At 32.4% G+C, this 72,089-nt stretch overlaps 2 protein-coding genes across 2 annotated transcripts; one reads left to right on the top strand and one right to left on the bottom strand.

Annotated features, from left to right (window-relative positions):
• The first annotated feature begins 47,773 nt into the window (after nucleotides 1–47,773).
• Nucleotides 47,774–50,374, top strand: LOC107955164 (60S acidic ribosomal protein P0). The gene is made up of 5 exons (XM_016890892.2): nucleotides 47,774–48,337; nucleotides 48,449–48,517; nucleotides 49,397–49,495; nucleotides 49,584–49,976; nucleotides 50,063–50,374. Exons 1-5 carry the CDS (start codon nucleotides 48,080–48,082, stop codon nucleotides 50,204–50,206), a joined length of 963 nt encoding a protein of 320 aa, XP_016746381.2. The 5' UTR covers nucleotides 47,774–48,079; the 3' UTR covers nucleotides 50,207–50,374.
• Nucleotides 50,375–50,461: 87 nt separating this feature from the next.
• Nucleotides 50,462–53,636, bottom strand: LOC107955163 (glycosylinositol phosphorylceramide mannosyl transferase 1). Its single transcript, XM_016890891.2, has 5 exons — nucleotides 53,041–53,636; nucleotides 52,078–52,474; nucleotides 51,510–51,670; nucleotides 51,335–51,405; nucleotides 50,462–50,882 (listed from the first exon to the last, which is right to left on the bottom strand). The coding sequence occupies exons 1-5, from the start codon at nucleotides 53,238–53,240 to the stop codon at nucleotides 50,722–50,724; spliced, it is 990 nt and encodes a 329-aa protein (XP_016746380.1). The 5' UTR covers nucleotides 53,241–53,636; the 3' UTR covers nucleotides 50,462–50,721.
• Nucleotides 53,637–72,089: the final 18,453 nt, after the last annotated feature.

Raw genomic sequence — 72,089 nt, 5'->3', positions numbered from 1 at the left:
TAGAATGTACTGATTCCATCCCTGATTATAACTCAATTAACTTTTCAATGAATAACCCATTCTGATTAGAACAACTGAGTCGATTTTATCTATCAAATAATAACATTTCAGAATAATCCATTCTTCTTCTTGTCAAAACAATCTAGATATACCATATATCATAACCCTTTCGGAATATCAACCGAAAATTACCACAAACTGCATTAACTCAAACGAATTATTACATCCCATTATTGACTTGTTGACATAATTCAGGATTACCTAAAAAGTGAAAACCAAAATACAAGTTTGAGTTCAATCTTCCTCCATCTACACTTTTACCGATGTCAACCCTTTCACGAAAACTGGAAAGAAATTATATGTTATAAGGCTATTTCAATTATAATCATTGAAGCTTTGAACTATATCGAAGCCATAACCATCAGATAGATTAAAAACTATAGTGCTATAATAGGACTGACGTTCCAACCGTATAGATAAAACAATATATCAACATCAATAGTGCACTCCAAAATAGATGAAGAAAACTGAAAGTAGTCCTAATAACAACCAGTACTGTAATACAACTTCTATAATCTAAGATCCATATCACTGAGCTCCCATGATCGATCCAGAATTTATAATAGTAATAAATATAATTACCTCCGGCCAATGAATATCTTTTACAGACGAACCATGGTTAATAAATAAGATTAGACCATAGGAATAATAAGAAAACCGAGATAATGAAATCCAAGATGTGAAGCTATACTGAATTTCTGAGAAGAAAAACCACATTGAATGGTAAAGAGATCGATGATATCCCAGAGAAAATCCAAAAGAAGAATATCGCTGGTACGCACTAGAAATAGTTGTGATAAAGACAATGTAAATTGCTTATATATAATTCAGAGCATCAACCAGTAAAAATAGAAAATAACTTCATATCAGTCTTATCATCAAGTCTTCTATTGAACATAATGGATTAGAAAACCAAAGAAAGATAGAGGAATCCCGATCATAAATCAACCAGACTAATAATAATTTCGTCTAACATTATGATTAGCCAACCTTGCTATATGATAAAAGTCACATCTGAATATGAATTATTAAATATACCTATGAGAATAAATGAACATATAGAATACCCAGAAGATATCACTATAAGATACTCGACTATAACAGCTGTATTCAGATATCTTTGCAATTTCAATACTATCCCACTGACTACTACAATCATCAATGATCTCACATTATCCCAATTATTAAAGAAATCAATTCAAAAGAAATTTTGATTAACCCATTCTTTAAATGCCATACCTAAATAAATTGATTACTCGTAAATAACTCCTTCCTTAATAACGACATTGTGTATCCCGAATAATCTTTAGAAAAAAAACTCTGATATCTTTTTTAGAACTCTTTCTTTACTTGCTATCCCAGCCTCAGCTCTGACCGCTTTCTTATTCATTCAATTATTGAACTCTTCAATTTCACACTTGTAAACTTAATGAATATAAATCTTGTAAATTCCATTGTACAGGTGAAGGGGTGAAGGTCGTAAAGCCTCAAAATTTGACTCTCATATATACACACGTATAACATAAAATTTATCATTAACATAATCATTATAATCATTTGACATTTTCAACTCTAAAACAGAAACAAACAAATATATCAGCATCCAAATCCCAACTCAATTCGACTTAATTATGGCATGTACCTCTAGACTCAAATTTCGAGCTCGATTTAGTCTGAGAATCGGCTAAACCTGTAAAGCTCTGATACCAATAAATGTAATACCCCCAACCCTTATCCCTCGCTTGAACAGGGTTACGAAGCATTACCAGAGATTACAGATCAAACAGATAGAAATCTCAAACATTTTATATCATCAAAACAAGTCATCAAAGCATCATTTTAATCCAAATTATAAACTCTCCAAAATAGATTTTATAACTTCATTTACAATCAAACCACAAAATAACTAATATTTAGACACTCTAGGTACAGGCTGACACAAAGAAATAAACATCTCTATATTTGACTTCGGGATTATTGTTGGATGCTGAATCAGTGATCAAACTTAAGTACTTAACCTGCGCACGAAAATAAAACCATACGCTGAGTAAAAACTCAGTGGTATTTCTATAATCTGAATATTTAAAAAAATAAAACAATAAAATATGTATAATAAAATGTTAAGCACAATTGAACATTTAAAATCACACAATACACAATTTTCATCACTTGCTATATATAATACCTTTCCATAATTTATTCACGTATCATTTAAACAATGGCACTATCCATTCCACAATCAATTTGTGAGTATATAACTCGTGTATTCCATGTATTTACAACATATTTCACATTATATTTTTAGTCTACTATCTCATATTCTTATTCTTAGCCCAAACTAGATTTTATAGAACACATCGGATATACGGAACAAATACAGAGGTGCATTGTTATGCACTAATGAACAGAGAGCACTGAAGTGCAATACTGAGAGCACAGATGTGCTAAACAGAGAGCACTGACGTGCTAGTAATCAGAGAGCACTGATGTGCTAATAATCATAGAGCGCGCTAAATTTCCTTAATGGCATGCCACTAATATCCCAGTAGTTCTAAATTATGTCTACTTGGGCATTAAAACTGAATTTTATACATATAAAAAATAATACAATTATCATATTTGCACAATTTCACATTTACACATATATATATTCATAATATATATTCCAATTCAATTCAACCAATATAATTTCATCACATATCAAGACAATCCATTTCAATTGTAAAACACAATAATTCTCACCTCAATCACTTACTATAACATTTAATCAAAATACAACAATTAATAATTAGATTCGAATTATAGAAATACAAACCAGGAATTTCGAGCTATTCGATATCGACTATATTTTTCCCCTTTTTAGTCGAGAATTCTGGTATGACGCTAGCTACGGAATTAAAACAATTAGAAATCATCAATACAACACCATTCAGTCTCACATTAAATATTTCAATTTTTACTCAATATTTTCCTAAATTCCATTTTAGTCCTTAAACCGAGACTAACTTTTATTCTCAAAACTAATTTCATATTTTCATTCCTTTTTCACTTTAAACTAATTTAACTCTCTAATTTCACCATAAATCCTTAATTTTGAAATTCTCTATAGTTAGTCCCTATTAATTCAAAATCTATAATTTATTTTACAATTTAATCCATTTCTCTATTCTAACTTGAAATTTTATCAATTTAATCCCTAATTCATCAATTAATTCAACATGAACAACATCTAAAAATTTACTAGCTTTCAAAATTTCAACTTAAATCAAGTAGTATTTTGTTCTAGGATTCCAAAAACATCAAAATTATAAGAATAGGGACTAAATTGACTTACCAATCAAACCTTGAACCTTGAAATCCCAAATTTTCTTTCTTTCCTTCCCTTTTTCTTTCCTTTCTCCCCTGTTTTCGTTTTGCTATTTTGTTTCTATTCTCTTTTTTCTATATTTTATTTCTTTTATTTAATTAATAATAATATAATAAATAAATATCTTTTACTTAATTAATAAGTCTGTACATATATTAATTACAAATGTATACATATATTTATTACACAGGTATTTATAATTACCACACACTTGTCACTTTTTATGGTTTAATTATTATTAGTTTAGTCCTTTCACCTTTTTCTATTTTATGATTAACTTTCACACTTAATTCAATTTAGTCTTAACACTCAATTAACTTTAATTTAACTAAATTCACTTAACTAAAATCCAATTGGTGATATAACTAATTCTATAAATATTTTTAATAATTATTTTACTAGTCCGTTTTACCAAGACGGAGACCCGATAATTCGCTAATTCAAAAATATTTCTAAAATCACGCTTAACTTTTAATTATTAATTAATAAATTTTTCTAACTTTTTCATCGGATTTAGTGATCTCAAATCACTGTTTTGACACTACTGAAAATTGGGCTGTTACAGAATCTGCATGTTTAATTTTGTCAAAACATGGTCCCGTATGTCCAAGTTTGTAAGGCATGGAGTCACACGTAAAAGTCCATCAATCAAGAATTCAAGAAAATTTTCTTTCAAAAGTGAGTCTGCTAGGATAAATCCTTACGTATAAATCTTCAATGAAAGCACATGTCAAAACCCTCTACATATGACTTATCCACGAGATATAATTACATGAAATCTTTAAGTGTGAGCCCATTTTCTTGATGATAACACACGTCCATTAGGGGTGAAAGGTAGAATTTAAAATCAGGTTTGAATTTGGTTATATAATTAAACTTTAGGACGTAGCGGGGGTTTAATGCTATAAGAATGTCGATTGACATTTGGTAAATTTTCTCATGATTATTAAATTCCTTTAACTCACTCTTATGGATAGGTGGATTGCATATTTTAGTTTGCAAGCAAGTAGAAATTGCATTATAACATAATAAGTTGGTTTCAGTCTATGAGTAGTAACCCTGATTGGTTGATCATTCAGCTAAATGATTAAGGTGTCACACTCGCGATACTCACTTTTGGAAGTTTTACAGTTTAGCCCTAATTGAATTTTGTAAGCTCGATAAGACTCGATAATACTTGTATATCGTATTGAATACATGACTTGTTGTAACTGACTTTTGTTGCTCCTGCGATGAATGTGATATCTCGTAACCTGGATCCGACAACCGGGTCAAGTAACAAGGTGTTATAGACATGGTTGTACAATGTTAGTATTTCTATGAGGGTTTGCATGTTCGCAATAAAGTTCAATTTGATTTTATATCCAAAGGGAGTATTTAGACTAAGACCACTTATGAGATGACTCTATTGCTTGAGAATGTTTGTAGTTGTTGGAAAAAATCCAATTCGAAAACGTTTTTCTTGCACAGTGAAATTTTTTTTGAAAACTAAGCTGATTTGTGATATTTATAGCAACAAAATTTTCTTGAAGTATACATGTGCTTTAAGCGAGACAGATCCTTGTCGTTCTCAACTTTCAACCGAATGGCCTTCTCCTCTATTCTCGTGCGACGAAATGCTTCGAGTGCGAGCTTGAAAAATTACGAATCAAACAAAGTACCATAAATAATTGTCTTACTTTTAGTAGGAAAGTAAATCTCTCTCTTATAGAAATCGGTAGAATTGTTATTCTCAAAAAATAGAATTTATACTTAAAAATAAATTCTCACTATTTTCGAGTAGAATAACAATATCTAAAAAGTTGTGTGTAACTTATTCTATTTTTAGCTCTACCGGTGTCATCTATTTATAGAGAGAGGAAGCGAAAATCTAGTTGAATCAGTAGAATGCATTTAATGTCTATTTAATAAAAAAACCAATCCCCTAGTTGAACTAGGAAAGAGGGGTAGCTAATTGGGTGTGTCTCCCCTCATATGTATTATGATGAGGATTCGGGCGTCTCCTGTATTAGGTCCAATTATAAGTGCTTCCTGGACTTTTAACCAACACTTGAAAATTCAATCCAACCAATACATGTTTTCCTATTTCCAAAATAAACATTATAAATTAATTTAAATAAATTACTTTTCCAATAAAATAATTTCCTCAACTCGATTTTGATTCCTTTAAAATCATGATAACTTTACCGTAAAAGAATCTATGATAAAATATATTTATGTTTTCTACATTCAACAGATTCACAATGAGAAACTAATTTAATTCCATTTTAAAACTTCAATTAATTAATTAATTAATTAATAGTTTGAAAAACCATAAATTAATTATCAAGTCATCTCTATACTTAGTGAGAAAACCACATTCATTTCTCAATATTGCTCATTTCTCTAACTTTATTATTTTTATTCATTTACGACCATTTGATTCAACATGAAATTCATTTCTGGTTTCAACGAGCTAGCGAAGGGACCGATTGTACATATGTGATTAGGGATCAAATGATTTATAATTAAGTTTTAGCTTTTTTCTTATTAATTATAAACTCATTTAGTCACGAAGTCATTCCATTATAGTATTGTGACCGAGCTCTCCCTAATAACATACCATTACGAATGCTACTCGATCAATGCTCGTCCAATGACCTTTTCATAAGTGTGTTACACTTATAGGATATCCTTAATCTCTTTGGGATAAATTCATTCTCTTAATATGATCCTATTTTATCTCATGGCAACCATTACATCTTCTTTCATGAAAAGTCAACTACTATTAAATAGTAATTATGTCATTCATCACAAAGACAAACGATTTGTTGTCACGTTTGCTTTTAATCTATCATGTAATACCAATGAGAGAATGTCATTTAACCATGTCTTGGGCCATGAATTTCACTATTATGAATGATGCTACATAATACAGAACTCGTATACTCAACGCAGTAGCTTTCGGTTCCTAATCTACTCAAACTCAAGCTTTTACTTACATCAAAGTATACGAGTCACGTATACATAGTCCATCGTTCACTTAGGATTAAGGTATGCCACACTATGAATGTCACAAGTGAATAAATCCATAAACAGATCTAGGATCTATTCTACTTAATTCATATCTGATTTACTCTCAGTCCAGTCAGTCATATCTATGTTTCTATCTTTTGAGAGTCATTCGCTTTGATGCCCAAGACAAAGCATCTCCACAATTGGACTTGATATACGGTATATTAGTCTTTCAATCAGTTTGCTCATTTTCAATTAGACTAAAGACATGTTTAGGCTTGTCTACTAATATAAGTTGTCATTCTGTATTACGATATGACCGCGTAATATCGCTTAGTATTAGTTAAATATTAGACAACTAGTGAGCTAATATTTGCTTCTATTTTTCTTTACATGCAAAAACCACGTGAGGACAATATAAAAAGTTTATTAATGTAATTCATGGATAATTTTATCTAACCAATATATTCGAAAAAATAAAAATAGACATAGATGAAAATACTACACTTAGGGTATCAGAACTAACAGTAGCAATGCTGTTGCTTGGGAAAATCGTCATGTTAGTGAGGAAGGACCGGTAAATGAAGATGTGGAAAGGAAGGTTTTTGGTATCATTGATCAAGTGGTAGATATTATAGTGGCACCGTTTTAAGAAATGATGAAGATCAACCCAAAAGAAAAACAAAAAAAAATATGATATAGAACATTCATCGAATTTGGGAAGCACAGAATCTTTTGAGAAAGAATTTGGTATGGCACATAGTAATGGTGATTCTTTAGAATATGATTTGTAGTACTCTTAAGATTCTGATTTTAATGGAAATAATGAGTTAGAAGTAAAGCTTGAAAGGGTGAGGGTGCATCAATTGGGTTGGTGGAGACACTAAAAGGAACTTTTAAGACAATAGAATATGCTTTAAGAGAAGATGATTCCATTAGTATTTAAGCCTCCAAGCATGGAATTGAAGTTTTTTCCAAAAAATTGTTAAATATGAGTACTTTGGAAAGAACAATACATTACCCGTAATCATTGCTGCTCATTTATCTTCTAAAAAGGAGTTGGCTTTGCTTAATGTGCTGAAGAAGAATAAGAAAGTTATTGGATGGAAAATTGAAAACATTAAAGGCATTGGTCCTACATTATGCCAATACAAAATCCTACTTGAAGAAGGCAAGAAACTAGCTGTGGATGTGATCGCCGCCAAACGTGCGAATGTCTGGACTAGAATTACTGTAGCAAAAAGATAATTAATAAAGCAGTGGTGTCAATAAGTATATGAGGTCAAATTGTACTATAATAAAGTGTTACAACGAAACACTCCAGAAAATATTATGAAGATCGTACCTAGGGTATTACGAATTGGGGAAATTTCTTATTAAATTAATTAAAGAAAATAATTACTAATCTAATTGAATCATGAATTAGTAGTGTTGATGCGAAATTAAAATATTAATTAAACTAATTAAATTAATTAAACTAAAACAACATAATGGAACTTAATTAACCTAAGATATCCTAATGGAATTTTCTATTCCTAGTGTCAACGATGCGAGTTCTCGGCCTACAATCGGTTAAATCCCTAATTATCAATTAAGTTACTAATTACCCTTGATTGAGTTATTTACCACCCTTAGCTAAGAATACCCTTTCGGTCTCATCTTTACTAAGGATTACCACCTAAGTCACCATTTCAGTCTCTTCCTAGGCATACGGATACCCTTTTGGTCTCACCGCTTGATACAAGTTATACTCGACAGTATACCCTTTTGGTATCACCTATCTTGATATTCTACTAGAGGTGTCACTTCCTAATATACCAAGCACTATTGAATAAACATACAATTTTAGATAAATAATTCCTTAATCGATTAATCAGTTCTATAACTGAAACATGCCAGATATAAATAAAGCACAATAATTTTATTTTAGTATTCATACAAACATTAGTTGATTAGGCAAACAAATATAAATAACGGAATAAAAGAGTAAAGGAAAAGAGAATGCTCATTGATAAATAATTGAAGCGCGGTTTCGGAACAATCTCCGCTCACAAACGTCTTCACGTCAAAATAGGAAAATCTTGACTAAATGAATATAAAAATAAAACTTTACTAAAAAAATAAATAAAATTTTCCAAGTCTAACTAGTCTAACGATCTAACTAACCACCCTTAGGTGACTCTAATTTGACTTATATAGGCTAGAGGTTACTTTCTGCCCAGCTACCCTAAATACCTTTTAATTCTAATTAATATAATATACTATTGAATGCTTAGGGTCTAATTAAGGAAATAATCCAAAAACTAAAATCCAAGGATCATTCGTATTTTTCCTTAAAATTGTCGCATAGTCATGACGTCAAGAAGGCCCACATTGCAACGTTGTCCCCATTTCAACCTTGGCAGCTTTGATGTTTGGTGTTGCAACACTGCATGCTAGTGTCATGAAAATAGTGTCGTCCTTTGTATTATTGGGCTTGAATTGGCACCCTACACACTCAAATACCAATTAATTGTTCCCGAGGCCCGAGTTGGCCTCATGGGTCATTAAAACACTAAAGAGTGCGTAAAACGCTTATTTTGTAATAAAATAAATCTAAGACAATAAAACTGGAAATACAATAAATAAAGATAAAATGGCTAGAAAACACGATCGTTAAGTGTCGAAAAAGACTCTAATTTTCCACAATGAATTATGACAAATCAAAGTCCCCTACACATAATTTGTTGCTTGTCCTCAAGAAATAAAACAAAAACACAAAAAATACGAAAACAAAAATAAAAACAACTAAATGGTGCTTGAGCATGCTTAATACACGAGACTGATTCAAAACATTATAAACAAGCCAATGTGATTAAACAAATAGTTCTAGCATGATATATAATTGACTTCTGATTTTCAATATCAAACGCGTTAGTTCATTAAGTTACAAAGAAAACAAATTCAAGAATGCTAAGCATATTATTCCATCTAAACAAGTACACAAATATACATTTAGTTTTGAAGAATACAAGTGGTCAGAAATGTCAATATGTAGTTTAATTTTTATCCATGAGTTGCATCACTTAGGTCATATAGGACTTTTCGTCTTACAATGTCCAGCGGCACAGGTTGGTTCGGAGTTGAAGAACTGACTCTACAAAATAGGTTAAGCACAAAAATAGTTCGACAGATCATATTGACCACGATGCTACCCCAATTATATCCCTTAGCTCACCACCTTATATCTACTTCTCTCGCCTTCCTTTTCTCTCAATTTCCTAAGGTACAGTATAGTATTTTATTTTATTTTATTTTTCTATTTTATTTTTTTGTGCAAAAATGAGTATTTTTTTATTTTTTTCTTTCTTTTTTTCTTTCTACTCACTTTGCTTTTATTCGCTTGAGATTTTCTCGCTTGACTTTTAGCCTTCACAAAGTTTTTCTTCACTTGATTTTTTTCTTTTTTCACGCACAAATTTTCAAGAATTTTATACTTATTATACCATACTATCTATTATTTTTCACTCTCAATTATTTTTATTTTGAAACCTTCATGATGTATCTACCTAACCCTCAATATTAATGGTCTGACGTCTAAGTTTGTGGTGGGACCAAAAAGAAAATTATCATTAAATTATGCATTAGGCTTATAGTTTCAGTCGAGTTTCATCAAGAAAAATGAAATTAAGCTCAAATTTGGGTACTAGAGAATTTACACATAGGGTCTGCTTTTTTGCTCTAGTGGTGACCAAAAAATGTCTTAGGTCATCCCTATGTGTTTCAATTCATGGATTCAATTAACTAAATTTTAACATTCTAACAACCTATAATTTAAACAAACATATATGCTTTTTATGTACTTATTTTTCATTTGGTATACTTCACACATTTTCACCTATTTACAGTGTAACAAAGTGAACTAATTAGTTTAACACTAAACAACCTTAAATCAATTACTATCGAGCTAAATTTGCATTCTAGGCACAAAATCCTATTTACACACTCCTAACCAATCACTTATATTTCTACAAGCTCGAACACAGACAATCACACAAAAATTAAAATTTAACTACTAAAGCAATTAAAAACAAATAATAAAAATTTCAAAAAATATTGAAAAATTCTATGTTACCCCCCCACACACACACTTTAAGCATTAAAATTCCTCAAAAGTAGTCAGGTGGTCCTCTTCGTGTCAATTTAGCTCCAATTGTAGTGTCGCCTAATGCATAGGGTTCCTACAAAAAATAAACACAATTTTTTTAAAAGAGAGATAACAATTTATATAAACAATTTAAAAAATAATTTTTTTACTCCCTCAAAGGTTGGCAAAGTCATCATCATCAAACCCCTCTATGTGGTCGACCTCATCTGAGATGACCCTCGTCTCACTCCTTTTTGATGTAACACCCAAAATAAGGACTAGGAGTTTTAGGAATATAGCTTAGAATTGCATTTTTTGTTGGTTTAAGTGAGTCTTTGACTGAATATTGATTGTGTATATTGTGTGGTTATTATGTGTGAAGCGTCAGAACCGTTGGAACCTTCTTCAAGCAAGGCGAAAGGCAAGGAAAAGCTAGTTTAAGCTCTTGGCTTTTTGGCAAAAACGTAATCGGTGAGTGTTTGGAATCGCCGCTAGTAGACACAATTCATAGTGTTAATTAGGAGCTTAGGAATAGCCTCCATTCAGCGGGACACGTTTAGTGTGTTGGAGAGTGTTAGCTTTATGCTTCACTTTTGGGATATGTTCGACTCTATGAGTCTATGTGGTGTGTTGTAGATCCTTGTATCCAATGAGTGTTGATAGAGCTCACTTTTATGTTTCATATCTCAAGTGCCAAATTATCTTAAAGCTTATATATGTGTAATGTGATGTATGTCTAAAGGAGTTTGTGGTTGCTATGCAAATTATCGTTTAAATGTGATCTTTTTTGTTTTGGTAATATGATGTGAGATGGACGCTTAAACATGTGAATAGCATGCTAAATGAGTTGATTTAAGTTTCATGAAAATGTTAATATATTCTCATAGTAAATTGAGTATGTAATTGTGGCTTGGATTGTTTCCATTTAACTTGTGAATGCATGTGAATATATCAACTAGACTTGTGGGTTATTAAAGCATGTATACGTCGTTTAGTCTTGATGAATTATTGTTAAATAAATTATATATGAGCGAGTTGAGTGTAATTGCATGTAGGAGTATATGTTAATTTTATGAAATAATAAAATATGAGTATGTTATAGTGACTTTATTAGAATATGGTTGTGAACGTGTTGTAGTATACTCTTGTTTAACCTTTAATATTGTGTGTAAATTATGGTTATTCTGAGCATTGACTGAGCTTGTTAAGCTCACCCACTCTTTTCTTAAAACCCTTGCAGAGTAGTTAAATACCGGCATGAGCGGTGTGGTTGCAAGGGGTGATCCAAGCAAGTCCATTTCTATGTTTTCGTAGGTGTTATCATTATTTTTTTTTTCATTTTGGGAATAAGGTAATGTGGTAGACTTTTAATGATATTTTTCATGATGCGTTGGAAATTCCATAGCTTGATTACTCTTAAGATTTTGATAATTGAATCATATTATGTCGACTATCATTTGAACTTATTTTCGATGTTTGAGACTACTATTACGGTCGTTTTGATGTTTATTTTATGATGATATGATAGCATGATGAATTGGTACAAGTTAAAATGATTTCTATGCTTATGTATGTTATATTTTTCTGGTCTAAACCAGAGGTATCGATATTCGTGTTGTAAAAATGATACCTCTATGATTTTGAAATGTGCAGGAAGTCAGAATTGTAAATTGGTATTGATACCCTATCATAAGTATCAATACTTGGGGTAATTTTATCGATACTTTTTCAATTGTACCAATATTTTCTTGTGTTTTGATTTTTAGACGGGAAATAGAATGCTGATTTGGTACCGATTTTCCATACGGTATTGATATCGTGCAAGGAAAATATCAATACCCATGTTTTAGTATCGGTACCTACGTGATTATCTTGGAAATTTTGCTAAGTGATCCTAATGCATGTACAATTATTACTATAAGTTTCTTTGATGTATGTCTGGCATGTTCTAATAATGATTGATATATGTTTGACTAAAAATTTATAAAATCATTGATAAAGAGGATGACTTCTTAATAATGTGACAAATTACTATGAGTGTGACATGAGACGGTGGTATGGCATCCTAATATTCGGGCTTGGTAATCATGCCGAGTATTGGGTGTTACATTTGATGTGGATGGTCCTGCTAGTGCGGTTTGGGTGGTGTCAGGTGGCTTGCGAATGGAATCATCATCTGTGAGAGCTGTCTAGAATGGGGTTGGCTATGGGGTAGTCCATGGTGGCAGCTCCAAGCTATGCCTCTTGATTTGCCACAATTCGTTGTGGCAAACTAGAGTTTTTCAGCGTTTAACGAGCTTGTTTTCTAACTCTTTTATATGTTTTTATTACGTTTTCAGTTTTTAGTAGTTTAAGCTTTTTTTCTAACTCTTTTATATGTTTTTATTACATTTTTAGTTTTTAATATTTTAAGTTTCATTTTAGGAAAATAAGCGTTTTTACACAATTTTTAGCCATGTGATGATCTAATAGGCCAATAAGGGCCAACACGAAGGATGATGATAATGCCGTGGCACTAGAATGTGGTGTCCCAACATCAGACTTCGAAGCCTAGGAATTTAGCCCCGAAAGGCAGTGTCATAATATCGGCCTTGTAGTGTCGCAACAATGGACGACAAATCAAAATTATTCAGTCAGGGGTGTTTTATTTCACACAATGAATATTTCTCATTTTTTAGGGTTGTAATTGACCTAATTAGGTCAGAAAATTTTGGTTATAAATAGGTGTGCTTAGCCTCAATTTAGTAGGCTTGACCAAGTAAGCCACTTAGTTTAGTTTAAGGTTTTTATTTTTAGTTTTTATTTTATTTCAATTTAGTCATTTTTATGTTTTAAACAGAATTTTGTTCTTTGTTCAACATGGATTCGATTTTGATCCAAGTCTTTAATTAAGTACTTTTTATTTATTCATTTTTTTCTTTTGATATGTCACGAGACTAACTAAAAAGTTGACTAAGGCAATTGCATCTATCAATGAATAACATAGCTACAGTGCACAAAAATATTGTTCCCAAGAGGACTACAAGTACTAGTAATTACCATCTTTCTATTATTTAACTGAAGAATTCGAGTGATTGATTAAAACTAAAATGAACTAATTATATTGCTAACGAGCACGACAAAGAACAATTCACGAAAATAATCAATTAGCAACCAAGAAGCGAAACAATAGCCAGGAAAGAATCCGCCTAGATTTCATCTATCGCTACCAATCTAAATTACACAATTTTGTTTTTACTGAGTATCTTGATCTATAGAAATCCCTAAATTATTCTAATATCTCTTTCGAGCATAAGAGCAACTAACTATAGGTTGATTACTTGAAATTTCTTTCCAATTAAAACCCTTATTATCGCATTAACTCATGCTATGGATTCCCCTATTAAATTTTACTCTAATTCGATATATTTATGTAGTCCTATTCCTAGGATTGCATGCAATTTTACTCAATTACACAAGATTTACTCTTAAACAGGGTCTATTCAACCACCGATTTAAGCACATCAAATATGGATTAATAATCTAGAAATATTAAGCCAAGAATTAAGCACATATAATTGAGAACAAGAAACTAAGTATTTATTGAATAAAAATATAAATCAAATGATAGAATCCATCATAGGGTTCATCTCCCCAGGTATTTAGAAAATTAGTTCATGTTTGAAATTAAAAGCATCCAAGATACAATATAATAGAAAGAAATAAAAAAATCATGATAACTTCCTAAGAAATCAACTGGGAATCTTCAATCTTGATGGAAATCTGCTTCCAAGTCGGCTTCAATCTTGAGTATTCTCTGGCGGCTCACTCTTATATTCTTATTTTTGTCATAAACACGTCTTAAAATTCCCAAAAAATCTAAAAAACGTGATTTTTTTGTTGTTCAATGTGTAATCCCGTGAAATTGACACGACTTACCACACGTTCGTATAGGTCACATGGTCATGTTGTCTAGCCAAGTGAAATGATTCAACCCGTATCACTCCTGCAGCTTGCTCCAACGCTCTAGTTTTCGCTCGTTTTTCACTTCTTTTGCTCCCAAGTGCTCTATTAAGCATTAATGCATGAATTGAAAGGATTAGGAGTATAAAATTCATAATGAACATCGAATAATCACCCAAAAACACATTAATCACGCATAAATGTTGGTTACAATCGAGAATCGAATTGATAAGTTACCAAACTAGAAAAAATTAGTTGTGGATTTAAAAAATTAGTTGTTGATTTAAAAGAATTTACACTTAATTTTTTTTCATATATTTTTCTTCAATCTTCTTTTTTTAGAGCAAAGTTAAATTCAGCAATACAAAAGATAAAATATAGTCAAGCAACTAACCAAATCGAATCTTGACAAAAAGGGAGTCAATAAAAAAAATTTTACAACATTAATGTGGTTTACGAGTTAACATGAACGGTTTTTAAGTAAAAAAATGTGTTAGAATCAACGGGGTTTACTAAGAGATAATACAACAGGTAAGTTGTTTAAAGGTTAAGCGGGTTAAATCCTAAGAGTCTCTATTATCTCAATATATCAAATCAATAATGTGATCTCGACATGCATAACCGAAGCAAGTTCTAGAATAACAAGTCAAGTTGACATACTCACAACCAAAAATAAAATGAGCATGAAAAAAAATAGATGCTCTATAGACTCAAAAGCTCACAAAAAATTATGGTTTTGATGTCAAACTTGCAAATTTAAAATTTCAAGTTAATTCTTTAGTTCAGGGAAACAACCTAAAATAATAATTTCTGAAAAAACACTTATCATGCTTGACTCTCTCGTGTCTTAAACTATAAATAAAAAATACACAAAAAATCACAAATTAATCCCAAACGGAATCAATAAAAACTCCAAATTTAGAAAAATTATCTCTAATTGTAGATGTGAGAAAATTACTTAAACACAAACAATAATTCAAGGGCTATATCACATAAACATATAAAATCCTCCCCACACTTAAGATGTACATTGCCCTCAATGTACAAACAAATAGAAACACAATAAGCAAAATATCATAAGGGAGGGAGAGAATTGAAACTGTCATAAATTTGGATGATTTCACCGGAATAGTGAAATCTAGAAACGTAGGAGATCCTAAATTAAGTACATGGTTTCGAGCACACTAATAATAAAATAAACAAAAATAAAATAAGATAAAGAGATGACAAAACAAATAGAAAAAAAGCTGCAAAAAAGTAACAATAAAGTGCATAATAAAATAAAATATATAATCCCAAAAAATAAAATAAAAATAAAAATAGTTCGAGGGACCTTTTGGGTACGTGACGGCGGCGAAGATAGAGCGGTAGTTAGGGTTTGGGTTTGGTGAAATGGGCTAGGAAGGAAACAAAAGAAAAAAAACCTAGCTTTAAAAAAAGGTACATAGCCATGTGCTAGGCTATGTAGGTCACACAGTCATGTGGCCAGGCTGTGTATCTCTCTAAGGCCATTTGGCCTATTAAAAACTTTTAAAAATTGCTCTAGTGTTCACATAGCCTGGGACATGCTCATGTGTCTAGGTCGTATGGCATGTCGCTAGGACGTCTGAATCCACTCAGACCATGTGTGTCAAAAGAAATTTGAAAAATTGGCTCCAATATTCACACAGCCCAAGACACGCCCGTGTGCCTAGGTAGTGTGTACCAAACAACCATGTTGACAGGCCATGTGTATTCATTCTTCCCGTGTTGGTGTATTTTTCACTTCTCCTATGACTATGTCGTCAGGTCGTGTGGTCTACCCCAGACCGAGTAGACCATTTTTAAAAAAATTATTTTTTTAAAAATTTTTTAACTCTTTTTTTTATTTTTTTCAGTAATAAAAAATAAATCTACTAAGCATGCAACATAATTAAATGAAAATAAAATGATAAAAAAATACTCGGGTTGCCTCCCAAAAAGTGCTTATTCAAAGTCTAAGCTTGACTTCCCTTATCAAGCTCACAGTTATTTTGAATTTTGGAGCCAAAGCTCCTCTCTCTCGTTATTAATATCACCACCAAAATAAAGTTTGAGTCGGTGACTGTTTACCTTCAATGTGTCGCAATCAATGTGTGTTACCTTAATTGTTCCGTATGAGAATATGTTTTGTACCACAAATGGATTTGATCATCTTGACTTAAGCTTACCAGGGAACATTCGTGGATCTAAATTGTCCAACAAAAATTTGTCTCCAACTTTGAATTTAAATGCACACCATGGCATTTCTTTGTCACTTCTTTGTATGTTCTTGGGTTCTTATCAGCCTTTTGACACCCTTGATCTAATTCATCGAGTTGCACCATTCTTTCTTCACTTGTCCCTTGATTTCTATCATTCAAACATGTCTTCATGACTGATTTCCTACAAAAAAAGTTGAGCCACATGATTACTAACGTCAACAGATTAACTAGTACTATCTCACTCACTAGAACCTCTCACAACATCACATGCTTAAAGAGTAACATCTTCATCACTTACCCTCAGCACAAGTTTATAATTACCCACATCAATAATAGTTCCAGAAGTGGCTAAAAAGGGTCGACCTAAAATCATGGGTACCTCAATATCCTCATCCATGTCCAATATAATAAAATCATGGTGATGGAACCCTATGAAAGTGAACTCAAACACTGTTTTGCCTTATTCCTCAAAAAGAATGGGAACAACCATAAGCGTATGGCATCATCAATGACTCCATTGATCTTAAATGTGTCGCAGATCTCCATAAAGTTAGCTAAATAAGCTTTAGATCTTCATCTTATAACACCATGCACCATCTGAATTGTGTTCGGCTTAATCTCAAAATTGTTTGCACCAATAATTAGTTTGACAATACTTGATTCAGCCTCAATAAGAGTCGGTTTAGCATAGTCATACATAGTACGAGAAGTAGGATGTGCAAGAAGTTGCGGATTAATAGGATTATTATCCATCTCCACACTAATGTCCTTTTTCTCATGATTGTGTATTAAAATCTTTTGACCTTATATTGCTTTCCTAACCTCTCTCCAATTTCTGTGAGCAATTTTTTTTATTTCACTATCAAAAACTAATTGTTCCAACAGGTTGCCTCTAGTCATAAACAACAAGAACCTATAAGAATTAAACAAAAGAAAAATTAGAATGTAACAATTAAACTAAAAACAAAAATATTAAAATAAAAAAATGGTTAAATTAATAGAAATAAACTTTTCCTAATATTCTAGTCCCTAATAACGGTGCCAAAAACTTGATATGTCACGAGACTAACTAAAAATTTGACTAAGGTAAGTGCACCTATCAATTAATAGTATAGCTACGATGAGCAAAGATATCATTCTCACGAGGAGTACAAGTACTAGTAATTATCGTATTTCTATTATTTAACTGAATAATTCAAGTAATTGACTAAAATTAAAATGAACTAGTTATATTACTAACGAGCACGAAAAATAATAGTTCACGAAAATAATTAATTAACAACTAAGAAGTGAAAATATACTCAGGAAAGAATCTGCTTAGATTTCATCTATCACTACCAATCTAAATTATGCAATTTTTTTACTTTGTATCTTGATCCGTAGAAATCCCTAAATTACGCTAATATCTCCTTCGAGCATAAGAGCAATGGACTCTAGGTTGATTAATTGAAATTTCTTTCTAATTAAAACCCTTATTATCACATTAACTCGTGCTATGGATTCCTCTATTAGATTGGACCCTAATCCAATATACTTATGCCATCCTATTTCTAGGATTGTATGCAACTCCACTCAATTACGCAAGATCTACTCTTAAAAAGGGTCTATTCAACCACCGATTTAAGCACCTCAAACATGGATTAATAATCTAGAAATATCAAACTAATAATTAAGCACACAAAATTGAGAACAAGAAACTAAGTGTTTATTACGTAAAAATATAAATTAAAAGACAGAATTCATCATAAGGTTCATCTCCCCAAGTATTTTGAAAATTAGTTCATGCTTCAAAATAAAAATATCCAAGATATAGTATAACTGGAAGAAATAAAGAAACTCATAATAACTTCCTAAGTAATCAATTGGGAATCTTCAATCTTGACTGAAATTTGCTTCTAAGTCGGCTTCAATGGTGTTTTTCGAGTTGCTTTCTTGAGTATTCTCTGGCGAATCACTCCTATCTTCTTGTTTTTCTCATATATACGTATTAGAATGCCCAAAAAACCTAAACAAACGTGATTTTCTGCTATTCAGTGTGTAATCCCGTGAAATCAGCACGGCCTACCACAAGTTCGTATGGGTCACATAGCCATCTGGTCTAGTCGTGTGAAATGGTTTAGCCCATGTGGCTTCTTCATCCTGCTCCAAACGCTCTAGTTTTTGCTCGTTTTTCACTTCTTTTGCTCCTAAGTGCTCTATTAAGCATTAAAACATGAATTTAAAGGATGAGGAATATAAAATTCAGAATAAACATCAAATAATCACCCAAAAACACATTATGAATGAGGTTAAAACATGTTACTTTTAGCACTTATCAATTTTCTATTACAATCAGAATTGTCTTCATGACTATCAAAGGAAATCCGACTTTCACGCACAAATCGCCATCAAAACAGATTCATTCTCTTATTCCATTTTTCTAATTAATTTTATGCTTTGCATGTTAAATATGAAATTAGGGATAATTGCATGTAGATCCATGATGACTAGTTTCCTTAAGGAGATTAACGAGCGAATGACGAAATAATTAACAAAAGAATTAGGATTTGAGTTCTAGTTAGTTGGCTTAAATTACGTATGGTTAAACCCTTGGATTGACGACCCTAGAAAGTAATTTAGGATAAACGAGGTCAACAGATAAGTTTACCGAGTAAATTATAATTTATCTCAGTTAGGAAAGTGAGGCCGAGAGATAAGCAGGTATTGGTAAATTAGTTAATTAGTTAGAGGTCAAGAGGCAATAATTGGTTAAATAATACCTAACTCAATAAAACTCGAGTTCTGAAGTTAATTAGCAACATTGAAGTGAGTTAATCTTCTGCCTAGTTTATTGAATTAATTTCTATTGTTAATTGGTTGTCTTTAATTTTAGTTAATTTATGTTATTTCGATTAATTACTTTTATTTTGGGTTTTCATAATATAATTTTAAATTATTACTATTTATAGATTAATTCAACCTCCCTTGGGTACGATCCACGGAATACTTCCCGGAGTATTTCGTTGTGACACTTTACTAAATTACAATTTCACTCGTATACTTGCGGACACCACTAATTTATTTATTATCTTTTTTGTATTATTTCCACTCTAGACGTTTGCACGTTTGAAGGCAGTCAAGTTGTTGGTGTCGTTGTCGGGGAGGTTTTGACATTAAATTAAAATTTTATTTTCTGCAATTTAATAAGATAAATAGGAAAATTTACAATTATAGATATGAATTTTGATATTAGTTATATTTATTTTATTTTATTTTATTTTATTTTAAGTTACTAATTTTATTTTCAATTTTTTTGATTTCAGTATATGACTCAAAGTGGAACCATCCCAATCGAGCCAAATCTTGAACTAGAGAGAATTCTAAGACAGACCCATCAACAAATGGAAAACAACCCACCCGTGGTAGCTAACTTACCTCGGGAAAACCCTCAGTTTGACAAACCACTCAAACAGCAAGCACAACTCCAAAGAGAGCCACTGATGACTTGACAAGAGCGAACATTGCGCGAATACGTGCTACCTAATTTAGAAGCAATCCGAGGTAGTATCGAGAGGCTGACGATCAACACCAATAATTTCAAAATCAAGATGGCCACCATCTAGATGATTCAAAATAACTTGTAATTCTGATGTAATATGATGGAAGACTCGAATCAACACTTAAAGCGATTCCTGCAACTTTTTGATACTTTCAAGTATAATGAGGTTACCAATAACGCCATCCATCTTTGGTTGTTTCCCTTCTCGATGTACAAAAACGCGTATGAATGGCTTGATTCGCAAGATCCTAGTTTTATCACTACATGGGATGAATTAGTAGGGAAATTTTTACATAAATTTTTCCCATTACTCGAACCATCCAATTAAGGCGCGACATTGCCAACTTCAAGCAATTCAAAGGTGAAACCTTATACGACTCGTGGGAACATTTTAAGTCACTAATAAGAAAATGCCCATATCACGAAATGCAAGAGTGATTGCAACTACAAATCTTTTACAATGGATTTGATGGTAGCTTAAAATTCTAATTAGATGGTGCATCCAATGGGGCCTTCATGAACAACAGATACAACAGAGCCTATCAAATGATCGAGGGCACAACTATGAACTCATACATGTGGCACAATGAGCGATTTTCGTATAATCTGAAGTTGTCGATGGCTAAAGCAATCAAAGAGGATGATAAATATCAGCAGATTTTTGGAAAAACTACATCGTTTGGATACCACTGTTAAGCCATCCATGAACGATGTTGCTCGAAGCTACGTGTCATATTCTGAAACCTAATAAGAAGAAGTTAATTATATGGGTAATAGGGGTGGAAATCCCTATTCGAACACTTACAACCTAGTTGGAAGGACTATCCTAATCTAAAGTGAGGAAGCAATCAAGGTAATGAAAACCCGATTCAGAACTGACAAAACCCTCCGTATCAACCTCCACATATTCAAATATCTCAAGAATGATCCATTGGCAACAAAAACGTTGGTTGTAGTCAATGATTGGATCAGATAGAAGGAGAAATGAAACTAAAGAGATCTAACATTCAACAAGTGAAACTCGAATACGCTCAAACTCGTGTCAATATGGTCAAACTAAAAGAAGAAATGTGCAACATTGTAAGCGTGTTGAATGAAATGCAAAGGAAAATGGGTACGAGCATTTTGAGCAATACAAAAAACCCCCCGAAAGGAAGGAAAAGAACATGTGAACACCATTGCACTCCACTCAGGTAAGACTTTGTCAAGCCTGAATCTGCCCATGCAAAAGGAGGATGATAAGGTCAAGACGATCAATGAAATCCTTGATGATCCTGAACTTAAGGAGCAAACAGAGAAAGTAGTCGAACTAGTAGCTGAATAAAACATCACGTAACATTCAAAGCCAATTTCAAAGCACATACTATTTTCATCAAGGTTGGAGGACAAACAATGAAAGAATGAAGCGGAATTCGTAAGTTTTCTAAATTTATTTAAATCCCTTAGAATTAATTTTCCACTGTTTGAATAATCGATAAAATACTAAAATATGTCAAGTACTTAAAAGAAATCATGTCTCAGCATAAGAAATCAAAGAAAGGTGAGCAACTTAATATCGATGTCTCTTGTAGTGCGATAATTACCCAAAAATACCCTCAAAATTAAAAAGATCCAGGCAGTTTTACAATTCTCGTGGAGATAGAGGACAAACACATTAGTAAGGCCCTTTGCGATCTAAGGGAAAGCATTAATTTAATGCCCCTATCTACTTATTTAAAACTCATAATAGGGAAATTGAAAAATAAATCGATAACACTACAATTAGTCGATAGGTATCTCGTACACCTCAAAGGTGTACTTGAAGACGTATTAATTGATGTGATGGGTTTTATCACACCCGTCAATTTTTTTGTCCTTAACTTCGAAGAGGACCAAGACATTCTTATTCTATTAAGTAGGCCATTTTTTGCCATGTATAGATCGACCATCAATCTCGAGAAAAATGAACTAATTATGAAAATATATGGAAAAATAGAAGTTTTCAAATGTGGCCACGATTCCTAAAATGAGGAATTAGGACACAAATTAGCAGAGACCTGTTACGAAATTCTTTATATTATCCCTAACAACCTTGATCGGAGGTATGGTTTTGGTTCGATGAGTGTAGCAATGCACGAGTTGAGGGAGCATGAAAAATGGAAAGACCTCGGATGGAAAGGCATATGTTGGACGGATTATGATGATTGATAATGGAACAAGAATTTGATGAAGGAAATACAGGGGCTATCGAATGAGTCTGGCAGCCACACCCAATCTAACAATCAAAATATTTAATTCGTGTTGTAAATTGTGTAAATTAATTTTTATTTCTGTAATTTTTAACTTTAATTAGCCTTAGTAATTTTAATTATGATAGGATTTCAGCCTTAGGAAGTCAAAAGGTGGCTAATTAGGACATATTTTAAAATTAGGAGTAAACGAAAGGGACCAACATGCCCAAAAATATGAGAATTGGGAAAATGAGGGTCGTGTCGCGACACCAGACCTCGTTGTTGCGACACGGAACTCTGAATCCTCTAGTATTTCAAAATTAGGATTATGTCGTGACACCGCTTCTTAGTGTCACGACACGGTACTTTGAACCATAAAAATTTTAAAATTCTAGACTCGTGTCGCGACACTGAACCTCGGTGTTGTGACACTGCATTTTGAACCAAAAATATTTTTAAAATAAGGGTCTGTGTTGCGATATGAAATTAAAAACTTGGAGCATTCAAAATTCAGTGTTGCAACAGCAATACCCATGCCACAACACCGATGTCAGGTCTATAGTTTTCTAACTCAATTTTTGCACAACTTGAATGGACCGCTATATAATCTAACCCATTTTTAACCCTAATTTTTACACTAAACACACACTAATCAGCCTTACTCACCCCATAAGCAATAGCAGAACACCCCCTCTCTATCCTTGCTTCGGTGTTTTATGATCTTTAGAAATTTATCCTTATTCCATTGCCTTCATTGATGCACATTTTGGTTTCCACTCCCATTGGGAGCCATTCCACAGCGGGCAACATGAAAATCCACGATGAATTGTTCTTAATTTCTCATTATTTTATTTCATCGCATTAGTTAAATTTAGATTATATTTTTTATTATACATTATTGTTAGAATGGCGCCTACAAAAGTTCAATCGCGTCCTTCAATTTTCGGAGCCAAGAAGTTGAAAAAATACTTCTTAGAGCTCCAAGGAAAACATTTATTCAAGAATGAGGGTTCGACCCATCATTTGATTTGTGTGATGATATACGAGATTTGGTTTGTGTTAACCAATGGGTTAATTTTTGTTTAACACCAAAAGAGTTGGTGGTCGACTATATAGTGTACAAATTTTATGCTTCCTTGAAAGCAATGGAGAATAATAAAACATCTAATGTCGAATATCGATATGTAACGGTCCGGGGAAAAGAAGTCCTAGTTACTCCCCAAGAGATTTGCAATTTTTATAATGCTCCATATTATGTCTTAGATGTTTTAGATAATTTAGATATTTATTATTTTCGAGGCATCGATATGGATGCTATTTTTGAGTACCTTACAAAGGGGAAAGGCATTTGGAAATGCCAACCGAGCACTAACATCCCCTTATTGTTCAATCAAGCAATCATGTTTTCGGTTACTAAAATGTGGATGCAATTTATTTTTACTCATATATCACTTGCCCTTAATGTCTCTAACGTCAATGCTTTCCTAGTTGCTCTTTTTTACCCCATTTTGCAACATAGATAGGTTTACATAGGCAAGTGGATCTACCAGTCCATACTTGCCTGCACCAGTGGCAAGAACGTTAAGATATTTTTCCCGCACCTCGTGACTGCCCTGTGCAAGATAGAGAAGGTTCTAATATCCTCGATGGAGCAATTTGTGAAGCCAACAAAGAGCCTCATCGGAAATTCACTCTATACCCAGTACGTTGAGCTTCAACAGAAACAAATTACTGATTGGAAGAGTAAAGAGAAGATTCAATCGAGCCAAAGGTTAAGTGACTTGCCCGACATAGAATGGGTAACCAAGTGGATGCAAGAGATGTCTCCAGTGGGCATCGGCTACGCATAGAGGTACAAAATCCCAGTACCCAATCTACCACCAAACAAATATCCACCTACACAATTCTACGGGCAAGTCGAGTATGAGAAAGGGGAGGAGGAGGGAGAAGATGAGGATGTCGAGGAAGAAAGAGAAGAGTCGACCCACAATTACGACCTTGACGACACATTCCTACCGGAACAACCATCAGTAGGAAGGGTCAAATTTTGCAGCCTGACCCATTCTGCGAGGAGGCCGGACACCAAGACAACTGCGAGTCATGGGAAGGACCCGATCATTGCGAATAATCGATCGACATCTGATTCTGATTAAAAAATTTTGAACTTTTAACGTAGTTTAGTTTATTTTTATGTTGGGATTGTATAATTCGATTTTGGATGATTTATTTTTATTTTGCTTTACTTAGTTTTTAATTTAAAAAAATGTGTTGTTTATTCTGTGTAGGAACCCCACAAATTAGGCGGCACTACAAATTGGAACTAAACTTACACGAAGAGGACCACCCGACTATTTCTGAGGAATTTCAACGCTTAAACTGGGTAGTCTCTTCTCCTATCTCTAGGTTGCACATTAGGGACAATGTACCAAATAAAGTGTGGGGGCTAACATATAATTTTTCAAATTTTATTCAATTTTTTAAAATTTTATTACTTGTTTTTAATTGTTTTAGTAGTTAAATTTTAATTTTAGTTGCTTGTTTGTGCGCAAGCTTATAGAAATACAAGTTATTAGTTAGGAGCATGTAAATAAAGTTTTTTATTTAAACTGTAAATTTAATCCAATAATAATTGATTTTTGTTTGTTTAGTATTAAACTAATTAGTTCACTTTGTTATAATGTAGATAGATAAAAGTGTGTTAAGCATACCAAATGACAAATAAGTACATAAAAATCATATATATTTGTTTGAATGATAAGTTGTTAGAATTTTAAATTTTAGTTAATTGAATCCAAGAATTGAGACACTTATAGAGGTAAATCTACTAAATGGGGCTCATTTGAAAAAAAAACTTATGGAAAATTATGGCTACCTTGGTAAATAGGGAAAGTAATCTTAGATGATTTATAATCTGATAAAATTTGATTTTATAGTCTTGGGGATTATGTAAATCCTTTAATTGTAGATAGGCTTCGATCCCGTCCGTCGATGTAAAGTTAGTTGTACCATTGGATTTGGGGGAGCTCAACTATAAATAGGACTCCCCCTCATTTGTAATCTTCCATTGTATTTCATTCTTTAGTAGTGAATACTAACTGAGAGCTCTTGTCATGTTTTTTTTTTGTGGCTTTTCTATTCTTTTGAGCTCTTGTCTTTGAGTTGATTCCGCGTTATTATCGATGTCTTGGAGAATTTCTATCGAGAATTCTCACTTTACGGGAGCTAGGCTAACTTAAGCGAATTTGAAGTGAATATATCGCCTAAGGTCGCACAATTTATGAGACTAAAGTTCTAGTCCCATGATACTAGCATGACGTTTAATATCATGGTGAGTTGAATTCTCTAGAAGTAGAGGTGTTTGAACGATTAATTCATTTAGTACCCGAACCGAGTTACCACCAACCACATTAATCAAAATTTTGAAACCCTTAACTATTAATAGAACCAAATATTTAAAAAAAAAACTTATTAATCAAACTAAATTAATTTCGGTTAATTCCAATAGTTAATCAAATTAACTAAAATTTATTGTTTAAAAAAATTTAAAACATTACAAAAAATAATAATGTGAATATTCTTGTTCTTTTTTTAATTAAAAGAAGGAATTTTTTATTAAATTTTTATGTTTATTTTTTCTTAATAATTCTGGTCCATTATATGAATATTTACAAGTTTATTAGTGGCTTTTATAATATACATTAGGCTTATCTATGATACATTAGACTTATAGCCATATTCTGATAGATATATATAATATATAGATTATTAACTTCAGTTAATTGATTAATTCGGTTAATTATGTAATTTGTAGTCATATTAACCAAAAACTGAAAATTTTAAAAACTTTTAACTGATCTCTGGTCAAATTAAATTCGATGGCCAAAAAATTAATCAAACTAATTTGATTTAACCGAAGTTTGCACACCCTTACTAAGAGCTATTCTAAAGTACTTCTTCAACCATGCTAACTTAATCCAAAGCCCACTAGACTCAAACTTATATTTGATACCAGTTTCAAATGTTGTAGCAAGTCGTAATGATAGATTGTACTAAAAAATTTCCAATACTAGATGCTTGTCTATTGAAAGGCTCATCAATAATACTACATCTTCTAGCATTATTAGAGCTTCATCCCATAAGAGATGAAACATGCATATCTTAGATCTCCATCATTCAAACAAAATAGATAAAAAAAAATGTTGGCATAAAAGTAAAAACCTTAATTTGACTAACGTGATAGAAACTAGCATCTCTTAAATATTGAATAATCAACTATTGAAGCTCTATTACTTCCATATTAATACGACACAAAGCCACTAGAGAATACTCCATTATTTCTATATTTTGATTGACATGTCCTTCTTCTAATCTCAATGAGGGATTCGATATAAAATTTTTGAAATTTGGATTTAGAAACTTTTAAGTACATAGGATAGTTTAGAATATATATGATAGACTTTTGTGGTTTTTTTTGTGAAAAATAAACTAGTGTGATGGTTTATCTATATATTTTATAGTTAGGGTTTTTATTAGGATCTCAGCACCTATGGATGGAGAGGTCCCTTTAAATTTTCAAGATTTTGTCATTCATTCTAAAAAAAGTCATTTAAATATTAGGGTTTTGTTGACTTTTTATGTGTCTTTTAGATGGGTGGAGCTGTGTATTTATATTATATGATTATTGTTATAGATGTGATATCGTAGGTAGGTTCCATACATGTTGACACGTACCCTACTCTAGGTTTAACACGTGTTTATACGATGAGGGTTCGCCTATGTGATGATATGCGAACCTTCATCTTGCAAGTGCCTAACACGCAAACTCATAGTGTCTTGCAAACTTAAAGTGTGAACCGTATAGAACCCCACCCAATCCCAACCGAATATAGATCGATAATAATGAATATCATAACAAAATACAAGCTGGACAAGGTCTTTGTGGAGAATGATTGATAAGCTAACAAAAAGGGAAGTTAGAATTTTACGTAACAATTAAGATCTCTAACATAATCTTCCTTGTCTCTTTAAGACAAGTTTCATACATGATTGGTTTCAAAAGTAATGTTTAAACACACAATAGTTTAGCTCATTTAACGATAAATGAGATTGCGACAAGCGGAGTAATTAAGATCAACAACTTAAACAAAGAATTGTTAGTCAAGAAATGGAGATAAAGTGAGACAAAGAGCATATTATGGGAGAAAAAAGTTGAAATAAAGTAGAAGTAAAAGTGAAGAACATGTCCCACTATCCACTAAACAAGTTTATTTAGCTACATAGGATAAAATAAATAAATATGTTAATGTAGTAGGTAATTTAAAATGGATAAGATGCTTTGAGCGACCTTTGACTCCAAAAAGAACCCCATTATTTTGTTTATATAAAATAAGTGACAGTTAATAAATAAGAGAAAGGTTAGCAATTGTTATAATTTCAACTTCAAATTTACTTTCAAAACTATGATTGTTTTCATTCGTTTATTTTATTTAGGGATCACAATACATCGGATATTTATAATTAAAATTTGAATTTGTAAATATACTTTAAAATCTAAATTTATTTATTTTTTGAACTAAACTTGAGTACTATTACTAGAATTTAAATTTGAATCAATTAATTTATTAGTCAAAATATTTTCATTTAATAAGTTTTAAAAAATTAAATAAAAAATAATGAATTTGGGTATTCAAATTTATTATTCACAAAATTATAACAAATTCAAATATTCATTATTCAAATTTATATACATTATTTGCAAAAATAAAGTGAGTCCAAATAATGAATATTTGAAAATTAATATCCACACCTACTCTGAATGTTATAGATAGTAATTAAAATATTCGAATTTAAATATTATCCAAATAATTTATATTTGAATTCAAAAAAGCAAGCTAAATAATCGTAAATATATAAATTTGTACTATCAATTTTCATTTTTACTGATAATGTGAAAAATCCAAAAATATGTATCTCTAAATGTTATTTCCCATCATATAGAGTTTTTTTTTTTAGAAGTAACTTGATTCCATGGGCGTTGAGATCTTTTAGATGTTCTGCGCCATCAAATTTTCTAAACCCCTCTGAAATTTGAAATTAAGGTAATGATTAAGGAATAATTAATAGACCTTAACACATCATAGTAAAATTTTTAAAACCCTAAATTCTTATCGTTTAAATATTTTGTAATAGTTGTGAGGTCTATTAAGAAACTCTAACCAAACTAAAATCACATTTTAAAATAAAAAAATCTCATAAATTTAATTTAAACCGATATTGACACTTATTGTTGTTGAGGTCTATTAACAAACCTCTTGAGTGTTTCTATGTGTCTTTTAGATGGGTGGACTTGTTTATTTATATGATATGGTTATTGTTCATAGATATGATATCATATTTAATTTCCATGTATGTCGACACGTATCTTACTCTAGGTTTAACATGTGTTTATACAATGAGGGCTCGCCTATGTGATGGTGTACGAACCCTCACCGTGCGGTCTCATAAAAGGGTACGAGTGCCTTACGTGCGAGTGCCTTACATGCGAACTCATAGTGTCATGGGAACTTAAAGTGCAAACCGTGTAGAACCTGACCCGGACCCAATCGAGTTACGTGTCGGTAATAATGAGTACAATAACAATTTGTCCTCCACCTAGTTTGAAGAAGAATTATAAAGTGACTCTTCTTGGAACCTGGTTTTATGAGACCAGAGGTAACATAAGGAGAAGCTTACTAAATACATTTTATACCTTAACTTGCAATGTACACTTTTCCATATGTCAATAAAGGGTACAGTTGTACATAGTTGATTGTGCCATTATTCTCGAATATATGAATCGTTAAAGTGCAAAAAACCCTTTTACAAGGAAGTTACCTGAGCCCTAAAAATTACACTGTTTGAAACCAAGATTTTGGAGAAGAAGCCATTATTGAGAAGAACAGTTTTAGAGGTAATTTCCCTAAAATTTTTATCATTTCTTCTATTTTTTCTAGTTTTATTAGAACACCATGGCTAGGATTAAAGGAAGTGGTAGTGTTATTCAGAACATTCGATGGAGGCTAAGGCCTATGTTTGCACCATGAAGGTGAAAGAAATGAATCTCGTTTTGGCTGCTCTGGGAATTCAAATATTGGACTTCTCTTACGACTTCTCAATCATTTAAGGATTAAATTGGTTGAGCGACACTAGCGATGGTAGTTTTTTACTTCCACTATACATAATACAAGCAGGTTTCCACTTACCACTCCACCCCTTCTTCTGTCACCTTTTCCATGAATACAGGATAGCTCTGGGGCACTTATTTGGTTTTTCATGGTGGGTCACAATGGCATACTTCATCGAATACAGTCGACGAGAGAAAGTGTCATTGATCACCATTTTTTAGAATTTGTACCAATTGAAGGCTTGCAATTAAAGGGGTTTAGTAAGTTTATTTTATTTCTCTCCTCGCGAAGATGTGGAATCAATCATTACTAACTGGTCTTCGAACCTTCGCCTAAACCGCTGCAAGTACATACGAGTTAAGTACAAGCTTTATAGTGGCTTTGACTTTCCAACTGAGTGGTCGATACCTAGTAAGGGTATGTGTCTAAAGAAGTGAGAGATTATGACAGAAGTAGGTTGGGGACAATAATATAGACTTAGCAAGGGTCGTGTACTAGATTTGGAGGAAGTGCTAACTGTTAGGAATTTGCTTCAACATTACCTCTTAAATCTAAGTCCCAATGGATGGAGACAAGTTGATGTTGATAATGGCGCGAACACCGTTGGATTACTACCCACACAGTTCGCCTAGCCCCATAGAGCCACTGATGAGTTGGGGCTTATATTATTGGGGAGAAAATAGGAACCTAGAAATTACTTTTATAACTTTTTTAGATTAAAGCCTCATACATTTTCTTTGAAATCTTCAGGGAATGTAGAAAGTGGTGTGAACCCCCTTATGCTAACTATTGGTGTTGATATTTCACTTGTTGGTGATACAGACACAGTTCGTGTTGAAGATAGTTCAGAAGAATCCACCAACTTATCCAAAGAGATTAATGAATACATGGATGTGCGAACTTTTATGTAGAATGTCCGAGGCGGTCCCTCTAGTACTATTGTTAGGGAAAGGAGTACGAGTAGTAGAAAAAAGCAAAAGGCTACTGTGGGAATTGCCAACATTTTGGAATATTTGGTGATGCAACCCCTATTACTGCAACTCCTGCCACAATTCCATCTCCTCTGAACTCTCTTGTTGACATTCAATGTAATACCCTATACACGGCTTGATAGCCAAGCCTGAGTAATAGGACTTTACACCACCGTCACATATCACATACGTTATAAATTGTCCCATCAGCAAGAGAACAACATTTATTCCAGCATTTATTATAATTTTAAGTCAAGTATATCCTAATGATCATATGAGCATGCTAAACATACATGAGATGAACTTATAACAATAATTAAACATGTTTTTAAACCACTAAGCAAAAGTTCTGAAGAAATCACATAGGAATTGATAATTCTCTTATATGGTATTGATACCGCCCAGAAAATTGATACCAAATTAGCATTTTGCTTCTTTTCTAAAATCAAAACCCAATAAAATATAGGTACATTTCAAAAAGTATCGATTTTATTACCCTAAGTATCGATACTCGTGATATAGTATCGATACCAAATTGCGTTACTAACTTCCTAGACGTTCAAAATATCAAGGAGATATTGATATTAAAACACAATTATTGATACCTCTACTTTAGACAGAAAAAACATAGTATATTAAAGCATTTAGTCGATTCAAACTTGCATCAAATCAATATGCATCTATTACTTTATCCAAATTCATCAAAACAACTATAATGGTAGTCCAAAACATCATAAATATGTTCGAACAAGAAATCAACATACCAAGCTTGATATCCATAAATCCTAAGAGCGGTAAGGTCATGTAAACATCCGAAACATCATGGCATCAATCAGCTAAAAGTCTACCACATTTCCTTATTCTCACAGGTCAAAGAATCATAATAGTATCCTCGTACCGCTCACACCACAATGCTAATAGTCTACAAAGGTTTTAAAAGGAGTGGGTGAGCTTAATCAAGCTTAGTGAATGTTGAAACAACCACAATGTATATACAATATCAAAGGTTAAACAAGAGCATGCTACAAAACATTCACAACCATATTCTAAACAAGCCGCAATAACATATTCACGCTTCATTAAATCATAAAACTAACATATACTCAATTAATTCATTTTACAATAATTCATCAAGATTAACAACGTATACATACTTTAATAATCACAAGTCTAGCTGATATATTCATATGCATTCACAAGTTAAATGAAAATGACCCAAACCATAATTACATACGCAATTTACTATGAGAACGTACTAACATTTCAATGAAACTTAAATCAGCTCATTTAGCATATTATTTACATGTTTATGCATCCATCTCACATCATATTATCATAATAAATAAGATCACATTTAAACGATAATTTAGCACTTGAGGCTATGAAACATAAAAGTGAGCTCTATCACCACACATCAGATAACAGATCTCCAACACACCAAATGACTCGTAGAGTCGAACATATCCCAAAAGCGTAGCATTTAGCTAACATTTTCCAACACACCAACATATCTCGGTGAATGGAGCTTGGCTCACATTCCTTTATCTCTCCAAATTGTCTCGGGGCCTCAATGCCCAAATTACAAAACACAAGGGTGAGTACCCACAATCCTATGGCTTGCCCACTATATCCAACGGTTTCTAGAGGTCACAAGGTCAAAATATCCAAAATTTTAATTATTGATCTAATACACATCATCTCTATTCATATTCATCAATTTACATCACAAACTTATACACAATGCATGCTTATCGAATTCACATTTAATTACACTTTAAGTGTCGTAAAAACGCTCATTGATCCATTACATATTCGACCACATATGTGTACATTAAAATCAGTACACCATATATCACATACAAGTATTCTCACATATTACCTATCCTAATACTATCACATTCCACAATTCAACACATATGTACTTTCTAAAATTCCGCTCACTTCCGCTGCATATTTCAATTATTAGCAAATCATTATCACTATCATTTGGCATGTGCATCATGCCTACAACACAACACAATTCACAATAGTCATTACATACATCTCATGTCACAATTCGCATCATAATACTCAATCCACAATTATTCACATAATCACACATTTTGCCAAAATAAATTAAGGGGGATAGAAAGCTTACACTCAGAACTTAGGATAGGGGTTTAGGATATTCCTAAGCTCCCAATTAACACTTTGAATCGTGCCTACTAGTAGCAATTTCAAACACTCACCATTCACGTTTTTGCCTAATTATCGAAAGTTTAAACTAATTTTTCCTTGCTTTTTGCCTTACTCGAAAAGGGTCCTAACGATCCCGAAGCTTAACCAAACTAAATCACACAATTAACATTCAGTCAAAGACTCACCAAAATCAACTAAAAACGCAAGCCTAAGCTATATTCCTCATGAAACTGAAATTTCAACTAACAAACTTGAAACTAAAATATATTAATCTTTACTCATTCTCATTGCCTATAATCGATTCAAATCATCTAATTATACATCTAAGAATAATTCCCAACCTTCATAGATTCATAGACCCAAAATTTTGACATACAATGGCAATTTTCACGAAAATTTATTAAAACGTTCGAATTCTTTAACAAAACTTTATGGAATGTTTAGAAACCTTCTACTCACATCAAAACTAATGGAAAAATACTTTGAAACCTCACTTTTATGCAAAATCCTAAATTTATGGAATGTTTAGAAACCTTCTAATCACATCCAATTTTTGGCTTTTATTCAAATATTTTGATTCAATGGATAAAAACTTAATTTAAAAGGCTAGATATCATTAAAAACTAATATGAAAAAGAAAAATTACCTTAGTTGGCAAAAAATCGAGCGTTTGATCAAAAATCCAAAAAAATCCAAAAGTTAATAAATAAAGAAATCTATGGTGTTTTTTATGGTTTTTATGGAATTCTAAAGAGATTTGACACTATGAGGATGAAAGAAATTAAAGGAATGAAGTTTGAGAATCAAAATTGAATTAATGGGATTGGGAAGACAATTGATGACAACAACAAAAAGAAATGGGAATAAGTAATGTGGGTTTTGTGAATATGAAGAGGAAAATAGGGGTTTTTTAATACTTTGGGATATTTACCTTAATGGTACTCCTCATTTCAGCCATTTTACAAAATAGACCTTATTTTAAAATTAAAGATCTTTTCAACCTTATTTTTAAAAATGGACTTGATTTTTAATAAGTTATATAACTCAGAATTTTCAGAACCCATTTTGAGCCAAAATTCTCAATTTAACCTCAAAACTACTAGGCCCAATTTTAGGGTGTGACACTCAACCACCACCAAGACTAACAGCTGATGATACATTTGGAGTAATTGTTGACTATGGCCCTTTTGGTGGTTCCATAAAGTTCATTGCTTCTGGTAGTGAGATAGGAACATTATTTTCATGGCGCGAGCATCTCAACATGCAAAATTTGAGCAAACAATGGAAAATTTTGATGTCTGAAAAAGAAAAAGAGCATATATGTCCATCTAGATCGTCCATTTTCACAAGTAAACCTTCCTTACAAGACCTTATCTTTCTCTCTAAGTGGTCTTAGCTAAAGCTAGCATGGCCAGCGTAGGGCTCGCTGAGGGTATTTTTGAAACAAAAATGAAAAGAAAAGAGACTAAAAGGGTTTACCAGTCTACCATGGGGCACTAAAAAGGGCTCACCCTTACTGAAAAAGATGTTGAAGTTACATGAGGAGATTATAGGTGAGCAAGCCGATAAAAGTGTTTTGGAAGCAACCATAAAAATTATGGATGAACAACATAAAGCTGCTATGGCTAATTTGGTGAAGAGCCATGAAGAAGCTTTGGAGAAGTAAAAAAGGGAAACTATGTAAAGCTTCCAAGACTACTTACCTAATTTAATGTTTAACTTCTTATTGCACGCTGAAGTGATTGGCGGTCCCTTCGATGCTTGCAGGGTAAATTTTAATGTTTTCAGTAATCTCACTGGTGCTCATTTGGATTTTTATGTTCACTTCCCTTCTGAAGCAGCTTGGGAAGAATTTGTAGGAAAATGGAAGATTTCTAGCAAACTTTACTTCACTAAAGATCCTGCTGAGACTAGTGTGGCTCCCACAGTGAGAAGTGAAGGTCAAAGAAATAAAGGAGAAAACAAAGAAGAATATGAAGTGCTTGTCGATCCCTAAGATACCAATGCTAATTCTTAATTTCCTTATTTTTATTGTACTAGTTTCTTTTGAATGTGAAATGAAAAATATATGTTTGTTTTGAAACGGTGTTGCATTTGACTGCAAATTTATTTAAGCAAACTGCATAATCGAGTTGTTAGCATAAATGAGCTAATTAGAAAAGATTACAAAATCAACTAACACAAGTGAGATTGTTCATGATCTTAAATCAAGTGAACTTCGGTTATGATCTTGAATCAGCTAACCTTGATAATATCAACTGCGATCTTAAATCAGAAGTTGTTTAGAGTTGCAATTTTAAATTAGCTAACTCGAATAAAATTTTTCATGATCTTAAATCGAATGAACTTAGGTTAGGATCTTAAATCAGCTAACCTTAATAATATCGACTGCGACCTTAACTTAGTGAGCTGTTCAGAGTTGCAATTTTAAATTAGCTAACTCGAATAAAATTTTTCATGATCTTAAATCAAATGAACTTAGGTTGGGATCTTAAATCAGCTAACCTTAATAATATCGACTGCGACCTTAACTTAGTGAGCTGTGTAGAGTTACGATCTTAAATCAACTAACTCGAATAAAATTGTTCATGATCTTAAATCGAATAAACTTTGGTTGCAATCTTAAATCAACTAACCTTAATAATATCAATTGTGATCTTAAATCAGCGATTTGTTCAGAGTTGCGATATTAAATTAGCTATCTCAAACAAAATTGTTCATGATCTTAAATCGAATGAACTTAGGCTTCGATCTTAAATCAACTAACCTTAATAATATTAGTTTTGATCTTAAATCAGCAAGCTGTTCGAAGTTGCGATCTTAAATCAGCTAACTCAAATAAAATTGTTCATGATCTTAAATTGAGTGAACTTAGGTTGCGATCTTAAATTAGCTAACCTTAATAATATCAGTTGTGATCTTAAATCAGCTACAATCTTAAATCAGCGAGTTGTTCAGAGTTGTGATCTTAAATCATCTAACTCAAATAAAATTGTTCATGATAGATAAAACAAACAACATTTGCAAATAATGTATCTTTATTGAAAAAAGGATAGATTGCTCAGACATAATATTTCATTAAGTGGTGCACATTCCATGTACATGGTAGCATAGGACCCTTTATCTTTGCTATTCTGTAAGCTCTATATCCTAGCCTTTCCACCATTTTCTAGGGTCATTCCCAATTTGGAGCCATTTTTCCTTGTTGCGATGCTGGAAAACTAGCCTCAGTATTTTTTAAAACAAGATCACCTACTTGAAACTGCTTGTTCTTGAATTTAGAATTATAGTATTGAGCAACTTGTGGGGCTTGTTCAGCATTCCTAATCTATGTTGACTCTCTAGCTTCATCGATGAGATCTAAGTTGAGTCGAATGGCCTCTTGATTAGCACATTCATCAAAATGAATTGTTCTATGTGATAGCATACCTATCTCAGTAGGGATTAACATCTCTACTTCATATACAAGTGAAAATGTAGTCTTTCTAGTTATTGTGTGTGGTGAGGTTCACATGGCCCAAATAATCCCTGGCAACTCTTCTAACCAAGCACCTTTGGCCTCATCAACCTTTTTCTTTAAATCTGTTAGAATCTTTTTATTCATTGTTTCTACTTGACCATTTGTTTAGGAAGTCTTTACAGAACTTTGAGCGAGAGCAATCTATAATCTTTACATAAATTTTTTAATTTTCCTTGAAATTAGGTTCCATTATCTATTATAATTAGGCATGGGATGCCAAACCTATAAACAATGGATTTGCAAAAAAAAAAAAAAACTTCACTTGCCTCTTGTAGCCAGAGATTTAGCTTCTATCTATTTATTGGAATAATCTACACTGACTACTATAAATTTCTTCTGAGCTGTATATAATGCCCTCAACCTGACCCAATTCATTGGGTTTGGATCTTAGGTGTTACCACGTTAAACACTTAACAAAATGTAGTAAAATAGTTTACAATTTCCCTTACTTAAAACATTTCTCTACTTATTTTATTTAAAACTCCATATAAAAGAAAAAGGTAATTTAATTAATTTAAAAATATACATATTGCTTCAAACTTGTTACAATTCATTATAACTCATGGTGTACAAAAGGCAGTCTCTTAGGGCGTAGTCCTACTAAATGTCAATTCTCCCAAAAACACCTACTGTATGCATAGTATCCCCATTTGCAGCATTTCTGGTGTATTCCTGGCGTTGTCTCTCCTAGCACCCACATTTAAATAGCAATACTTAAAACATAAACATAACACCAGTGAGTTCAGAGGAACTTTGAGAGTTTTGAACACAACCTACCTTTTAACTTTTCTTGATAAGTTATTCATTTTGAATATTTCGATTTCTCCATATCTACTTTTGACGAATACTTCAAGTTGTCAGTTGTATATTTCCTTACTTATACGCCACTTATCATTCATACTATATTCTCATTCATCCAACTATTTGGCTGATTGCATGTTTTGACAGTAGTTACTACCTTTTTCTTTTCTCTTCAAACATCTTTCAACAGTTATTCTCAAACAGTTGATCGTATGCACTATTCTTCGTGGATACCACTCACTGTTCATACTTTTGGTGGATACCCAAAATGATCTTGCTAAATCATATCATAATTCAAACTAAACCCTAATTCATCCCAACCCAGACTCATATTGATAAAGAATCCTCCCAATCATTCATAAGAATTATGCACATCCTTGTTATAGACACTAGACCTCCAATTTAACAAACAACTCAGATTCCATCAAAACTCAGAACAAGACATGATACTATATAGATGCATTAAATATCAAAATAACTCATAATTCCACCATAATAGCACGGAAATTTAAATTCACAGACTCTTGTATTGAATACACCTATATACTAAACTGACAGATAACCATGGTGGATGCCCTCTTTGAACATGTTAAATCATACTTCATTTAAGACTTATTCGATTTGATCACAAAACTTATCACACTAGCTTCAGACAGAACATATCATAGACTTACCAGAGTACGCCACTTGGGCCCAAAAAAATACGCCACAAAGGTGACATACATAATATGCCACAAAGGCAATATATAGAGTACACCACTAAGGCTAGCAGAATGCCACAAAGGCTAACAAAATGTTCCATAAAGGCTAACAGAATATGTCATAAAGGCCAAATCAAATTAGACCACAAAGGCTAATAAAATGCCACAAAAGCCATAACAGAATGCCATAAAGGCCAAATCAGAATGCCATAAAGGCCAAATCAGAATGCCATAAATGCCAAATTAGAATACACCATAAAAGCTATTGGAATACCACCTAGGCACCCCATGAACTGCTGCGTTTGCAACATGGATTTGCCTAAACTCACATCACGTGAGGTTTACCCATCATCACCCTGAGACACGTAGAGAACCCTAGTCGATAATTGCGGCTCATTCGCCCTTTTTAAGAATAAGACATGGCCATGAAATTTTTTCAAAATTTTCATACTAGAATTCGTGTTTACTGTCTCGATGGAATTCATTGATTACCACCATGGTGTCCAAACTCAAATCATAACCTCTCCACACTTAGGTACACCTCATTCCCAAACATTTTCAATTTAACATCAAATATCCAATATAAACATATATTTAGATAGGCTAACTCATTTTCCTAACCAAATCATACCTCAATACATGCTTCAAACACAACAACACAATTATATCACATAGTATACATTCCAAGCACACATGCATAGTTGCTTTACAATAATACATATACCCATACACACAATTCATCATTTTTCAGACCCACAAGGACCTATATCAGGAAATACTACCTTATTTTCCCACAATCATTCATATACTCATACGTTGTATTCAAGAACATCAGTCATGAACAATCTACTTGTACGAACTTGTATGAGTCGATATTAGAGACTCACCTTGCAGAAGGTCAAAATCCTCAATCTTGAATGTCTTTCACGAACCCGCAACATCAACTGCTTAAAAGAATATGGATTCACTGTTAAAACCCATTTACAAACAGATTGCTAACATCTCATCTACAGATAACCCCATGCATGACCTTTTAATCATAAATTGTTGCATATATATATCATAGTACCTTTACTCTTAACATGCAAAATTGCCAAACTTATTAGAAGATAGAACATCCTTTGTTTATTCTCAAAAACCCTTAACTTCTAGTTTACATAGACCAGCAACTATTTAATAGCATTTGATATTTTAAAGTTTAAGAGTCATTTTGAAGAAACAAGAAACTTTCTCACAAACCCGACTCACGCATATATAATCCACTTTCATTTAATGGAATTTGACAAGTGTCAAGAAACTTCAGAATATGCATTTCCAAATGGCCTATAGAATTCAGAAGAAACATAAATTAGGGCCTTGTCTAAAAACCATTTGACCAATCATTTTAATTGGTTTATAACCAAATCTAGTTACCAAGACTTGCTCTTCACACTGCTTGAACAAACTAGGTGAACTATACCTTTGGCAGTAACCTACACAGAGCTTACTTTTCTTTCATCAAATTCTTTCTTTTATTGAAAAACACATCAAAGACTAAATCCTTATATACTTCCATGGGCAGATACTCAATTCACCAAAACATTAGTTTGCTAGAAAGTTTTTAATTTGGCAAACTAACTACCAAAGTGCGTCAAAATAGACAACTTCACGACTACACACCTTCAATTTGGATTATCTAAATTTGGGGTGTGACATTATAACTATTAGAAATGGGCCCAAAATCTATTCCCCAAGTTGCAAATGGCCAAGGGCTAGACATTATTTGCAGTAGGCTCTGCTAGTGATCATTGTACTTCAGTATATTTTTTGCAAGAATCACAAGTGCGAACCATATGGTGTGCCCTTCTATACAGTTGGCCGGTAATACCCTTACTTGAGGACCATTTGTGCTAGTAATATTCCACCTAGATGATCACCGCATATTCCCTCATGAATTTCTCTCATAATATTTTTAGCTTTTGAGGGACCAAGACATCGCAAAAGTTGTTGGGAGTAACAGGATATATCTAATGGTAATAGAATAAATGGTTTTAATTGGCTGAGAGATGAATAGTTTACAAATAGAAAGATATTAGAAATGAAAATAATAATTTTGTACCATTCAACTTTATGTTGTAGTTTAGCGAGCTCCTTATTAAGATGGTGAACTTCTCCCTGTAGAGCTTATGTGATGGGGGACATCCACGTTTCTTCTTAGATCAGACTGAAAACTTGTTGAGTGTCACAGTTCAGGACATCTCTATATTCTAACAATTTTTTTCCTCTCTACTCAATAGTAATGGAGGATGCTAACTTTGATAAACTATCAGTTTTGGTGTTCTCCATTCTTGATAGTTGTCTAACATGTGCTTTATCAAACTTAATGAGTAATTGAGTTGCTAAGGAGCGGTATTTCTACAAGCTTGGCTCTTTTACTTCATAATCACCATTCATCTGCTTCGCTACAAACTTAGAATCAATATGTATGATCAGTTCCCTTACCCCTAGCTATAGAGCCAATTGTAATATTGAAATTTCTCTGCGGCATTGTAAGATGCTTGAAAGACAAAATATAATCCATATTGCCACTCATTTTCATAAAGACATACCTGAAGAACGCTCGCTCTTGACCTAGTCTTTGCTATCGAGCCATCAGCATAAACTGCCCAACACTTCGGCTTCACAATTGAACTTGTTTGCCCCTTTGATGAGCTAACTACTACATCTACAGGGTCTGATGATTTATCGAAAAAGCATTCCACCATCAAATTGACTAGGATTTAAGGCTTGATCATTTTTCTTGGGGCATAATCTATTCCAAACTTAGCTAATTCAACTGCCCATTTAGTTATTCTTCCTAAAGTATCTACTCTAGACAGAACATCTTTGATAGGTTGATCCGTCATGATAGTTATAGGATAAGCCTGAAAATAAGGACGTAACTTGTGAGCTGCCATAATTAAAGTGAAAATGAGCTTTTCTATCTTTGAATACCTTTTTTCACCATTCTGTAACACCATGCTAACATAATATACTGGAAATTGGCAAACCTCCTCTACTTTGATCAAAACCACTGCTACTGTTTCATCTAAGGTTGTCATATAAAGATAAAAAGTTTCCCCCACACAAGACAACATCAGGAGCTGTGGTATGTGAGATATGACTTGAGCTTCCCAAAAGTAACCTGGCACTCTTCTGTCCAACTAAAAGAAGTTCTCAAGGCTTTAAAGAATGGTAAGCATTTATTTTCCATCCTAAAGATAAACCTGTTGAGCATAACCACCCTCCCCATTAGGCGCTGAACATCCTTGATAGTCCTCAAGGGAGGCAAATCTAAAATGGCTCAAATCTTCTCTAGCTTTGCTTCTATCCCTCTCTCTAAAAGCCGAGAAATTTGTCTGCTCTTATACAGAAAACACATTTCTCCGAATTCAACTTCATGCTATGAGCTCGCAATACAGCAAAAGCATCAGATATATCCTAAATATGTCGCCTCAAACTGGAGCTTTTTACCAATATTTCATCAACATAACTTCAACATTGCGTCAAATTTGCTCTATGAAAATCTTGGGAACCAATCTTTGGTAGGTCGCCCCTGTATTCTTCAACCTAATGGGCATAACCCGATAGCAAAACAAGCCTTCTTCTGTTATAAAGACATTTTATCTTGATCTTCTGGAGCCATGAAAATTTGGTATAACCCAAGAATGCATTCATAAAACTCATGAATTTATGACTCGAGAATGCATCCACCAACCTATCAATTGAGGGTAAAGGAAAACTATCCTTGGGAAAAGCTTTGTTAAGGTTGGTGAAATCAATTCACATTCTCCACTTTCCATTGGTCTTCTTCACCATCACAATATTCGAAACCCAATCAGGGTATGCCAACTCTCTAACGAACCCTACTAAAAGTAGTTTCCCTACCTCCTACCTTATAGCCTCTACGACCTGTGGAGTAAATCCTCTTTTCTTCTGCTTAATTGGCTTAATCTCGGAAGATACGTTTAACCTATGAATGATCATCTGAAGATCCAAACCAAGCATGTTTGTAGCTAATCATGCAAAAATTTTGGAATTCACTCTTGAACAATGAGTCAAGTCTTCTTTTCTTCCTCTACCAATGCTAAAGAAATCTTTACAAACTTATTTGTGTTATCATAGAACAACTATAAAGTTTCTGGGTCCTCTACTACTTCTGGCTTACGAATTCTTTCCTCACCTCTGACATCCAAACTATCCAAGTCTAAAACTTGACCAACCACTCCCGTCTTCTGCGAACTATGTGCCTACGGCACCTATTCGAGTGTTTGTTTGACTAATAACATGTGACACTGTCTAGCTGTTCGCTGATCAAACTTCATAAAACCTATCTATTTTTTTGTTGGAAACTTAATCTTCATACAAAAATTTGCGATAATTATCTTAGCCATTCTCATGATAGGGCGTATTATAGGCCATTGGATGGTCTACCACAAATAATTGAAAATATTCTATTATGGTGTGTTTGCCATCCCCCAAGGTAACGGGTAAAGTAATGCATCCTTTCACCTTGACTAAATGGTTCGCAAAAACATACAAAGGGATTGCCCTTTCCAAAACTTCTTCTTTTAATCTCATTTTTTGGTATACATCCCAAGTCAGCACCTCCACAGCACTACCACTATCAACCAAAATTATCTTTGCCTCAAACCCTATTATAGTTGCTAACACGACCATTGGATAATTTCCCTCTTCATCACACACCAAATCCCCATCCTTATTATTAAATTTCACCTTCCATTTTTCTTACCGATGCAACCTTGTGAACTGACTGACATTACACTTCTAATATGATCCTGTCTCTTTGTGTTAGAGGTCGTCCATTCTTCATCTATACCAATTATCACGTGTATTCTACCTATAAATTTTTTCTTACCTTTGTCAACCCTTAGCGAACTCTTACCTGATGGTGTAGCATATTGAGCCACAAAATATTTAAGCTCGCCATTCCTAACTGCTTCCTCAATAGCATCTTTCAAAGAAGAATAATCTTCAGTCTTATATCTTCTGTCATTGTGAAAATTACCTATGTCCCTCGAGTTTGACCTTGATTGGTTACATCGCATGGGTGGAGGACTTGGCAAGATGCCCAAACTTTTAACCTGACTAAGAATATAGGCATGTAGCATTTAAGGGAGTATAGGTTTCAAATTTTACATAAGGGACATACCTTCTTGTGTGCTCATCCTGAGGTCTTTGAAATGCTCTTGATGATTCATTCTGTGAATAACCCCTCTGTTGTCCCCCTCCTTATATGCGTAAACATTGAGAAGGAGGACCCTGATGACCGCAAACTCCTTATATGTTTCTAAACTTTCTGTCATCCCTCTAGAAGGTATTACAAGTCGTTCTCTTAATTTTTTCAACTTCAACAAACTTATGAGCCCTCTCATACAAATCTGCTAAACTCTATGACCTATTTTCAATGAATGAATATTACACGTATTCATTTTGAACATCCATGATAAAGGCATCAATGGCACTTTGATCCTCCAAATGTTTTGTGTTTAATGTTGTTACATGAAAACATTTAACATAATATTGCAAGCATTCCCTATCCCTCTTTTTTACTAACATCAAACCCATAAGAGTGTTCATATTGTTCTATGAGCTCAAATTCTTCCCAAGAACATTTGGCCCAATTGCGATAAGCTCTGGATGGAGCCTTGTGGTAAAGATAGATACCAATCTTTCACACTTTCTTTAAGGGTCATTGAAAAGGCTTTACATTTTGCAGCATTAAAGGCCTCTGGCACATTCATATAATCATTGTACTACATGAGATGTGCTCGAGGATCTCTTCTTCCTTCGAAAATTTCCTTTGGAACCTTAAACTCAGTTGGTAGAATCACAGCTGCTATCTCAAGAGCCAATGGATTATTAGAACAAAAAAAACCAATCCATATCTTGGGCATCAAGATGCAATGCTCAAATATCTGCGCGCAGAGCATCCATTTCATTCTACCACGGTTTTGTATCTTCCCCTACATCCTCCTCCTGGGCAGACATGATATTATCTTGAAGATCAGAGTTATCAAATTGCATCTTTCTCCTCAACTCTTCATTTTGTCTTAACAGTTCCTGCTGAAAGGTTTGCTGCTGTTCTAACCTAGCACTTTGTTGAGTCATCTACTCCTTCATCAACCTCAGTTGCTCCGGCAAACCAAACAATTGTTGTGGTGATGCTCCTTGATCAAAGGGGAATGACGGTCCCTAACCATAAGGAGCATTAAGACCGAAAGAGTTGGAAGCACTTGCATGGCCTAAGTTACCCAAATTATCTAGTCGGTCGACAAACCAACCAGTAAAAAGGCCTATCTCGCTGGGTTGATTGCCAATGCCAGAACATCATGCTTGTCCTGATGGGAAATTAGTGGGGAAATTCTCATTGGGATGAGTCCTTTTGGTCTTTTAGCAATCTGAAAATTTGAATATTAAAAGTCTGTCCACGCTCACTGCACCAAATTTGTTGGGCGTTTCTGTGTGCCCTTTAGATGGGTGGAGTTGTGTATGTATATGATATGGTTATTGTTCATAGATGTGATTTGTAGGTAGTTTTCATGCATGTCGACACATACCCTACTCTAGGTTTAACACATGTTTATAGATGAAGGTTCGCCTATGTGATGTTGTGCGAATCCTTATTGCGCTGTCTCATAAAAGGGTGTGAGTGCCTTACACGCGAACTTAAAGTGTGAACGGTGTAGAATCCAACTCGAACCCAATCAAATTACGGGTTAGTAATAATGAGTATTATAACATATTTAATTCTTTCTATTAGTCAACAAATTGAATAAATAATCTTAGATAAGTTAACTGTCCAAAGCTCGGAAAATATTTTGCTTGAAACATCAATACAATATATTATAAAGAATTATTTACTTTTAAAAGAAAATCCATGAATTATAAGTTAATTTTAAATTTTAGATAACAATAAAATCGGAATCAGATTAAAAAAAAAGTTAATTTTCGCTTTTCAAAATGGTTTTTTAGGATTTATCTATTTGATTATCCTTTGGTATTCTCTAGCACTTTCTTAAGCTCAAGATTTATTCGATTTGAAAAGTAGAATAAGCATCCCAATCCCAAGCCATGCTTTTCTCCCTAATTCTTTTTCTAGATTTTAATTAAGTCCCCACAAAGGCTTCTTTTAATCGGTAGCTTTGTTGTTTTTGACATAAAATTACAATTAAATTGAAACTGGTCCAGAAATTGTAGGGAATGGGGCCTTAATCATGTCATTCTTTAAAGACATAATTTAATCACAAATTTATCACTAACCATTCTTATTTATTTCAAAGAAATAGAACTAAAGCTTGTATCAATTATTTTCTGGAGGTCATAGCCTTATCATACCAATTCTTTAGGGTTGTATTGCTATCATAGCCTCTCCATTTTGTTTAATTAACTCACTACGTTACTATCATTCAAATAACTTTTAAAAAGCTTTCAAAATGATCTGATTTAAGGTTTATGATTTTTTTTCAATAATATTATTTTTAAAATTGGAATTGTGTTCTCTCATGTTTAGTAGGTAAATAGAAATTTTAAAAGATGGAAATTGAAAGAGTAGAAAAAATGAAGATTTTTTTTTCTTTTCATAAGTGTGCTTGGAAAAAATTGAAAGAAAAAGTAAATTTCTTACTATCTATTACTAGCTAAAGTAAAACAATGAAAGGAAAGAATTAAAACATTTGAAAATTGCATAATTTTGAACTAACATATACTTTTCTCTCTTTTTTTTTTTCACTTCTTATCATTCTAATTTAGAAAGATTGATTTTTATGTATTAGGATAAAAAAAAATTGTATTTTCTATTTTCTTTCCTCTCACCTTCTTTCTTACCGAGCACACTTAACATTTATTTTCTTTCAATTTTTCTATTCTCTCCTTCTATCCCTCTACTTGTCTATCTAACCAAGCACATCCTAAGAGTGCAATATGTCTTATCACTACACCCAACATTTATTGGTAATATTTCCATTTTAATAATCATCATAAATGGGGGTAATTTAATTCATATTCTTTCCGATTCTTCATTTTTCTTAAAATATATTACATTTGATACATATCTTGATATGAATGTAGATAAGCAAGTTTAATGCTTCCAAATAAACAAAAGCAAACTAGAAAAGTTAAATTAAACATGCACATGTCCAACATGTATTTATAAACGAATTTTAATGATATAAATTCTCTAATATAACAAAAAATACATTTATGGTATATTTGACTACCACAAGAGTAATTGGATAAAAATATAATTACTATCTTAATAATTACACTCTATTGTGATTACAAAAAATTGTAATTCCCTTAACTTGTTTGCTAGTAAAAATTGTAATTAGACAGTTATATAATTTATTTTGCAAAATATTAATTACTAAAAACGTATTAGTATGATAAATAAAAATTCTAAATGAGTAACAAAAATTAAAATTGAATTATCATATGTAATATGTTAGTCCAAGAAAATAGTTGATAATGTTATTACTAATAAAAATAACAATAAAAATAAATATCATATGTAGTTTGGTCTAATTGCTCTAGTATTCCATATTTGTTGGGTTATTCACTCTTTAACATTCAACATATAGTCCTTATTACATCTAAATATGAATTTGCATCATTAAGATTATCAAGATTTTTTTCTTCCATGTACTCTTCAAAGTTTGAACCATCTCAATTCCGCCTATAAATGAAGTTATAAAGTATAACATGTGATCCAATTTTTTTTTTTTTATTGTTATGCTAAGGTGGTGTTGTTAATATAGGAAACCTCTTTTTTAGAACAACAAATGTCTTCTTAACCATATTTTGGAAGCTTTCAATGTCTCAAATTAAAGAGTTTCACAAGTTGTCTCTAGTACTTATGTTTGGCTCCATTCTCTCAAATGGTATCGTACCTCATGATATGGTGCAAGAAAACATTTTTGTATTTGCATAAGTAGCATCTACCACATTATATTTGGGTTCCAGTGCAAATAAGCTATAGTTTTAATTATATAAACTCAATTTGAAAAGAGACTTATGCTAGGCTATAGCCCTTTCTATAATAAGTACTTAAGTTAAAATAATATAAATTTTATAATATATAACCTTTTTAAAGAAAGGTTTTATAAAGTATCCAATAACTTTCAAACATCTCTTATAAATAATATAATTTTTGTCATAACTTTAGGAAGTTATTTTTTTATAAATAAATAATGAAAAAAATTATAACATTTTTTTAAAATATTTTTTATACTATATAGCATGGACACGTACAATGGTGGATTTTTTGACTAAATTTTGGGGGCCTAGTAAAATTTTCAAAAAATTTAAGAGTTTAATGAGACTTTTTTTTAAACAATTGGGGGTCTAATTGAAAATTTTGTGAGATTAGTAAGAATTTTCATAAATTTGAGGAAGCTTAATTAAAATTTTCTAAAATTTCAAGGAAAAAAACCTTTTTTTTTTAAATTTTGGTGGGGCCAAGGCCTTCTAGAGGATCTGCCCCTAGACGTGTAAATAAGTTATGCCATACTTTATGACTCTAACTTTTTTATTAATAAGTAGATTATAACACTTTTATAACATTAAAATTATTTTTATAATATAATTTTTTTTGTTATAACTTTCAAAAATACATATAAATTATTTTTTATAATATATTTTTTTAAGATTTATAATATAACCTTAGAAACTTTTGGCCATACCCATACCAAACACTCCTACTTATTTATTATTATAATATAGTTTTTTATAACTTATATAAAAATAATTTTTGAAATTAAATCATGTACGAGTATTTGAAAAGTTATACAATAATTAGATTTAAGTGTAATTATCCTAATTTTCGCATTCCCTTAAAAATTGAAAAGTATAATTTCTAATTCAGTCGAACTTATAAATTGCAATAATTATCCAAATATATTAACTTTATATAATTACAAAATAATTACATGCAAAGGGCGAGAAAGAAAAAGCAAGCTAATTGTATAGAAGTCTTCGGATATAATGACCTCAGTCTTCTATTTGAACGTTGATTTTCAAGGTTTTGTCTTAAAAAGGGCAATTTCTAAGGTCCACTAAACCATGATAAACCGGTCGAATATGAAGCCCAAACCCAATCTCGACCGTCTGGTCAAGAACAACCCTAAAACCCTAATTCCCCTTTCCCATTTCTCATCCTACTATATAACCCTACTGTAACCCTAATCCCCATTTTAACCGAGCATAAACTCATCGTCTTGGCCTTTTGTTACTAATACTACCATCCCAAAATGGCAGTGAAGCCCTCCAAAGCCGACAAGAAAATCGCCTACGATGCTAAATTATGTCAGCTCTTAGACGAGTACACCCAGATCTTAATTGCGGCAGCCGACAATGTGGGTTCGAATCAGCTCCAGAACATTCGCAAAGGTCTTCGAGGTGACTCAGTTGTTCTCATGGGTAAAAATACAATGATGAAACGGTCGGTCCGTATGCACGCTGAGAAAACCGGAAACCAGGCTTTCCTTAACCTTATCCCCTTGCTTCAGGTTCTTTAAACTTCTAATATTTATTAATATATTTTTTTTGGTATATTGGGCTCATTATTATTTTGTGTATAGAGCAAAGAAGTGATTGTTTTATGGGTTTATTTTAATCAGGGAAATGTTGGTTTGATTTTTACCAAGGGTGATTTGAAGGAAGTTAGTGAGGAAGTTGCCAAGTACAAGGTTTGTTATTATATCTTTCATATGAATTAAAATTGAAATATTTGATATTAGAATTGTTTCTGTCATTCTTTTTTTGTCAATGTTGCAATGTAATAAATGGAAAATCGAATTAAGAACATGTGAACTTGATATTTCATATTCTGTTGAAGTTATTATTATGTTGTTGAAAGTAGGTATTTATCTTTCACATTGATTTAATAATATTTTAGCTTTTTGATAGCTGAGAAATTCCATTCTCAGCTTTTGGGCTCGATTGTAAGAAGTTAAGTTGCATGTATGCTTCTGGGGATTCATTCTTTGCTTTCAACTCACTTGCTAACGTATTGTGATTGTTTGCGGCAATCCATATTCTTAAATTAAGCAATGGATTTGATACCAGTCTGATTGTGGAGTTCTATCTGGTTTTCTTTTGGTTCTGGATTTAGAAGTTGGGGACACCATTTGCTTCTGGTTCATTTGCTAGTATATTATAATAGTTTACTTGAACCCCCATACTTGAATTAACCAATACATTCGACGGAAATCTCTTTGTGGAGTCCAATTGTGTGTCCTTTTGGTTCTAGATTTGAAACTCATATGTTGTATTTTGAATCAGACTATCATGAATTTTTTCTTGGTTCTGTAAAGTTCAAGTTAATTTAATGTAGTTGTTTATTGCTAAAATATTGTGTTATTGGATCTGGCTTCAAAAGTTGAAAGATTCATTGTTTGCTGCTGGTTCATTTCCTAGTAAGTTATAATAGTTTTCATTTGAATGTATTATGAATTTCTTCTTGGTGCTATGAAGTTCAACTTCGTTTGATGTAATGGTTGTTTCTTGCTAAAATATCTTGTTTTCTCGATGTGCTTGGATTTACCATCATATTTTGTTTTGAACAGGTTGGAGCTCCTGCTCGTGTTGGTCTGGTTGCACCCATTGATGTGGTTGTCCCACCCGGCAACACTGGGCTTGACCCTTCACAAACTTCTTTCTTCCAGGTACTGCACTTTGTCTGCCAGTGATATCTTGTGTTTTACCTGTTAGAACCACTGCTCAGTTCATATCATTAATTTTGTTACATTTCAGGTGCTTAATATTCCAACCAAGATTAACAAGGGTACTGTTGAAATTATCACTCCTGTGGAGCTTATCAAGAAGGGCGACAAGGTTGGGTCTTCTGAGGCTGCACTTCTTGCCAAGCTTGGAATTAGGCCCTTCTCATATGGTCTTGTTGTATTGTCTGTTTATGACAATGGCTCTGTTTTTAGCCCTGAGGTGTTGGATCTTACCGAGGATGACCTGATTCAGAAATTTGCTACTGGTGTCTCCATGGTTACTGCATTGTCTCTTGCCATCTCATACCCGACCCTTGCAGCTGCACCACACATGTTCATCAATGGCTACAAGAATGTCTTGGCTGTTGCAGTTGCAACAGAGTATTCTTTCCCTCAGGCTGATAAAGTGAAAGAGTATTTGGCGGTACGGAATTGATTCCTATCCTGCAAACTATTTCTTGAATTTCCCAAGTCATTTTTGAGCTTAAAGTAACTGTTGCATGCTTTCAGGATCCAAGCAAATTTGCCGTTGCTGCTGCCCCTGTTTCTGCTGCTGGCGGTGCTGCTCCGGCTGCTGCTGCCCCTGTGGAGGAGAAAAAACCAGAACCAGAAGAAGAGTCTGATGATGATATGGGATTCAGTCTCTTTGACTAAGTTTGTCTTTATTAGTAGAAAGATTCAGGATTAGAAGACTTGAGAAAAATCTGAGAACGTTATGAGTTGTTCATCGTAGTTTTGTTTTGATGTGGTTGCTTTGGAAGTTTTGAGAATTCACAAGTTTTTTGCAGCTTTTGTTAATGCTCAAATGCTAACGGTTGATTATCTTGCCTTTAGTTAATTCATGCCACAATGTATTTTAAATCAAGTATGGCTTCGAATATTGTAAAAGCATAGAAAGAACATCAACGATGAAAAAAACAGTACATTCTAAAATGATTAATCTGTTCCTAAATCAGGAGATCAGAGTTAAGTACTACTTTGTAAAGTCCCAAATGGTGAAATACCGTGTTGGCACGAATCTATTCTCAAAACACATTAAGCGTACAACAAAATTTATATATTATACAAACTCGGGATAATTGAAACAGTGTTGGAATGATCTCAACCTGCGGATTGAGCAATAAATAAGTGGAAAATGTGAAGCCGTGTTAATGGTGCAATCTCAGGCATCACCAAAACCAACTGTAGCGGCTATCCACAGCCTTCATAACAGTCGGAACTAAGGGCATTCGTCCAAACTCATCCACAAACTTGTTGACACATTCTGTTCTTCTTTCACTATGACCTCCCAGGCTGCTAATGCCAGTTGAACCGATCTCAAATATTTTCCCTACCATTGGAGCACAAGAATTAACTTGAATTTAACATATAATGATGTAAGAGTAAGCAAGGAAATTCGTAAAATTTTAAAAGAAAGAATGAAAGGAGAAGTTGGTTGAAACAAAAGCCTAAATAATTTTCAACTTCAAGAATCTGGAAGAAAGAACTCAATCAAAGCAACTTCTTAAGAGATCAAAGCAAAAGATAACATTACTAGCCAAAATATTTAACATCTGTTAGCCAAAATCAGTAGCATCTATACCAAGTACGATGGCCATAGAACTAAACTATGACTAGTCTTGTAACTACCTATCGCAACATCTTGATTGTACTTGCTTTCTATTTTTTAAAGGCTTTTTTCTTAATGCATATGTGGTATGCCCGCCAATCATTTTTGCATAACATGAGGATCACAAAAGAGAGAAAAATATAGTATACGATTAAGATTCCTTTAGATTTTACCTTTCACCCAAATGGGAGGAGCATCTGTGGCATTTGCAACAAGAAATGACATCGCAATATCTTCACAATTCCTGGTTAATTCAGCCATGGAGTTAGTATAATAAAAGAACATGTAAGTTGCATATAATGATGAAACCATTTAAAAAGTCCGCAATAGTAATAAATGAAAAGGGACCTGTTCTTGGTTATGTATTCTTTAAGTGATGCAGGCATCTCATCAGTGTAAAGTTTGAGATACTTCTTGTGGAAGAAGGCAGCCTTTGAGAGTACCATGCTGTATGTACCAGTCCACCAAACCGACCACCATCCGCCATATTTGTATTTATTCTCTCCTTTCTGCATAAAGATGAAGAAATCAAGAGCGTATCTTTTTTCTCAAGTAATTTGAATATCTTGCACTGCAGGAGGTTTATGATCCTCACATTTATGACAACTAAGAAAAAAGAGTTTTGTAATCAATCCATTAGTCAATGCCAAGTAAAAGTTTCAATCAATGGTATACAATATTAACATACGGATAAAGCTACAAGATTTTGTTTAGTAACATGTTAAGTTAAATGAATTTCTCAATGAAGACAACAGATATGAAGCTCGGTGCCAGAAGTAGGCATATTTACAATCATAAGTCTGAAGTCTGAAACTTTATGACTAAACTTACCAAAGGAAACTGATACAGCAAGGCTAACATCAAAATCAATTATGATAAATTATTAAAACAACAAACTTGCAGAACAGATGCGTACCTTTTGATCTACCCAATGCATACGAGGAACATATCCCACCATTGTATCTGAGGCACTTTGCCAAACAGTGAAAGCAAATTCTACAGAAGTGCAAGGGAAAATAACATCATCATCAATTGAGAAAACCGCATCCGTCTTCAAATCCTTAATTTCTTTAAATCTGTTGTTCAAGCTATCTTCTTTATTGATATCAAAGACCAACTCAACTTGCTGATCCTTTCTAGAGTTTGACCGCACAACATGGTTGAGATATCTTTTAAGCGAATCAGATGGAGGATCCGGCTCACTCCATACAATATGTATAGAATCGAGCCTCGGACATGACGTGTAGTGGGAAATCGACTTCTTCAAGAGATCATATCTTTTCCAAGTATTGATTATAATCGAGTATCTTCCCCTGTACTTACACAACCCAGTAATGAACATCATCACTTTATTATCAAATCTGGAAAATTTTTCGGTAAATGCCTTCAATAGATTTAAGTTTCTACTGTATATCAATCATTTGTTGAAATTTTTTGTAACAATTTAAGCTCAGAGTGATTTTGTTCGAGTTCAAGATCCTTCCGAAAATAAATAAATAAAACCCTTCTTTAAACATCTAAACAGAATAAACACCAAAAAGTACCTTTAAATTTGAAGTTAGAATTATCAATCACTTCTTAATATTTTAAGCTAAAACGGGTTTAGTTTCAGATCCTAACTGTTGTTATGGTTTAAAAATAAATTAAATTACCATAAATAAAAGAACTTGATAACAATTTGATAGAGTTTCCAATAAAAATCCTGATTTAGATGATATATTTACGCAAAGTTTCCAAAAACAAACGAACCTCTTTTAGTCATGGTTCCTTTTTTTTATATATATCTAAACTTGGAAACTACTCAACAAAAATCTGAAAGAAAATTCAAACGAAAATATAAGATTAAAAAAAGTTAATATATAGTACTAGGGAGATGCACCTTGGAGAAGAAGAGCGGTCAAAGTCACCGGTCCATCCCATAAACGAAGAACTGTCGCGGTTTCGGTTCGCGATTGCTAGTAGACTTAACACGACGCAACCGCAGAGAAGGATCTTGATCTTTGCCGATCCAAGCGTCCCGATCCCAACTTGACGCAACTTGAAAACCGATCGACGGCTAATAGGTAAACCGCCCCTCATCGTCTTCTATCACTCTAATTCCTCAATCTCTTCCCTTCCCCTTTTGCCTTATAAGAAGACTGAGTCGGTCTGAAGTCTGAACTCGAGGGATATGACGTTGAATGGAGCCCGATTCACGAAACTGAAAGTTCCATCCGCCGCTTGTTGAATTGCTATTTATATGATTCGGCTCCGGTGCGGTGAGAGGGAAGTAGATTTGTCGCCGGTGAGGAGGAACCGGTGAAGGGAAAAGGGTGGGGAGAGTTATAGGGTGTGGTTATGTGTATGAGGTTAAGGAGGTAGAGTCCCATAAGATGGATGCTAGGGTAACGCGCGGATGGATATTATTGGCTGAAACTGAGATGTTGATGTGCTCTTGGTTTTTTATTGCGCATTGCAATGTACGTTCGGCGTTCGTTCCCTTTTAAGATTTCACAGATCAGGATAGAAGAAAAGATACGTTGATGTGAAAGGAAGTATTGAGAACCGTTTGATTAAAATCTGATGGTTCATTACAGTTACTGAGGTTGACCCTTAGCCGACAAGATATTTTATAATTAGGACCGGCTCCGAAAATATTATAACTTTTATTCAAATTTATTTGATTTGTTCTAGTAAAATATTTTTAAAAATTCTTCAAACAGCAACACGCTTATGACCACTTCTACGTTAGACCACAAATCAATAAATATAAAAATAATTTTAAAAGAAAATAACTTTATTCTTTTTCTTGTTCATTTGCTTATTCTTATCCAAAGAGTAAAGAAGATGCCAATATTTTGCATCAGGATTTGGGAGATAAACAAATACAAGGAATTGTTAATGTTTTCTTAAAAGTTTTGTTAGTTGTTATAACTAAAGTTATAGAAAGTGTTTGTTGCTACAATAGGGATGGTTCACACCATGAGTAGTGGTGAGAGCCACTAAGTTTAATGATTTGAGAAAGGTTGGAGTTATAGACTATTTAGAAGCTTACCTTTCTTACCCTCATGTAAAGTATTTATAAGAGGAAAGTGGTTAGGTGTGGGTTTCAATCATTGAGTTTCTTACTGTATGGGTGTTGCGATAGAATGGTGGATGTCAACTTAAGATATTATTGGAGTCGACTGAAAGAAATGGACAAAACACTTATCAAGCTAACATATGATGGGTTGATATATGTCATCAAGAACTCTTCTAGGGATCATGTGGGCCTACGTGTAATAGAATGTTCAAGTAAGGGTATTATCGTTTTGGCAAGGCCATGAGGTTAAGCCTCCCCTTGCATAAGGCCATGCTTCGTCGAGTTTTTATGATCATTGAATGATCCGACGAGGGCGTTAGATGACGAGGGTATAACAATTGCCACCTAGGCAAAAATAAGTTATAAAGGTAGCATGGCTTGAGTTGATTCGTTGGCAAGGCCTATTGGGGGTTATGAAGTGTCGTCATTATTTCCCCGATTATAATGCCTTGTAATGTGAGCAAGTGGTCATTGATAAGGCATATGTGAAGGCTCAAAAAGCTTTTATTAACAATTTTCATGATATTTGGGAGACTATTGTAAGCAACATTCAATTGGTTCAAAGGTTTATTTTGCATAGGGTTAGCTTTAGTATGGTGTGAAATATATATTGTTCTCTTGATATTTTTAATCCTTAAAAAAATGGCATTCAGATATATGAGCCATTGTTGAGGGGAAGATTATAGTTATCTATTCTGGAATTTGTTTCATCTGAAGATGATTAAGCCTCCCTTTTGTGTGTGCATGTGGTTATTAGACAAATATTATTTGTAAACTACTTCGCTATTAATAAGATTGTTTTGTTGATTTGATAATAGTGTTTTTAGCTTTGTTTGCATTTTTCTTTATTATTTTTTGCATATGTGCATTTGAATTTTGATATTTAGTGGATGGAAATATTGATTTGATCTTAAAGAATGTACATTCTTTTTGGGCTAAGCACACACACCTTTCTAGCCTAAATAGGTGACGGTGTTATTTTACACAACTTGTCTAGGCCTAAAAAGGTAGCCTTGTTATGGATAATATTGTAACACCCCTAACCCGAGTCAGTAGTTAGAACAAGGTTACGGAGCATTACCGGGGTTTACAGAACAAATAGACAGAAATTTCAAATATTTCACATCACATAATATACATGTCAGAAACCAATCAAAATTAAACATATTGTCCCTTCTACGAGCCCTCGAGACCGAAATTACATATTAGAAACAAATCGAGACTAAATCGGAAACTCAAAAAATTTTTCAGAAACATTTAATATTTTCAACAATGTAGAGGTCACACGGCCGTGTGATCAGGCCGTGTGACTCACACGGTCAAGAGACACGCTCGTGTCTAAGGCCGTGTAACTTATTGACTTGCATTCTTTTAAAAGATACATGGGACACACGGCCGTGTTACCTGGCCGTGTGTCACACACGGCTGTGACACACGCCCGTGTCTCTGCCCGTGTGGATGAAAATAGGTGATTTTACAAGCCACATTTTTTACCCAATTTGGTGTCAACCTACAATCAACATTACATATATCAACAAGCCGTAATTAGGCATCCAAAACAAGCCAAAATAAGTGTATTCATGCATTCAATATATTCATATGTATAACTAACTTATACGCATTTTTGTACCCAAGGTTTACCAAGTTAATTTGATTTATTTCAAATCAAGTCACTTACCTACCAAAACATACCATTTGGTGCCAAAATGTATATCAAATACTAACATATTTAGATATATATACCTTACATATTAAAGTACTGATTCATGATAAATTTATCACATTCCAAATCACATGTATAAAATACACATTTAGTTAACATTTTACGTTTCACCATACAACCATAAACCAAACCACACATCAACCATATAAGACAAATATGCACAAATCAAAATGTGCCAAAACACAAGCCAAATAAGTGGCTAATCCCAACAAAATACATATAGGCCAACATTAACCAGATTACCTATACATGTCATTATAACCAAAATCAAAACAGCCGAAAGTACCAATAGAAATGATGGATAGTGTGATATATCTCCGAAAAGCTTCCAACCCGATCGAGCTTCCGATAATCTGGAAAGTAAAGGAAAACAACTACGTAAGCAATGAATGCTTAGTAAGCTCGTATAAACTTTAATCATATCAATTCATTTCAAATATAAAATTTATACATATCAAGAATAATCCAATATTGATACCGCAATACTCGTGAAGTAATATTCAATAACTCACAAGGTGAATAAATCCACAGCATCACTTATATACATTATTCCTAGCATTGTAAGATTTTAAACAACTTTAACTCTTCCAAATTTCTTTATTTTCATTTGCATTTCTTTACTTTCCACATTCATTCCATATGCATAACATACCAGTCATAAACATATCATTCAACCATAGCCACAAGCTAATGCATTTAAACATAGCCTTTTTCGAATTAATCACTTAATAAGTCATTTCATAAGAAATTGTATAACTTAAACCTTACCCTTCTTTCATGAACACTAGCATATTTTCACTTAAGTACTTACCCTTTCAATGCATCATATAAATAAACATATTACCATTCAACAAATAGCTTGGCACTTGCCTAAGCATCAAACAACAACACTTATTAGTGTAATTGAACATATTTCATATAAATTCAACATTGATAAACTTATTTTCTCAACATGTCACACTTGAGTTTATTACTCATCTCAACTAATTTAATTTCCATGTATCAACATATCAAATATATTCACATATGTACATGTCATGATACATATCATTCTCTTTCCGTTTCTTCATATACATATATCATCCATTTTAATATATCAATATATCACGTACTATCATTTCCACGTATTTCATGTATATACCAGTATTAGTTTGTATCAAACTCATATCATCTCGTAACAGAACATTTTCCGTGGAAATATTAGAATATCGTTGGATACACGGGTAGTACACACGAAGTGTACAATCTATAATCCGTCAATTCATATACATGTATGCCCATAAGAACATGTAATCGGGAAGCTCTTCCGAGTTACGTAACGGGAAGCTCATATGAGCTATATAACAGGAAGCCCTTGCTAGCCAATTATTGGGAAGCTCATATGAACCATAAATAGGAAGCTCATGAGAGCATATACCGAGAAGCTCGTGAGAGCCATATAATGAGAAGCTCAAGAGAGCAATTAATCGGGAAGCTCATGAGAGCTAAATAACGGTGTAACAACCCGATCTTGACCCTAATCAGACAAAGTGGTTTCGGGACCACAAATCCAAATCAAAAAAATATTTTAAAATTAATTTTGATATTTTCAGTATGTGAATTACTATGTGTAAAAATTTTGTATAAAAATTTGATCGTTTGAGTGCACAATTTGATAAAAAGGGCTTAATCGCGTAAAATAAAAATTTAAGGGTTAAATTTAAAAGCACCCAATTGTTGTTGTCTTTTAAAAATAAGGTTTATAAATGGAAATTAGGTCATTTAATAGTTAGTGGGCTGCAATGGTCTAAATTACCCTTAAGTTATATGTTTTATAATTAATTAAACTAAGGTTAAAGTAGTCATTAAGTAATTAAAATATATATTAGTTAAAATAACTTAAGAAAAGATGATTTTATCATCTTCTCCAAGCCGAATGTTAAGCAAAAAGAAGCTCAACTATGGCTTTCTAAAGTTCGGCCATATCCTTGCTTAATTAAAGGTTCGTTTTTGTTCGGTTTTTGAAAATTTTTATGTTTTTGAGATCGTTGCTTTGTGTACTACAAGACCCATGCTTTAATTTTAGAATTTGGTGTTGATTTTGTGATATGCCATTGATGAATGCTTGAGCTTTGTGATAGTTTATGATGAAATATGAAAGATATGTGAAAGATTAACGTGTTTTGTCTTTGAATTTTTGGTGAAATTGAGTAATTAGGGCTAAATTGTGAAATTAAAATTTTGAGGGACTAAAATGTGAAATAAATGAAATTTGTGGACTTTTATGAGCACTAGGGACATTCGGCCCTTGTATAGTATGGGCAAATTTTGTGTATTTTGTGTTTTATGTAATAGGGACTAAATTGCAAAAAATGTAAATATTAGGGGTAAAATGGTAATTTTTCCATTTATGTGTTTTTGGACTAAATTGAATGTACTAATATTTAATTTATCTCATTTTGAATATATTGAGATCAAGAACGAAAGAAATCAGAGTTAGATCGAGGAAAAGTTAAAGCCATCGACTAATCGTCCGGTTTCGATTTTACACTGTCCGAGGTAAGTCTATTAGCTATTTAATGTCATAAAAATCAGTATATAGGTATGTATATGTGATGTATTTTGATGAATTATAATTTAAAATATGTTGGTTGAAATAATTAAAAGCATGAGTGAATTATATGAATTATTGTTACATGTTCGAATCATAGTTATATACTTATATGGTCATTTGAATTTAGTTAAAGTATGAAGGTATATAAGGATATACAATTATAAATGTTATCAAATTTAGTTGGAGTATAAAAGTTTTATATTTTTATATGTACAAGTTTTGAATTTATACATGTATATACAAGTATAAAGTATTGGTTTAATAAAAAGTATATATATATGTGTGTGTGTGTGTGTGTGTGTGTGTGTGTGTGTGTACTTAAGATTCGGAAATAAACATAGGTTTATATTGGTATAAAACTTTGTATTGGATCTATAATATGCAAATATACATGTATATGTCCTTGTATTGAATTCAGGTATGCCATTTATACAAGTTTATATGAGGTTCAATTATGCAAATATGCATATATATATATGTTCTGTAATGAGTTTAAGTATGGAATTTATATATGTATAAAGGAGGTTCGATTATGTATGTATATTCATGTAAAAATTCTTGAATGGAATTGAAGATATGAAATTATTAGTTTGGAATATCATAAGGTGTTCGAATGCATGATATTAGGTAGTAGGCTTTAATGTATTAAGTTATATATATGTTCGGATGTATAATTAAGTTATCGAGCTGAATTTGATGTCTGAACTTTATATACCTATGTGGATTAAAGATATAGTTTATAAATTATTGAGTTGAATTTTTATGTGGATAATATATACAAATATGAGATATAACTTCTGTGAATTGAGATTTTAGGCTAAGTGCCTATTAGGCTTAATGCCGGTGAAACAATATCAGACTTTACGTCTAGCAGGCTTAATGCCGGTGAAATAATTTCAGACTTTACGTCTAGCAGGCTTAATGCCGGTGAAACAATATCAGACTTTACGTCTAGCATGCTTAATGCCGGTGAAACATTTCAGACTATATGTCTAGCAGGCTAAATGCCAGTGTACTGAATCAGGCTTTAAGTCTAGCAGGCTAAGTGCCAGTGAATCTGTTTAAAGAATGTGATTAAGTGTACAGTTATATGATTTTGGTTATCTTTAATTGATGAGCATATATACCTTCGGCTAAGTGTGTTTAATGAATATGTACATATTCGGTCTATGCATTAGTAAAAATATACATACATGCTTTCGATTTATGCAGTCGATAAATGTATACGTATAAATATTCGGTATATGTATTTGATAAGTATCTACATATGCATTTGAAATGTATACACCTCTATTTATAATTATTTGATGAAGATGAATGCATTTGGTCACATGTATTAGATTTGTATTTGGTTATAAGTTTATTATGAGTATACATACACAGTTGGATATGATATGTGTATAACATACATATATGCTCGGTTATATTCATTTGGTTGTAATGTTGTTTGGTATAAATATATATATTCAATTGAACGCATTTCGACAGGTACATATATTTGACTATAAATAAAATGGTCTGAGTACAGTAAATGTATAAATATTAATTATATGTGTTAATTGTAATCTCAGTAAATTAAATTAAAAAGTTATATTATTTCTATATATATATTTCATTATGCAATTGACTTACTAAGCTATAAAAGCTTACTTTGTTTGTTTATGTCTTTCTGTTTTATATACTTAAAGATCAAGCTTCAAGCTCGGGGATCGTCAACATGATCATCACTCTATCTACTGTCTCGGTATTAAACTGTTTAAATTTTAATTATGGCATGTACAGGCTAGATAAATGTTTTGGAAAATCGTACTTTGATATATCGTATATGAAATTAATAGTCATACGAAAATTACTTATATTCTTATGCTTTAACTGGATTGTAATTTTAAAGAGAAGTTTAAAATTTTACATGTTTAATATTAGACCTAGCAATTTATATGTAACCGTTAAAATTATTGAACTATACTGAATGTCTATTCTAAGTTCTGTTTTGATTAGTAATGCCTCTTAACCCTAATTCGATGACGGATACGGGTTAGGGGTGTTACAAATGGGAAGCTCGTGAGAGCCAAATATTGAGACGCTCATAAGAGATATGGTGTGTCCGCAACACACATGCAGGATCACAACCAATCGGGAACCCTTAATGGCTTGTTATTTGTATCCATCGATTTTTTAAGGTTCAAATGGGTCTCGGTACTTGTCGAATATGTGATTAATAATATTCTTGGCAAACATACAAATCACACACAATAATATTCAATTTAAAACATATAAATGTACAATTTAGTTACACGAACTTACTTGGCTAAATTGTAGAAATATCAAAGTTTAGTGGCATTTTGGTAATTTTCAATTTTCCTCAATTTTCCACCCAATCTTGATCTAAATTAATAATTTCATTCAATTTATTAATTTATAAAATAAAAAAATTCATTACATGCAATTTGGTCATTTTTGAAATTTTTACAAAATTACCCCTAAAGTTTTACTTTTATTCAGTTTAGTCCATGAGCCAAAATCATGCAAATTAACCATTTTTAATACAAATCCAAGCTAGAAAAATATTAATGGCATTATGTACAGCCCAGCTTTGCAATAATTTCACAACAAACCCTTCTATTTATATTATTTCAACAATTTAGTCTCTAATAGGAAAATTCATCAAAATCACTTAACAAAATACTTTTAAATAACAACTAATATCTCAAATTCATCATTTAACATAAAAAATCACATAGATTCTTCAATGGCAACATCCAAAATCTTTAACAAAATAAAAACTAAAGTAAGATTTAGTTGAACCTAATTGCGACAATCTAAAAAACATAAAAATTACAAGAAACAGGTAAGAATCGAACTCGCATGAGGCAAAAATATTAAAAACCAGCTTGAGCTCTCTCCCTTGTTTGTTTTTAACTGAAAATTGGAGAAGAAAAGCCTAGAATGCTTTTCAATTTCAATTTGTCTTATTTAATTTCAATATAATTACAATTTTGCCATTATTTCTTTTTATTTTATTATTTTATTATTCATATGCAGCCTCATCCATTAATTTAGGCATATTTATCACGTAAGTCCTCCCTTGTTTATTAATCAAGCCATTTAATCACTTAATTTTTATAATTAGCAAGTTTTGCACATTTTTTAATTTAGTCCTTTTTAATTAATTAACTATCGAAACATTAAAAATTTTCAACAAAACTTTAATACCACCTTATTAACACTCTGTAAATATTTATAAAAATATTTATGGCTTGATTTATAGAAACAAGGTTCCGGTACCTCACTTTCTAAAACCGCTTCACCTAAATTATTATTAAAACACAAATTACCAATTCAAAAAACCCTTTTAAAACCATATTTGACTCATAAATATTAAATAATAAAATTTACGAGCTTACTCACGAATTTGGTGGCCTCGAACCACTGTTTCAAACGCCACTGAAAAATTGGGCTGTTACAAATGTGATAAACCCTTGTTTGTAAGTCTTGCTTTGATTTGAAAGGGCTTGAGTTTCTTTACCATGGCCATCATCATCAAAGGGGCGAAGCCCTTTTCCTTGGTCTACAATAAACTCCACCAAGGGGGATGAGACCTCTCACCATGGACTTTGTGGCCGAATGGTAGGGCCATAAATGAACTAAGCTTGAATGAACAAATCGATGTTCTTATTTGTTTGTTTATTTTTAAGCTTGTTCGTATTCGTTAATAATTTCAAATTTTTTTTCGTGTTCACTTATTTAAAACTTTGTATGTTCATGTTTGTTAATTTAAGTTAAATGAACATGTTCGTGAACATGTTCATGAATAATAAACAAACAAACAATAAATAAACTTATATATAAATTATTTTTTTATATATAAAATAATCAAATATAAGTATTAATAATTATATTATAAATAAAATAAGCACACAAACAATAATAATTTTATTAATATAATAATTTAATAATAAACAAACTTTAAATGAGCTTTTGATGGATAAAAATAAGCTTGTTCGTGAATATAAATAAAATAAGCAAGCTTTGTTCGTATTTAGTTCGTTTATAAGTGAGCCTTAAAATCTTGTTCATGTTCATTTGTCCATGTTTGTTTATTTATCTTGATAAATAAACAAAAATTGAATTGTTTATTGAATGATTTGTTCATTTACAACCTTAATGAAAGGGGAACAAGACCTTTCACCTTGGTCTTCATGGGCATAAGGAGGACGAGACCTCTCACCTTGGCCTTTTTTTTCATATACTAGGCTAAGTTCTTATCTTCCTTGTTTGTTGCTTAAAGGGGATGTTAATCGTTTCTCTAGTGATGTTTTCTCAATGTCAAAAAGTCGAACAAGATGTCCCTGATACTTGAAGAATTCGAACGTGATGTCATTGATGGTGTTGTGGCACATCTTCTGGTTGGGTATACTTTTTTACATTTATTTCCACTGACATTTTCATTTGTCAGTTTACTCGTTGGTCTTCTACTGAAGCTTCATCTTGAAGAGGTAGATATTTTCTTTCTCCTTCCTATTGTGAAGCTAGTGTGGTCAAGAGGTTGAATAAGATGCCGAACAACAACTGGCGAAGGTGGATGGAAATGGTTCTCTAACTATTAAATCTATGATTCTTTTTGTCATCTTTATGAGCCAAGAATCTAGAATCAATTTCTTACAGTAGAAAACTTACCCATTCATCCTTGTTACAAGGGTGAAGCTTACATTCTTTGCTTCCTTGGTGCATACCTTGCCTTACTCCATTGGTTGGTCTACTTGGTGGTGGTTTTCCTTCTTCCTTTTTTTGGTGATGTTAGTCTTTAAAAGGATCTTGTCAGACTATTTGATTAACTGACAAGTAGAATGTTGTCTTCTCATAATTACAGTTGCAAAAGTGATCTTTTGCAATGATTGACAAATTTGTCTAGTGGAGACCGTTGTATGGTTGAGGCAAGTGTGGTAAGATTTCTTCATATGACATCAACTCTACTCTATACTTGTGTTATCTTCTTTTCCGAGGTTTCCTTTTTGAAGACCTATTGTAACCCCTTTTGTTTTCAACATTAGCTTCCACAAAAATACAACGCCATGCCATTCTTAAGAGAGTTTAGCTAAGTTAAGCATTTCAATACCTTTTTCTCCTAGGAACTTGACCCATACTCATAATAAGGGTTGCCCTAGTTATGCTTCATTTTGGAAGGACGAACCTCCTTTTTTAGTAAGGGTTCTCTTTTATCTTTCATGGGGCCCTATCTTTCTAATAGTGATCCTCACTTGTTTTGACATTTGGATATCCTTCCCATAGGAATGAGTGTCTTTATATTGTACATGAGCCTCGCTTGCACCAGTACTCTAAAACTTTTTATCCTCTTGGTTGATGTCGAGCAGCGTATAAAACTTTAGTTCAAAAATAAATATTCAAAAGGGGCCTGAAAATAATGTTCATTATTCGCAATAACTACGAGTATACACTATTATTGTTAAATAATAATTACAATAAAATAAATTGTTAAGAAGCATTCTGAGGATTGAACCTACAAGAAAAATGTACAAATGATTTCAACTAACTACTCGACTCACTAATAAAATAAATTACTAAAGTAAATGTCATCCTAGCCCATGCATCAACTTGTGCTTTATAACAACCTGTTTTTCAGTGGGGATGGAAACAGTTGTTTTGGGACCACAATTCTGATGAGATAATCCATAGATATATTTAATTAATATTTATGAGTTAAATATAGTATAATAGTGAATCATGATTTAATAGATTTTATTAATTGGTCAGTTAGTCAAGGTACAAATGGTGTGTACCGAAAGTCAAGTTGTTTTGGAAAATAACGTATCGGGACCTCGTTTCTATAAACTAAATCCGTGAATATTTTTATTAAATGCTTAAGGAGCTGCTAGATAGGTGAATTGAACTTTGGTCCAAAAATTTTAATGATTGAATAGTTAATTAAGGAAAAAACACTAAATCGTAAAAGATGTAAAACTTAATCGCTATTGAATTATTAATTGAAAGGCTTAATTGATAAAAGTGGGTGGATTTAAGAGGAAAATATACCCTTTTCTAAAGTGAGTGGACGGTTAATCCATGATTTTACTTATTTTATATGTTAAATTTATATTAAATAAAAATTAAAATAATAATAAAGGTTAAAATAATAACATTAAAATAAAAGAATCATAAAAATATCACAATTATCATTCTTCTTCTTCCTCATAGCCAAAAAAGCCATTAGAGAAGCTTGGAGCATTCGGCCTTCATCTTTCTCTTGCATGTAGGCTTAATCAAGGTCTGTTTTACATAGTTTTTATGCTTTTGAGATCGTTGCAATTAGGTCCAGCTAACTCGTATCTCCATTTTCAAAATTTTTAAATATTTTTAAAGCTTCAATTGATGTTAATTGAAGTTTTTTAATGTTTATGGTAGATTTTAAATCTTAGAAATGAATTAGGATTAATTTGTTAAGTAAATTTTGTTAAATTTGCATATAATGACTAAAATGAAAAGTTCGTGAAATTGTCATGAAATTTCTATAAATTTAGGATTTAGAGAGTTGTAGGACATAATTGAAATCGTAATGAAAAATGAAGCTCAATTGTTAAAGTTATAGTAGTTTTGGTTTTAGGGACTAAATTGAATAAAATGCAAAAGTTTTGGGGCACTTGAATAATAAAATTAAACTGATATATACTTATAATAGAATGATATATGATGTTTGGAATTGATAAATTTAATTAAATTATTGAATAGATCGAAAATTGGACTAAATTGGAGAAAATCGGGGAAATAAAAAATTATTGATTAGTCCTTAGAGAGTTGTTTGTTTGATGTCTTGACCAGGTAAGTTCATACAATATGTTTGTGTTAATTTTTTATGCATTTATAATTATAATAAATAATTCAGTACAAAAAGGTGAGTGAGAATATTAAATTGAATACAATGAATTGTAGATTTCAATGATTATAGAATTGACCTTAAATTGAACTGAAATAGAATATGTTATGTGATGATGTGATGAACTGAGTTGATTTGATTTGATTTAGATTGGTTGATAGTGATAATGACTAAATTGAATATATGTGAAAGTATAATATAATGTTATAATGTGAAATTGAGCATATATTGAGGTTATTTATTGTTGCCATATGTTGGATAAATGTATTCATGATGAAATTAAATGTGAATGGAGGTATTGGTTGATAATGAAATATGAAATGAATACCCTATTAATTGTTCAAGTAGAGTTGGATATAGTTGGCATGCTATTGAATAGGAAGAATTTAGGGTTACTTCAACTACGAGTCGATGAGGCACTGGGTGCCAATTTGCTTTGGTTATACCGATGAGACACTAGGTGTCAACCTTATTGACAACGTTGGGCACAGCTATTTGCTTCGAAGTTATCCGATAAGGCACTGGGTGCCAAACTGGTGTGTTGGTTAGATCCATGTATCCGTCCAAGTTCGAGTCATGTTAATAGGGAAATAATTGGTAAAAATGAAATATCTAATATTTGAAATGACAAATGATGTGAAATGGAAGTAAAATGTGAAATGGAATATGAAATTGTGGAATGAGTTGGGAACATTGATAGATTATGTTCAATGAACCCATGAATTTAGAAATTGAAATGGAATGTGATTTGTAATTCGTATTATGAAAGGAAGTAGTAATTGACATTAAATTGACAATTGATATACATCGTATAAAGATGAATTGATATAAAATAGGAATGAAATTTATATGATTTAATATGAATTTGGTTGAGAATTCAAACTATGAAATGAAAAATAATGTTTGACATTAATTTGAAATGGGATGTATTACGGGTAACTAGATTGTATGATATGATTAAGATAGTTAATTGATTAAATGATTGCTTGTTTTATGAATGATAATGAAATGTTGAATTAAGTGGATTGAAATGTTATATGATTGAGTTAATATATGGTATGATAAATATTGAACTCATCTTTTTTATATGTGATTTGATATGATAGGCAAACTTTACCAAGCTAAGTAGCATGTAGTGTATAACAATAACCGGAGGTAAGTTATTTGGTTTTAATACTTGTGAACTTACTAAGAAATTGTAATGCTTACTCTCTTGTTTCATTTTTCCCTATAGTGTCAACTTGTGGAACGTGTCAGGTGGATCGTCAAGAAGGTCACATTATCCTGGTATTGATTCTATAGTCTTTTTTACCATATTAAGACTTGGTTATGTGTGGCATGTACTTAGGAGTTGTTTTGGTTTACCTATATAGTGGTAAAGCTTGAAATCCTTGTTGGTGTGATTATGGAAAGGAATATGCTTGTTGAAAACATATGCATTAGCAAATTGTTGAATTGTGTATTTGGTATTTGAAATGGCATTTTGAGTATACAATTATATAGGTAATATGATGTCATTATATGAATTAGTTGGTTTAAAAGAGGGGTATATAATATTTGGTACGTACCTAGGAGAGTTATGCGGTTGTATATGTTTGCTTTGAATGAATTTAGCATTTTAAATTTTACGTGAATATGTATATAACTATAAGTTTGGTAATGATCTTGGTATTTAGTAATCTGTGTTGATTGTTTAGGTATGTATGTTATAATTGCTTATGTGGTGATAAGGTAATATGTTTGAAATATGTTAAGTAAATGAATGGTATGTATATGATAGGTTTGAATGAATTTGGTAAGGTATTGTGCATGCTTGAATAGTTGATATTGAATCATTATTATAAGGTATTAAGTGAGGTATGTCATGCCTTGGAGGGCATATTGGATTGTTTTGAATATAGTGTTATGTTTAAATTTGAATTGTTGATTAAGTTGCCAATTGTGGTATATTGATTGGGCACTTAAGATAATTGTTATAAGTGATATTTGTGGTATGCCCTAGGTTGATGTTTTTCAGATCTATAATTATATCTATGGTTACCATTTGAGTTTTAAGTATGAAATAAACATTTTAAAGATTGGTCTTTACCGTTTCTGAACTTAAGTATCAATATTTCAGCATTTGGTATCGATACTTAATCATATGAACAGTTTTAAAACAAACAGAATGCCAAAATGGTATCGATATTTATATGAGTATCAATACTTTTTCATAAAATATCGATACCAGAAAATAAATATCGATACCCTTGTTTTGCATAACAAACAAAATCGTGATTTAGTATCGATATTTAATATAGTATCGACACAATATTGATACCCAATAATTAAATATCAATATCAACTTTAAAATTTTGAAATTTTACAATTCAATCCTATTTCATGCTTGAATTACACAATTAAGTAATTTTAAACTTTAAAATATTACATTGCATAGTATGTGAACGAAATTTATATAAATTGTATATAATTCATTGTATTTGATTGTCACATCCTATTACTCGGGTTCGGCAACCAAACTGGGTAAAGGGTCTTACATGCTCCCTTTGATCACCTCTAATTCATGGATGGCGAGTTATTAGCTTAATTTGTGTGGAGAAAAGGGATAATTCTCCAATTTTGCTCCACTAAATTTTTAGTCCTCGTCTTTCTCTTTATTTTCATGGAGCATGTGGAGAAAGGTATTGGGTATACACCAATATTTTGATACTTTCTTGGGTTATGCACTATTATTATAAGACTTCATCATTTACCTCGACATTTCTTACAAGAGGTAAGTTCTTGTTAGGGATGGAAGAGTTATAAAAGTGCATTAATCTTGCTCTTATGATTTCTTTCTTACTTCCAGCCAAGTGGTTCCTTATGACGTTCTAATTAGAGATGATAAGATGTGGTATCAACCACTGTAACAACTCGTTTTTAGTGGTGTCAAAAATAGTGGTTTTGGGACCACGATTCGACGAGTTAGTATTTTATTATTTACTTGATGTTTATAGGGTTATATTAGGGTTGTATTAAATTTTCGTTAAGAAATTTTAAGGTTTAAATAGTTAATTTAATAAAAATGATTAAATTGTAACAGTTACAAAAGTTTATTTCCACTAGTTAAAAGGGTCAAATAGCTTTGAAAAGGTAAACTAATGGACCTAGATGGTAATTATACCATAAATAAAGTTAGTGGACAATTATGGGTATGATTTTATCATTTTATAAGTTAACAACATAAGGGTAAAATGGTAATTAAATAAATAAACCTTAAACTAAACAAAACAAAATAGTATCATCTTCATTAGTTTATTGTCCACCAAATTTTAAGACAAAAAAACCACCATTTCTATAGCTTTAAGGTTCGGATAAGTCAAGAGCTTGCATGTAAGTATTTTAGTTCCGTCTTTAGTGGTTCTTATGTTTTTGAGCTCATATTAGCTTAATCTAGCTAGCTCAGGGGTCAATTTGTAAAACTATTAAATGTTTAGAATTATGACATGGATGAAATTGAAGTTTTCTTGAAGTTAATGATATATTATTAAGCCTGACTGTTAAATAGGATTATTTTGTAAAGTAGTTGTTAATTTTAATGTTTAAGGATTAATCTATTAAAAGAGTAAAATTCATAGATGTTAATGTGAACCTTTTTATAAACATAGGTTGTTAGGGAACCCTATGAAAATCGACTAGCATGAAATTTTATTAATTGTGGCTAAATTGTAAGTTTTGAGTTTAGGGACTAATTTGCATAAAAGTTAAAATATTAGGGGTAATTTTGTAATTTCACATTAAAATGGGCTACAAGCTAGAATTATGATTTTAAACTATTTGAATTATTTAATTGAATTAAATTATTATTTAGATCAAGAAAAGAATCAACCGGACTTGAATCGAAGGAAAGCAAAAGTCTCGGATTAGTTATCGACTTTGTTGTAACATCCGTTGTAATCGAGGTAAGTTTGTATTCCATTTTAAAGTATTATATTTAAATTTATATGATTAATTGATATCTTTATATATGTATCTATGTATTGGTGTTTGAGATTATTTTGATTTGAGAAAAGGAAAATATCGTGATTTAAATACATCATGGTATAATACTCGAAAAAGAAAATACCATGGTTGAAAGATACCATGGCACTATATTCGGTATTTCTGAATAAATGAAAAGGTTGAAAAGGGTGTACTTGAAAAGGGTATCATTAGAATGAACTAATAAGTATAGGTTTGTTATGTGATATGGAATGGTTATGTAAATTTGAATTGAAAAGGAAGATGATTGAGTATGTGATTGATGATTTATATGTTGAAATCTTATTCATGATATGTTACATGTTGTTATGATTAAAATGTTCTTATATATATAATTACTAACTTGTAAAGTGGTGTGATTAGGAAGAAACGTGCATATAAGGTAATGAACAATGCTTGATTGGTTTATTCATGTAATTATTTATTCGGTAAGTTTAAATTTCCTTTATACGAGCTTACTAAGCATTGGTTGCTTATATAGTTGCTTCTTTGTCTTGTAGATCATCGGAAAGCTCAATCTATTGGAATCACGTTAGAGCACGATCACACTATCCAGACGTTGTTTTGGTAGTTTTTGGTTGTTTTAGCAAGTGGTTATAAATGGCATGTATAGGGCTTAAATGTAATAGGAGTATTAATTATGCTATTTGGTTAATGTGATGTTGTTAGGTTCTTGTGTACATGTTTTCTTTTAACTTGTAAATGCTTAAGTAAGTATATGTCTTTTGGTCACTTTTGAATGCATTGTAAATATATATAGCATATGACTTGTTGATATATGAATGAGGTGATTCAATGATATGTAAATGAGTATTATGTATGTTTTAGGTATGAAATGTAGTTTTGGAGCGAGTGTAAATTGTGTGTGAATTGAGGTGCCTTATGATGGCATATTGGTTAGTTTTAGGATGGATGATTTTGGCATGTTTCTAGTGTCTTTGAATGTGTTATAAACCATGTGAAACAAGCTAGGTATGGTGTGTCTTAGTGTGTAAGGTTTTCGTGTTTGATTTGGCTTGTTTTAAAGGAAACTTATGCTACATACGGTTTAGGACACGGGCTGTCATACAGCCATGTACCACACACGGTATCCTACACAATCGTGTGTCATTTTTATTTTAGGTGCAAGTTTCACAGGGTCAGAGACACGACCTGCGATACGGTCGTGTGGCCCCACTTTGAATACCCACACGGGTGGGCACACGGGCTGGGACATGATTGTGTGTCTAGACTTCGAATGTCCACACTATCTGGGCTATGTCACACAGCTGTGTGACCCTTGTTTCCAAAATTTTCAAGTTTTTCCAAAATTTTCAAGTTTTCCCAAAATTTTCTATTTTGTTTCAAATTGATCCCTGAATGTTCCCAATCTATTTTTAGGGCCCCATAGGCTCAATTTAAATCCCGTAGGTGTTTTTTACCATAATTAGATTGAGTTATTAATTGATAATATTTAAATTGCATAATTATTCTATTTTGAATGTTCTGTTTTGTACGGTAATACTCTGTAACCCTAATTTGACGACAGAAACGAGTTAAGGGTGTTGCAGCCACACTTTTACTTGGTAAGGAAACACCTTTTCAAATGAAAGAATCACCACATGACTCATATGTTGTATCTCATTGAAGGAAAGAAATCACCTTTATAAACCCTAGAAATTGATTTTATTAGTGATTATCTTCTTCTTTTATCATATTGCTTCTCAAGGTGTTGTTAGGTGTTCTTGTTCCAATAAAGAAATTTGAGGAAAAGGTATCGTTGGATGCCTTTTATTCTATCCTTTGATGCGTAGGATTTTTTTGTTCCTTTACTGAACTTGGCGTGAGACCATACTTTCTTCAAATGCTTTGAAAAAGGGTGTGCTAAGCTTCCCTTTTTTTCTTACAAAGTTGTTGCAGCCCTCGCTTGGATGGTGGTGTCAATTTCACATTAACTAGCCACTCCCTTCACTCATTAAGCAATATGCATTGTCTTTTCCCACACAAAGGAGCTGATGGCTTGGCTTTTCCATGTGGTTGATCTTATGGGAAATATAGCTACCTTTTCCCCTTCATGATATTTGTTCTCTAAATGGGTCAGTCTTCACACGCCTGCACTCTAAGATAATCCCTTTTTTAACCAATATTTTGAGACTTCTAAGACGTCTTCAATCATGATATTCTTTCTACTTATTTTCCTTAAGAGTGTGATGCATTTTCTATGAATTCTTCCCTCTATCCACCTTTCATGGCTTCTTCAATGGAATCCTTTAACCTAAGGCAATTGTTGGTTTGCGTAGCATATATAATTGTGATATAAGCATTCCACCATTGATTTCCTCTTCTATGGATCAAATTGCAGAAGGGGTGTTGCCCTCAATATCCATATATTCTCTTGGAGGATTTATGCTTCTGAGGTGTTTAAAGGGGTATGATGGTAAAAGAGAGTGGGTGAAACCCATTTTAAGTGTTCTGACCGGTTATAGTTACAACATCGTACTAAAACTTGATCTTTCCTACACTAAGTGAAGCAACAATTTTAGTACTCCCCTAGGTCAGAGTTGTGCTGCCTTTCCAAGGGTTGTCTCTAGTCCCAATATAAGTCTTCTTCTTTGTTTCTTGGCCACTCCTTGCTCCCTTGAGCTTATTCTCAAACATATTCT

The sequence above is a fragment of the Gossypium hirsutum genome, chromosome D04 (genome assembly GCF_007990345.1).
Source record: "Gossypium hirsutum isolate 1008001.06 chromosome D04, Gossypium_hirsutum_v2.1, whole genome shotgun sequence".
Taxonomy (NCBI): Eukaryota; Viridiplantae; Streptophyta; class Magnoliopsida; order Malvales; family Malvaceae; genus Gossypium; species Gossypium hirsutum.
This window is presented reverse-complemented; position numbering and strand designations above follow the sequence as displayed.

What these genes read in the sequence shown, in the direction of transcription:
- LOC107955163 (XM_016890891.2), bottom strand. Translation starts at nt 53,240, where the DNA reads ATGAGGGGCGGTTTACCTATTAGCCGTCGATCGGTTTTCAAGTTGCGT. An exon ending in TGCATTGGGTAGATCAAAAG is followed by an intron (nt 51,671 to 52,077) that starts GTACGCATCTGT and finishes ATCTTTATGCAG; the next exon opens with AAAGGAGAGAATAAATACAA. An exon ending in TCCTCCCATTTGGGTGAAAG is followed by an intron (nt 50,883 to 51,334) that starts GTAAAATCTAAA and finishes CTCCAATGGTAG; the next exon opens with GGAAAATATTTGAGATCGGT.
- LOC107955164 (XM_016890892.2), top strand. Translation starts at nt 48,080, where the DNA reads ATGGCAGTGAAGCCCTCCAAAGCCGACAAGAAAATCGCCTACGATGCT. An exon ending in ACCTTATCCCCTTGCTTCAG is followed by an intron (nt 48,338 to 48,448) that starts GTTCTTTAAACT and finishes TATTTTAATCAG; the next exon opens with GGAAATGTTGGTTTGATTTT. An exon ending in AAGTGAAAGAGTATTTGGCG is followed by an intron (nt 49,977 to 50,062) that starts GTACGGAATTGA and finishes GCATGCTTTCAG; the next exon opens with GATCCAAGCAAATTTGCCGT.